Genomic DNA, 70583 nt, shown 5'->3' with positions numbered 1-70583 from the left:
AGATACGAGGATTCAACGATCATTTATTGACATTATGCAACACGGCCAAATTCTGTTTCAGTTAATTTGTGACACAACAAACACGTGACGAATCAAACAAAAACTGAAAAAATAAATATACATATGTAAATATAGATGTAATCATATTGTTTTACCATTGTCTCTCTCTTGTCTTTAATTAAAGGAGACTTTAATACAAACTCCCTTTGGAAAACTCACACCTGTGCACACACACACACACATATGGGTTTCTGTTTTTTACGCTTTCAAATATTAAAACGAATATCCGACAGTGAAAGAAATGATAAGATTTAAAAGACATGAGGTGTAGGAGAGGTGCCAGTCAGAGTCGAACCACACAAAACAATAAAGAAAATACTGGATGGAGAGAGATGGAGTGACACCAGACTGGCTCTGCTATCCTTCTGGAAGAGACTGTATTCATCGTCAACAGATCTTTGTCATCTCTGCAGGAAGCTGCTGGATGGTCGGTATCAGTTTGGTCTCTCTGTGCTCACTGAGTCATGAAAGTAAAGTCTGATATGAGGCTGCTGAGTAAGAGATGTAATCAGTTGAATCGGACATGAATGAAGCGTTACTTCTTTCTCTTTTCCAGACCAAATAAACCAAACCACAGCTGTGAAATAAAAGTCGGGACATCTCAGCTTCTGCTGCACCAATGTTTTATTATTCGTATTTATTTGTGTCTGCTTGTCTCTAGTGCCCCGCCTTGTGAACGTGCCAGAGTGAATCACTGAAGTCCCCCTCTGTTATTTACGACTCTTGTCAGATCAGGAAGAGGAGAAAGAAAACATCGACATTTTCAATTTAAAAGAACGTCGTTTTTTTAACGTGCAAACCAAACAACGGCCTGTCAGAGTGACAGAAACCATCGTGGTCCCCGAGGGGCATCCGGAGCATCGATTGCTTCATCGTTATATCTCGTTCTTTTTTTTCTCTCGTGCTGATTATTTTTGCCTCAGCCACCGCTCCACTTCTCTTTCTCTCACATTAGGGGGGCATGGCCGAGATTGAGGGAAAAACAATTTTGGGGGAAGAAATGGGGGATTAGAGCGAGTGTTGAATGTAGGACAGACTGTTCCACACAGTCCTCTCTCCGCATAACCAGCACTACCCCCCCCCCCCTCTATCCTCACATCAGTCTATCTTAGATGGTCCTTTTAAATGTTTAACAACTAATAAATTCAATAGGTATTTTTCCTCATGGATTTATATGGAATGGGAAACTTCACAATGCCAAGGACCCTCCTCTTAATGTTCACCTGTGCTAAGAGAGGGTTAATGAGTTTGATTTGTGAATTCTTCAGTCCCATCAGCCACCCCCCCCCCCCCTTTCCCCCTGCCCCCTCAGGACAGAGTAAACAACAGCAAAGCCACTTCAAACACCCGACTCCCAGCTGATGAGGAGGTGCAGCGGGGCTCCATCCTGCCATCCGCCGTTAGTCCGGCCGTCCATCAAAGCGTTCAGACGTGACACACGAGGCCCTCTCGGATGTGGCGTCTACAGGGCGGCGTGTATGCAAGAGCTGCAGCGGCCCATCCTACCGCCATTACCGACTGCGTGAATCGTACCGGGTCGAAGGTCAAGTGAGCGTTAACCCGCTCTATGACCCATTGACTGCATCTGGCGGGCTACATTACATTTACTTCCCATTGAAGAGCGAGGAGCCACTTCTCCTCCTCCCTATTCGTATAATTGAGAGCGTCCTCATTCAGACGATAAGATAAAATCCGTAGTTGGTCCCAGGTCCATATGGAGCATTCTAATCATTCCCTGGCCTTTTTTGAGCAGGACCCTCGGTTAATGAGGTTCGATCAGCGCCTCGGGCCTCTAAACGAGAGAGTAGACTGTGGCGGTCGTGATGGATTACACTCTCACGCCGCCATGATCCTATGGAGGACTCAAAATGACTTAAGTATAAATAAATAAATAAATGAATGCAATAAATAAATAAATGCTTAAATAAATGTATAAATGAATAAATAAATGCTTAAATAAATGTAGAAATAAATAAATAAATGTATAAATAAATAAATAAATACAGGAATGAATAAATATAAGTTATAAATCAACAAGACATCATTAAATAAATATATTTCTGCATTTCTGTATTTCTTCATTTATTTATTTCTCTATTTATGTGTCCACACGTATTTTTTCATTTATTTATGTGTGACATTTACGTGTCCGTATATTCAAATGAGCTGGGGCGGTCCGAACCTCTGTCTAAAGCATGATTGGTCACAGGAGTGAAATGCACCTGGTGTGTTGTGCTCTACTATTTCTGCCTGGCACATGACGCTGAAGTTGATTCGCTCAGCTCACCGTTAGCAGAAGTTAGCCTCGACAGCTTTTTGACTTCAGCCGTTTATCAATTCCAAGAACACTGAGTACAGACTCGTGTTCTTTTGGAGTCTGGTCTTGGGAGTCCAGACTCTCGAGGACGCAGGACGGTCTTTCTGGTCTTGTGACGTCACCACATCAACTGTTCTTGCGCATGAATTTACTCAAATTATTCACTGTAAAATAATTTACAGTGGAGTAGAATGTGTTGCGGTGTTCACTGTTGTTTGGCGTAGGCTACGAATAAACGATAATAAATATACAACGTCTCGTAGCTTTCCTGACCCAGGGTCGCTACAATATGAAGTTATGAATCTTAACCCTCAGTCAAATTGACGTAACGTTATCTTTTAGTAAATAATAAACTCGTTGTGCTCTTTAGATCCTCAAAAACCTAATTATATCTCATGTTTAGCCGCTACGGAGACGTCAGAGCCAGCGGAGCATTTCAAAAAGTCCTGCCGAGATCAGGCTTCTCTCGGCGGCCACACAGTACGCTGACCGCCCGGAGCTCAGTGGTCCCGCGAGCAGGACCTCAAATCTCCGTCGCATATCCTTATTAGACTGAATCTCGATAAACCGACCACAGATTTGATGCTTAAACAACTAACTTCTCGGCTGAAAACATCCTTAAATTACATTCCGTGACTCAACAGTAGTATTTAGAATGTACAGACAAGAATGCATAATAAACGCTGTTCGTCTACAGATCCAAGTGCTAGGGATCGATTGCTTCTGTCTTGCTCCCTGACTTGACCAATCCTGTTCAACAATGAGGTTGGGACCGCCCAGCTCATTTGAATATACGGACACGTAAATGTCACACATAAATAAATGAAGAAATACGTGTGGACACATAAATAGAGATATAAATAAATGAAGAAATACAGAAATGTAGAAATACATTTATTTAATGATGTCCTGTTGAGTTATAACTTATATATATTAATTGCTGTATTTATTTCTGTATTTATACATTTATTCTTGTATTTATTTATTTATTTATACATTTATTTAAGCATTTATTCATTTATTCTTGTATTTATTCATACATTCATTTATTTATTTATTTATACTTAAGTCATTTTGAGTCCTCCATATGATCCATCTCCATCTCCACGGTGCAATGCTGTCGTGTTTATTGTGTCACGCTATGTGGTGTTTGTCACACCTGAACAATGACCTCAATGAGCCGTTTCCTCCATTGTGGCGAACACGCGTGGGGTGTGCAGCCTGGAGCAACACGGCCAAACACACACACACACACACACACAGTCTCACACTCAATTATTTCACGTCATTATTCATTGTGGTCAAATCTGGCTGCCCATACTTGTTTTCTGTGAACACATTTTAATGAGGGCTTTGTGACTTTGAACACATTGTGTTCGGGATGAATAGTTTTATATCATCATTGTTGTCGTGATGCGTTTGGTCTGGAATTAAAAAGCTCTTTCTTCCGTTGAAATGCTGCATTCATGTCTCTCTGGGTTCTAGAGGGACGAAAGCAAATGTAGAATTGGGAGCGTTTTGGTGTTTGAAGAGCTTCAAATCTCTGTTACCATCAGCTCTGCTCAGACAGACAGAAAAGAATAAAACCAGAGTGCAATGCGGGAGGATTTAATTATTTCACACTGGCAGAGTTACGGTTAATTAACCTGTTATTGTTTCCTGGTCCGCTTGATTTGGGCTTTAGAGCTGTGTCATGAGAAGTCTACGCAATACTGGAAAAGGAAAGTTTTGACTGAGGGGAATGTGTGTGCTGAGCGTCCTGAAGATAAAAGCCAGCTGGCTGCACTTAGGCAGAGCAGCGCTTTGAGCTAATTGATTGTGTCACCATGGAAACAATGAAAAACACGCTGAGCCGGTTCCCCATATTCACCATCTTAGTTCAGCCAACGTTAGCTCCCTCTGCCTCGACACAACGTCTGGAGCTCGGCAGGTCTCGACTCTCTCGGGCATGAACCAAAACGTATCGGACGAGTTCAACGTGTGTCCTGCTGGTGGCACTAGAGGAAACACCGGAGGAGACCGCCACAAAACACCACCCTCATGACGGTGTGAGAGGGCACGGGTTCATTCACCACGAATGTCTCCACAGCATTTGATGGCGATCCATTTCCTAACTTGTTTTAACAGAATTTAAACTTTCTCAAACTTAATTTCAACCTTTCCAATCTTACAAATTTGACCTCACAGACAGTTTTGAGCCTTTTACACCCAACCAGTCTGCAGTGTCTGAGGAAATGTTTAGTCTTCCTGTCTTCATTTGCTTTTCTCTCTCTCTCTCCCTCTCTCTCTCTCTCTCTCTCTCTCTCTCCCTCCCTCTCTCTCTCTCTCTCTCTGCAGATAGCTTGTCGCCTCCTGCCAATGTGACCATCAAAGCGGTGAAAGCGAACTCGGCCGTGGTGACATGGGACATCCCCGAGGGAGACCCCGTTATTGGCTTTGCCATCACACAGCAGGTGAGCAGCGCGCACACAGCACGGAGAACACACACACACACACACACACAAACAAACACGCACACACACTAATCAAATTTATCACTGGCCATTTGATGCCATGTGCATTTCTCTTTACCTTGCCGTTGTATTGCTCGGAGTCAGAGTGCATTATGGGAATTATCACAGGACTCTGGATGCTCTCTGACATCATCAGACAGTGACAGCTCTGTGTTGTGGGTGACACCTGGTATTATGTTCTGCCATTGTGCTCACATAAACACACGCACACACACATTATTCAGGTTCACACATTAAACAAGCGTGAGTGTATGAACACACACACACACACACACTCACACACAGTGATGGAATTGAGGAGGACAGCTTCAGTCACAGCGTCACAGAGGCGTGTGTGCAGAGGAAGTAGAGATGCTCACAGAGTTGTTTCTGTCTCTCGGCAAGAAATATAAAACGTATAATTTCCTAAATTATTGAACTGAGGTGAAACAGCCGCTTTGCTCTGGGTGGTAAAATCCGTTGTGTACTTTGTACTCCGCCTGACCCGCGTTGCTCTCCTCTCCCGTGTCACGCACTCCCAACAGAAGAAAGACGTGCGCATGCTGCGATTCATCCAGGAAGTCAACACCACCACGCGCTCCTGTGCATTATGGGACCTGGAGGAAGAGACGGACTACATTGTGCATGTCCAGTCCATCAGCATGTCTGAGACCAGCCCGCTCAGCGAAACTCTGCGCTTCCGAACGCCGAAGGAGGCCGAGACCCAGGCCTCTCAGAGTAAAGGTACCAGCACACACACGCACACACACACACACACACACACTTGTGATATGGCGGCCAATGGGCCGAGCCCTGCAGAAGATCAATACAATCACTGCAGAGCGCTGACCACATGATCTTCTCACCGCCGAGGCCCTATTAGCACAGGTGGTGTTGTTTTCTGAGACGTGAGGAATTTACTGAAATCAATAACCGCCGAGCATCCTGAGTTATTTCCCCCCGATTCCATCCTCACACACACACACACGCTTGTGTCCTTTAGGTGGTGATTCTCTCTCCTGCCGTGAGACACAACAACAACAACAACAACAGGGCCTCATACTCACACACAGTAAACAGAAGTGTCTCATCACACATATCGCGGCTGGTGATTCATTTCAGGCCTAGTGGAGTAAGGTCTCTGTGCTTTGCTGGCAGACTTTTGCAGATTTTGAAGTAGTGGAGGAAGTATTCAAACACTTTTTTGCCTCAGTAAAAGTACAAATTCAACCCTGTGAACATACTCCACTACAAGTAAAACCTGATTCAAGTAACAGTATGTAAGTATTATCAGGAAATTATACTTAAAGTATGAAAAGCAAAAGTCCCCCATCTGTGTTTTATCATATTTGTCATGTTTCTGGATAAATATTACTGATGCATTAGTGTGTACGTTACACTTTACCGCTGTTCATGTTTACGGTTGCCCTGATTTGACCTCCTTTGATCTACTTCAATGTGTGTTTTCTAAAAAGACCACAAAACACGGCTTTCAGCTTTGAATGCATATTCACGGTGATCCAAGAGGCTTTTTGAACAGTTGAATAGCTGAAGAAGTAGAATAATGTTCTCATCACATCAAAGAACTACTCCTCCTTCATTTTACCAGAAACACTCAAAACAACACAACTGGAGGAGAAGGAAAAATTGAAATCTGAAAAAAGTAACTTAAGCTCAGACAACTGTCGTGTGATAAAAAAAAGTAACATTTTGACCTTTATACTTAAGTTAGATAGACCCAGAGTAGCTGCTTCCAGTCTTTATGAAAAGCTAAGTTAGCTGCTTCGTGGTTACCCAACGGACATCACGGTGGTAACAATCAAAATAAACGTTTGTTGACTTTTCCCCTTAAAATGATCAGATCCTCACTGTCACTCTGCCTCGGTCCACTCATCCGTTTAGCAAAAATGTTTACGATTTCCACATATTAGCTGGCACACACACACAGCGAGTGAAAGCTTACAGTCAGTATCTGTCATTAGAAGTTAGGATCCACGACACGGCGTCAAAACGAGCGCTCGCTTTCCCGTGAGAGCGAGGCGGGGATCTGTTCAAATCGACCCGGATGTGTTGAGCTTTCATACTGACGAGCTTCATCTGGCAGGATGCAGCTCGTCACTCGGCACATTGATGATGACGAAAGTAATGTAAAGGATCGGTGCACCAAATGAGGCAAAAAGAGACAAATAGTCTGTTTATCAAAGCAGGTAATAGTCTGAGTCCAGACGGTCGTCCATTGCGAACGTCTCCGGGAAGGAAAGCGTCGTTTTCATCATCCTCGCTCGACTGCTCGGCCTTCTGTTCTGACACATCACTCTGACAGCAGTGGGAAGAACGGAGGATGAACCTGAGATGGATTATTTCATCCTTCATCTAATGTCCCCTTTGACAAAGGGTTTAGGAATCAGGAGATCAAAGGAAGCGGGAGAGATCTGATAAACAGAACTTTCTCCCCCCCCCCCCCCGGCGCGCGGAAAAACTCCCCTAAAACAAAGAGGAAGGAAGGAAGGAATCTTTTCTTCTCAAAACAAGCCAGCAACTAAATACTGGGAGAGTTCCCCTCAGACAGCATCCCTCCTCAGCTCTGCTACGCCACGTCGGATCAACCTAACTCTACTCTTCTTTGACACTGTGTGGACACTGATGTAGAAGCAGCCATGAAGACAGAGGAAGTCTCCTTTATGGTTTTGACGCCTGATGAGCTCAACATTTTGGTAAATGCACCTTTTAATGCGCTTTCCTTCCTCCAGTGAGATGGAAGATAAGAGGGATCTGTGAGGTCTGTAGCCCAGCGTACAGACTGAAACAACAGCAGGGCCTTGAAGCCTTCATGAGATACACAGACACCTCAAAAGACAGATCCTAATATCTTTAAACGTATTAAATGGGCCAAATAATGTTAAATAAATACATGAATTCAATGTATTTTTTTTTTATCAAACTATTTATTGCAGGTGGAATGTAGTGAAACTGTGACATGCAGCGACATTTATTTAGATAAATCAAATATTACCATACGAAAGAGACGCTACATAGTTTGACTTATCTGTAAAGACAAGCCACATCTTTTCTTTACTCTGCACAAGATTTTCCCAATCAATTGTTAACAGGAAAAAAATACTACTTGAAGTAGAAGTTGAATCTTTTTTTTTTTATGTATACAAAGTTTTCTAAAAGTTCTATATTGATGATTATTACTGTTAGATAATAGTAATAAAAAACAGAAAGAAAGTAAAAACAGGTCTACCAGGATGCTGTATCTCAAAAATATAGTGGAAGGAAACTCCTTTTCTTTCTCTCATGAAAAATCTGCATTCTAAATGAAAAGAAAAACAACTTTACAGAAAGGTCAAGGCCCAAACTTCCCAAAATGACCACTTCAAAAGATGCAGTTCACGTAATGGACACAACCGTGTCACAGGAAAAAAAAATGTATACACAAAAGTCATGAAGACAACGCAGAACCTAGCTCCAACCTTGTTTATGTTGATCTCCATCTGCCGGAGCTTCAGGCTTAAATCTGAAAAACTGACAAAACAGCAGCTCTGGTGTCGAGCCGCGAGCTCAAAGAGGCCAATCGATCTGCAGGATCCACTGGAGCGCGGGGCCCCCACCACATTGGGCCCTCCAAAACATCACAGACTGCATTGAACTCAAAGGAAGGGGAGGAACACTTTAGATCAAGCTCCTGACTTCCATAACGCCAAATAAAGAGACAAAGTCCCTTTGACCGCTTCAAAGACCACGATGGGATTTATAGAGGTGGAGGAGGATTGATCCCGAGTGTTGTGATTGGCTCTTTGCGGTGCTTTATCTCTCTATTACATTCCCAGGGGCCTCGATGAAGCCTCGGCTATTCCCTTCGTGTTCTGCCTCCCTGCCCAGCTGCGGGAAGATAGTCTTTTTAATATAAGGACTCTTCTTGCCGCACCCCCCGTGTGCGTCGGCTTCCTGACATTGACGCTGCTGCACCTAAAATTTAACACATAGCAGCGAAATGTGAAGAGTAAAGCTGACGTGAGAGAGCCAGTATTCCTCATGGGGGTAAAGTCTAGACTGAGGTCTGAGCGGGAAGGAGACGGCAGTGAAATAAAGACAGCAGCCTCATAGGAGCGTGAGAGCAAGTTCAAATGGATTTTAAAAAATGGTCAAAGGTAAAAAGAAGTTGAGGGGAAGAAAGATTGTTGCTAAAATATTGAACACACTATCAGAAGTTAAAGGTGGGCCCCGCCGAGACACGAGGCCGTGTTATGCAGGAGCAATATTAACGTATCATCCGTGATGGTATTGGCTCCAGTTAATATCTGTATGCAGACAGTTTATTCTCCTGATGACACAATGTGTTGTCGGCAGCGCAGTGGAGCAGGATTGAATCTTAAATTCTCCGCCCTACATTATTCATATTTCCTTTGCATGGCCCCCACCCTTACCCCAGATATCTCAAACCAGAAGAAGTCTTAAGACGACGTCATCTCATTACCTTCGCATTCGAGAATGCGGAAGGTTATGTTTTGATCGCTGTGTATTTATTTATTTATTTGTATGTGTGTTATTCGCATAACTCAAAAAAAGTATTCAACCGAATCGCATGAAATTTGGTGGGATGATTGGTTATTATCCGGGCACCATTTGATTAGATTTTGGGATCGATCGGGTCAAAGGTCAAGGTCAAGGTCATGAAAAGGTACCAAAAAAGTGGCTGCGGCGAAGGTATGCGCTCTACCGAGTGCCCGTTCTAGTTTAAACTTTTCTCATCAACTAGTTGACCATGACTAAATGAAGCCTTGTATGTTAAAGTGCACTTGTTTAACCCGCTCTGCAATCTGAAGCCAGTAAGTGTGTCTTCACTTAGTCTCACAAGGGAAGGCCACAATAAAAGTGTATACCTCTGTGCACTCAAGACAAAAGAACAACTGCAGAACTCCACGTGTCCCTTTTTTGAAAACCCTCCTTCAATAACGAGTGTTGTAGGAGCTATTTAATTTGACATTTGTATTTAGTTTTATTGTAAAGTAATATTGTTTAATTGCCTATATATTTAGATTTTTTAGAAGAGCTTTTTTCAGATGATAGTTTTAGTTCATTGTGATCGTTGTTTGAATAATGTAAAGAAATGGGAAACTGCCATATAACTATCACGCTTCAGTGAAACGAAAAGAAGAAGTTGTTTGAATATATTTAGTTTTAGGTGTGGTTCACTGATTGGGTAACACTGGGCCCCTGTGGTTATGTGTAGGTGTGGGTAGCTTCAGGACCAGCATGCATCAGGGTGGCCGATGGTTTTATACCAGCACACGGAAGGCCCTGTCAACATTTTGTTTGTTCTTTTTGTTTGTTTAGTAAATAAATTATCAGAATAATGGAATACGGAAATGGACATTACTTTCTTTTGGCAGCGTCAACTCAAAAAAAAACACGGTGCGTCAGTTTATTAGATTTATAGTTTTATTTTAGTTATTGGACAAATGGCCGCTATGAAGAAATGGACATCGGTAGTTTACCGTTCAGTATCTGAATGTCACAAACTCCAAACCTCCTCCTCTGATCTGAAGCGATGCAAAGCGGTCCCGTCGTGCTCGTTCTGCGCGGCTCGACGTGTCCGTCGTCAGAGTGGAAACCTGAACGCACTCGATCCCTCGATGATAAATCATGACAACATTTACTCCTTTCTGTGTTTCTGCCACGATACAGACGTTGATGTTTTAAGTCAATCGTCATCCCACCGAGTCAGTTAAACATGTCACTCCTTGATTCCTTCAGACGAGGTGACGATGGAGGAAGTGGGCCAGACCACCCAGATGAGGGCGGGGGAGCTCATCATCATCGTGGTGGTGCTCATCATGTGGGCAGGTAAAGGAGCCTCTGACACCAGAAACATATGCAGGAGCACTTCATCTGTGTTTGACTGCCTCTCCTTCTCCTCTCCTCTCCTTCCTCTCCTCCCCTCCCCTCTCCTCTCCTTCCTCTCCTTCCTCTCCTCCCTCTCCTCTCCTCCCCTCTCCTTCCTCTCCTTTCTCCCCTCTCCGCTCCTTCTCCTTTCCTCTCCTCTCCTCTCCTCCCCTCTCATTCCTCTCCTTCCTCTCCTCTCCTCTCCTTCCTCTCCTCCCCTCTCCTCTCCTTCCTTCCTCTCCTCCCCTCTCCTCTCCTTCTCCTTTCCTCTCCTCTCCTTCCTCTCCTCTCCTTCCTCTCCTTCCTCTCCTCCCCTCTCCTTCCTCTCCTTCTCCTTCCTCTCCTTTCTCCCCTCTCCGCTCCTTCTCCTTTCCTCTCCTCTCCTCTCCTCTCCTCTCCTTCCTCTCCTTCCTCTCCTCCCCTCTCCTCTCCTTCTCCTTTCCTCTCCTCTCCTTCCTCTCCTTCCTCTCCTCCCCTCTCCTTCCTCTCCTCCCCTCTCCTCTCCTTCTCCTTTCCTCTCCTCTCCTTCCTCTCCTTCCTCTCCTCTCCTCTCCTTCCTCTCCTCCCCTCTCCTTCTCCTTTCCTCTCCTCTCCTTCCTCTCCTCTCCTCTTGTATCCGGCAACATGGACGAGTACAAGGCAGCGGTCTATGGACTGAGGAGGGCGGTGAAGGAAGCCAAGAGGAGGTACCGAGACAGAGTGGAATCACAGATGGAGCAGCGCGACACCAGGCGCCTATGGCAGGGGCTACGGACTATCACAGACTACCAGAGCAGACCCCGCGCAATGGTGAGTGCCGACGCATCCCTAGCGGACGACCTGAACTCATTTTATGCACGGTTTGAGGCTAGCAACAACAGCTAGCTCGCGCTAACAACAACACCGTTAAGCGTAGCCGAGGTGAGTTCTACCGCTGGGGATGAACACACACTCTCTGTGACCGAGCACAGTGTGAGGAGGGCTCTGTTGAGGGTGAACACCAGGAAAGCTGCAGGTCCAGATGGCATATCTGGGCGAGTACTGAAGACCTGTGCTAACCAGCTAGCTCCAGTGTTCACCACAATATTCAACCTCTCCTGGCTGAGTCCGTGGTCCCCGCCTGCTTCAAGAGATCCACTATTGTCCCTGTGCCCAAGAATGCTTCTCCAGCATGTATGAATGACTACCGACCGGTGGCCCTCACCTCGGTGGTCATGAAATGCTGAGAGGCTGATAAAGGACTACATCTGCGCCTTCCTCCCTTCCTCCATGGACCCGCTGCAGTTTGCTTATCGCCCAAACAGATCCACGGATGATGCTGTCTCCCAGGTACTGCACACCACACTCTCTCATCTGGACAGCCAGAAGTTGGGCTAAGTGTGACTACTGTTCATTGATTAGAGTCCAGCTTTCAACACCATAGTCCCCTCCAGACTGGCCGGCAAGCTGATTGAGCTGGGACTGAACACACCCCTGTGTGCTTGGATCCTGGACTTCCTGACCGCCAGGCCACAGGTGGTCAGGGTGGGCAGACACACCTCCAAACCCCTCACCCTGAACACAGGATCCCCAGGGTTGCGTCCTCAGCCCCTACTGTACTCCCTGTACACACATGACTGTGTGGCCAGGTTCAGCTCCAACACCATCATCAAGTTTATGGATGACACAGTGGTGGTGGGCCTGATCTCCGACAACGGCGAGAAGGCCTACCTGGAGGAAGTTGCTGATCTGTCACTCTGGTGCCGGGACAACAGCCTCATCATGAATGTCACCAAAACTAAGGAGCTGATTGTGGACTTTAGGAGGGTACAACAACAGAGGACGTACTCACCACTGGGGATTAACGGGACTACTGTGGAGAGGGTGAGCGGTATAAATACCTGGGAGTCCACATCACCGAGGATCTGACATGGTCAACAAACACAGACACTCTGGTGAGAAAGGCAAGGCAGCGCCTCTACCACCTCAGGCAGCTGAGGAAATTTAAAGTTTCCCAGAGGATCCTTCAGTCCTTCTACTCTGGAGCTGTAGAGAGCGTCCTGACAGGAAGCATCACAGCCTGGTTTGGCAACTGCTCCGTTCAGGACAGGAAGGCTTCAGAGAGTAGTGCGTTCGGCTGAACGCACTATTGGAACTACACTCCCCACCCTGCAGGACTTGTACACCAGGAGGTGCAGAACCAGAGCCGGCAGGATCATGAAGGATCCTCACCACCCCAACAACAGACTGTTTCAGCTGCTGCGGTCAGGCAGGCGCCTCCGTAGTCACGCTGCAAGAACAGAGAGACTGAGACGGAGTTTCTTTCCTCAGGCCATCAGGACTGTGAACTCCGACCTCACCAGGACCCCCACAACTGCCCCTCTTAGGCACACACACACACACACACTTACTGTAAATATTGTGCTGTTTTTTATTGTAAATAGTGTGTACTTGTTGCCCTTGCACATTCCTGCTGAGCATTGCCACTTTCATTTCACTGCACACCCTGTGTGTGTATGTGACAAATAAAACATCTTGAATCTTGAATCTTGAATCTTGAATCTTGAATCCCCTCTCATCTCCTCTCCTTCCTCTCCTTCCTCTCCTCCCCTCTCCTCTCCTTCTCCTTTCCTCTCCTCTCCTTCCTCTCCTTCCTCTCCTCTCCTCTCCTTCCTCTCCTCCCCTCTCCTCTCCTTCTCCTTTCCTCTCCTCTCCTTCCTCTCCTTCCTCTCCTCTCCTTCCTCTCCTTCCTCTCCTTCCTCTCCTCCCCTCTCCTCTCCTTCTCCTTTCCTCTTCTCTCCTTTCTCCCCTCTCCGCTCCTTCTCCTCCCCTCTCCTCTCCTCCCCTCTCCTCTCCCCTCCTCTCTAGGTGTGATCACTCTCTTCTGTCGGCAGTATGACATCATCAAAGACAATGAGCCCAACACCAACAAAGACAAGACCAAAAACTCCTCTGAGTGCAGCACTCCTGAGCCCCCGACGGGGGGGCTGTTGCGCAGTAAGGTATAACCCCCCCCCCCTCCTCCTCCCTCACGCAAGACATGGCTTCTGGTTTGAGTTATCAGGGCACACGGGCCCACATCATACCCACCATACCCGTCCCGCCCTCCAACCAGCGCAGGGAACAAGTCTGTACCCCTCAACCACCAGTGAAGCCACGGCGTGCGGAGGCGTCCGCTCACTGAAAGAAGCTCTTTGTCTGATTCCTGTGAGTCCTCCAGCCTTTCTCAGACCTGCCATCTTCCTCTCCTCTCCTCCCACAGTTCCCCAAGAACAACAACAACAACAACAATAGAATGCCATCCGTCAACATCATCGAGGTGTGACAGCCAGGAGGGACGACGCCTCCTCTTTTGACCCAGAAGTCCTTGTGTTGGCACAAACAAGCGCCCCCCCCCCCCTTTCTGAAGCCCATCTGCTCGTCATGATGAGGCTCATGGGCCCCTCGCCACCGAGGCCGCACGACTCCGAACCCAAACCCTGATGACATAATAATAATAATAATAATAACATTCAATTTTATATAGCGCTTCTCTAAATACCCGAAGTCACTTTACAGAGTGCAGAGTCCAGTAGTCACACACACAGTCATCCCGGTGGTGGTCAGCTACATCAGTAGCCACAGCTGCCCTGGGGCAGACTGACGGAAGCGAGGCAGCCAATCAGCGCCTACGGCCCCTCCGACCACCACCAACATTCATTCACATCCATACGAACCGGGGTGAGGCTCACGAACACACGTCAGCAAGACAGAAGGGCTTCTACCCAGACTCCAAGCCGAGGAGAACCGTGAGGCCAACTGTCGCCGAGAGGGGAACTCGTTTTAAGAACGCAAATGATGCATCAGAGGGCTGATTCAAACTCAGTAGTACTGCCTTAAACACAATTATACCCCATGATCTACTGAGGAGGATCGACGGCCCTGTAGCTCACATCTGTGTCATATTCTTTCACGATATTCAAATATGTGCGAAGTTAGAGATGTTACGGCCGACATATAGAGTTGAGGTAAGTTTGAAAAAGCCCGGAGGAAATGGTTGACATTGAATGTGTAGATACATTTTTGTATTTCATTCTTGTTAGGTGGTGTCAGCTCATTCTTGTTTGGAGGTGTCACCTTTACGAAGTGTGGAAACATGTATAGAAGCCTAAAGTAAAAGGGTACCACTACTGGGGATGTAGGCACTTGTTGTCGATGCTCTGCTCTTAAAGTCCTTCTATACACTCCTCTGCTGGTCTGTTTATGCGGCGTTACACTGTTACACTGCACCAGTCGCTCTACAGGCGACCGGCATCCAACCACACAGCTCCGGGTGATGATGATGATGATGATGGTCAACCCCGGAGGGTTTCTATGAGCTGATGCCTTAAGGGTGCCAACTATTTATTTATTAAACGACACTCCCTGTGGGCCTTTTTTCAAGATTGACTTCCCTCCTCTTGCTTAAATAAGGGAAATGTTTAAAGCCGCCGTCGGGGATCAGCTCCGTCTCCGAGTCGAGGTTTACATTTGTGATTTATAATTGCAGGTTAGATACATCAAATTTAACTTAAAAACCAGACGCTGATTAGACAAATGATGATACTCTCCTACGTGGCCCCTGTCAACATATTAACTCCTTACTACCATCTATATGCAGGGTTTTTGCCAGAAGGCACTCTTGTAGTTTCCCTCTTTGGCAAAACACGTCGATTCAACTTCTCGCAGAGCGCCTCCTCTCATCCAGTTCTCATCACATCAAGTGTATTTGCACTAAAAAAGCCCGACTTGAAGAGGACACAGCCTGTTAGATAGTGTGGGGGAGGGGGAGACATCCATCTCATTAAGAGTCCACAAACTGTTGCCACCACTAAATAAAACTAAAGTTATTGACAGCCTACATAATCCCTCTGGAGTAAAGACTGGAGACGTTCCACGTTCCCCTCGAGCCCTGCAGCGTCTCTACGAGACGACGCCTGAAACATCGCGGATGCTCAGTGGCGGTCATGGAGCATGGCCTTGCGGCGAGACCACGGGGCAGTAAAGGCGCACTGGATTTATTTGTTTTTAAACTGACAGTGTGCATTTGGTATTAGACCACAAAGACGGCTGGAATATGAACACCTCATTTCATGTCCGGGCTTTTTTAAATATAGGAATGACATCCGCAAAGAAGCATGGTTTGGAAAAATGAACTGCTTTATTATCATGTTGATACTCATTGTATGGAGTGTACAGGAGTCACTGCTGAATGGGGGCTAGCATGGTTCACACGGGGTGTATGCTTACTTCTGTATGCTTCAATAAAATACAAAATCCAGACTATTTCACACTTAAGTTTGTTTGATCTTAAATTATTGATAAGTAGTGACATTCAAGACTAAAACATGAGATTGCCCAACACTTTCTGTAAAAAAAAAGGGTCAGTGGTGAAATATAGTTTTTAAGAAAACCTCCCACAGACCGAAGGAAGACGGGCTCACTTAGTGAATAATACACGTGAACCTCACGCAGGCGTCAACTGAAGAGCACGCAGACACACAATCGGCCAAAGTCGTGTTTCTGGGGAGGAAAGGAGTCGAGCAGGAGGATCCTCGTGGAAACATCGATCAAATTACAGAGTTTCAGACTTAAATTATAGCAAATCACGTGGCTCAGACGCATCGTACCAGAACAAGCTTTGGCTCCACTGCTTCGCACACATGACTCCACCAACAGGACCTGTGCTGAGGCGGCTGTGTGTATGTCGGGTCCCTCCTGTCAGCCGTACCGGAGCACAGCCCACGAACACAAACACAGAGTAACCAGAGGGGGGACAACGGTGGTGCTGAACACGGCTGGCTTTATTAGAGGAGAATACGCCCTCGGAGCCCGTTTCACTTACACATTTATTACTTCATTAAATTTTCCAGTGTTTCAGGGTTTAGTGACACCTTCAGTGCAGACACTCCTCCGAGCAGCCGAGGGTACACTGGGGCCACTGCTGCTCCACAATCACAAGGTCAGTTCACACGAGTGCTCGGCTTTTCTAATAACCACCGAGACTTCTGCTGACCTCCCAATACGGAGGGAGAGGATTTATGCTTGTGGTCATAAAATGTACAGTGCGTGTCTGGGTCTTTGTATTTTACAAACCTCGTTGAGAAGCGTTTTCAGTGAAAAACATTCAATTCCAAAAAGATATAGTAAAAGTAGCTAACTGTCCAGAGGTCTGTGAACTACGCAGATTAGTCAGGACACTTGTTTTACATTACAATTTAGGATGCGGTTGAAAAAAGCTTAAGACTGGGGTGAACTGACCTTAAACAATCACTTCCTGCTAACATCGTGCGGGGCACGACAAACAAACAAATTAAGCCTCACCCCATATAAAAAGTATTAAATGACATTATAAATGCAGAGTTGTGTTGACCTTCATGTCGTAAAAAGAAGCAATCCCATATTTGCATCGGTTTCCTCAATTTTGAGTTGTAAGTGCAGGGATCTTCATTTGCATGACTAAAGCATGCGAGGCTTCACCAGGATTAAATAACACATTTACATAAATGATTATTTGCACATCTTTCTCTATACCTTCAGCTTCAATATTTACACTCGGCTTGAGAAACTGTACAAGGTTGGACTATGCAACAGGAACATTAAATATAATGTCTGTACCCAATATGCCTGCCACTTTTGTTCAAGTGAATAACTTTAAATTCTGCCAGCATTTTCAGAAACAGGTGTGAGGATGTAAGAGGGCCAAGAGGCAAGAAATCAACCGGAACAGATGAGAAACTCGTCAGTGCAGGCCTGGGCGGTTCTCACCACAGACAGTAGTAAACATGAATGGGGAATACAATAAACTAAAAAAAGTACAATATTTTTTAAACAGTAGTACAAAACAGACTTATATACATTTTAAAACATGCATAGTTTCAAATATAGTAAAAGAATGGAAGGCATTCACCATCCTTGAAACCCTTGAGTGCTTGCGCCTAAGCAAAATGTCCACATCAAAAACATGCATTAATTGTCTAATAGAGGGACGTGCAGACATGCAAGAGAAAACTGACAATCCAAAACACACAGATCAACGAAGATAAGGATTAATATGAGGTTAGATTTGTACCTGGTGTAACATTAGATTACATTAGGTTGAGTGCAGTCGGTTCATAGGACCGTCTACTCCCAATTTAGGAAGTGACTCCTTTTAAAATATGACGGCACCTCGGCAAAGCGCTTGTCTGCTGGACGGCTCAGGGTCTGCCATTCCCAGATGCTCATTCTTGGACCCCCTTTTCCAAACCGTTTCTGGAATTCCCTACGAGGAAGCACACATCCAGAGGCACATCTTTCACGGTGGCTACAACAGGTCTGCCTTGGGGCCATTTTAAATTCACACCTCTGCATAACCATGCAAACAAATACAGAGAATGATGTACCTGCGCGTGAGATCCGAGGGATGATGCCACCGTTTTCCATCGGGGCCTTGTCTCTGGCCGGCCACCTGGTTCATCAGGGTCAGCAGCTCAGACATCACACCTTGAGGGAACACAAATGGGATGTTTATCTGTACCGTTTATTTTGTATTTCTCACATTAATGGTGCATCAAAGCATTGCGATGTAAAATTCCATTATAGGTCGCGCTACCATTATTTTCTCCTTGATGCTCCTTCATGTGTCTGGTGACCGAATGGGCGTACAGCCGTTTCGCGTGATCCCACTCCCGCTCGCTGCCAAAGCCCTCCGGCCTGAAAGAGACAATAGGTAGACGGGTTAGACCAGGGGTCAGGAACCTTTGACTGGGAGAGCCATAAAAGCCAAATATATTTCATTGAGAGCCATATAGTATTTGTAACGTATAATAATGCGACTTCTAGTGCTGCATGATGCTACGAGGGGGGGTGCAGGTGACTTTTTTATGCTCCGCGCCGGCATCGGAGCTCTGCGGCGCGCGAGACGGAGAGCCGAGAGAAGTGTTAACACGTAGAGACAGAAATGACTGTTGTGTAGAGACGATCAATAACACACGGCTGTTTAGTTTAATAAAAGAACAAAGACGTCTTTAAGAAAAGGGACCTTAAATTACTTCTGCTGTAATCTGCAGCAATAGAGAAAATTACAGGGGGGCGGGCAGAGATTTTTTTTTCAAACTCAAAATTGTCTGCCTTCACCAGAAGAGCCATAGGTTCCCGACCCCTGGGTTAGACCATTATCAAGCAGAGACAAAGTTGTCCTCCATTGAGCTATGGCCAAATACTTCCACGTTGCAATTTATCTGGTCGGGCAGCGCCCCCTAGACATGACAGAGGCTACTGCAGTACCTCACGGCACTGCTGACAAGTTTGACAGTCCTGGAGCCTCTGTTCTCATCTGTGCTCGGCTTTAGGAGAGGAGGTGCTGCTGCTGCCGTTTCACTGCTGGAGGCCCGCTGACTGGGATCCACAACAACTGATTTCACCTTGAAAAAAAGCACACAGGTTGTGTGCGTGTGAATATACGGTATGCACACAACATATTGTACCAAGTGAACGCAGTAAAGGAAAACAACATGACTGCATGTGTGCAGTACCACATCAGTACCTCCTGGTGCACAGCTTACCTTAACTTGGAGGGGCAATGTAGTCTCATAACTACTTTCTAAAATGTCTTCCTCTCCGACGACTGAAGCTTGAAAAATGGATGACTCAAATATGGGGGAACCAATATCCCATGCTTCTTCAGTATTTCCTTCCAACGCCTCTACATGAGTGGTATGAGACTCCAACACTGACCCACTCATAATAAGAGACAGGTTTTGTAGAAATGTGTTGTTACTTGGACTTTTGCTCTCTATATTGTCACTGGGATCGAGACACAAGATGTCTTCAGCATCACAGTCAAAGGCAGGTAGAAGATTCACGAGGACATCATCACACCTCAAACCGTGTGGTACGGACGGTTTGTGGACGCCCAGCTCTGTTGAGGGCCCACATTTCACATCGTGGAGCGGGGGACCTGCACCTTCATTTATTTCACTACGAATAGTTTGGACCTTATCTAACAATGCAGGCAGAGAGATGGCAGAAGGTGACACCGAGTCCCCTGTTGCGGCGTCTCGGCTGCTGTCGTCCATGAAACACCCAAGGTCCAGGGACAGATCCTTTGGACTGCACGTCTTTTTTGCTGGAGTCTCATAGCCATCATCAGAAGTTGAATCCTGCAATGGTCTTTTCTTGGAACAATCGTTTCCAAATTCTATTTTAAAATTTAAAAAAGGATTTTTGAACTCTCTCTGGTGGAGATTGGTATTTTTCTCACACAAGATCATCTTTAAACACACAGGCTGAGGTTTCAATGGCATTGCTGGATCGAGCCTATTCATTTTGTTTGGTGGCAATTTTGTTATTTTATCCCCGTCTGTGGAAAAGAAAAGAAAAAGATTAGATCATCAGTCACATTCAGATTATCATTTAGAAAACGGAAACATATATTAAATATGAATAGTCATGGAGTTAAATCAAAGTAATACAATATTTTATTTGATTATTCATTAAAATATGTATACAAATCTCATGATCGCATATTTAAATACAAAATAAATAGTCATATCTTTTTTTGTTAGATCTGTCATCCTACATAAGTAGAAGCAATAAGAAGTAAATGACTAACATGGATCAAATCCCCACAAGCCCAGTTAAGCCAGTACAGAGGCCTCACACACTTTACACCGGCGGTACTTCAAACTCTCGCGAGGTTAGCGCGAGGTTTGGATTTGATATTTGAAAATAAACAGGGAAAAGTGTCAAAAGACACCAAATTGGTCAGTGATACAAATGCACCAAAATAAAATGTGGCACGACGTTTTATACGTGTATATACATGTGTATGTGGCATCTTAAATAGCAGACTCCTCATAAATATCATTAAGTTAATATTTGCTAAACCATCAAGTTTAAAAAATATCAGCTAGCAATATTAGAATCAATCATGAAGTGTCAAGCTATTAATGTTAACAGCGAACGTTACACACAATGTGCATTTTTTGTTTGCACGGTCAATCAAACGTTTAACTGCTAAATAACTTAATTATTTAGCTAGTTTATATTTGGAGTAAGCTAGCGGTAGCTACCGTAGCTAACGTACATCCCAAACATGTTCAATTCGGCTCACAGGATGGAAGAAAACAAGTTACCCTGCACCTAGCGAAGCTGCACATTTACAAATGTCGCTTTATGTTCAACTTTATATTCCACGAGAAAATAGACTTTCGGCTCTCGGCGCGAGCTAGGACACGGCCATACCCTTCAGCTAGCTAGCTGGCGCAAACGCTCGCTCCGTAAACACGAGTTACTAATCACGTGGCCTGTAAGCTCCGAGTCCGCCGGCACAAGCCGATCACATCGCGCATTAATGCACTGACAAAATGTGACTTACCTCCAGATAAACGTCAGCGGAAGGAAAACAGCAACTAGCCGCTGATCATGAGGTTAGAGGTTTGGTCTCTCGGCCGCGCGCACAAGTGCTTGACATAAGAACGTGCACACGTGGGTTAACTCAGAATGGGGGGAGGGGTCTGTTCAAGTTCAGAATCCTATCCAAACTAAAGTGTATCTTCTACGTTGTTGTCTTATTATTTGGTTTTCTCAATGCTGACAACTCTAATCTAATGTCAGGGAGAGATGCCCGAACAAGGAGTTCACGCTCGATGAGTTTGAGAGGTTTGAAGAACAGCTAGTAAAAGGCCTTAGAAGATCAAAACCTGAAGAGAATCACACTTTTTTTCTGCTGAGAGATAAGATGTGCTTGTATTCAGCGCCGCCGCTCCCATAACGCGCACTACGCGCTGTGCGTAGGGTACCAAGTCCTGAGGGGGCACCACAAAAAAGGGAACCAAAAAAATCCTATTTATAATAATTATAAGGCCGATATTATTTCAGTCTAGAAATATTAGGCACCTTTTAGGCACGTATATCACAAAACAGGCAGAACAAGAGTAATATTTAATCGCTCAGCACCCCCCTCCCCGGCAACACTTCTCGGCTCGCATCGCTTTGCTGTGATGCGCGCCGACACATCCGCGCGCACAGGTGAGCACACTCACGAGCACCCCGTCGACACCGCGGGTCACTTTCCTATCTCAGGGGGGGCATCGTGAAGGAGTTAAGCTTAGGGCACCAACATGGCTAGCGGCAGCACTGCTTGTATTTATGATATAGTAGAACACATGCACGGTTTATTAAAGCAAAAAAGACTCGCAAAGTCCTCTGCCAGCAGATGGCAGTGCAGCCTCTCACACTGCAGACAATTATTCTATTGCACTACTTTTCAAAGGGTTTAAGTTTGAATATCATTTTACATCAATTACAAAGGAACACGTTTTCAGGGCTCTCAAGTCTCACGCATTGAGCGTGAGACTCACGCATTTCGGTCTTATCTCACGCACTCCCGCCACACATCGAATTCTCTCGGCTATTTAATGCTTGAATGCAGGGGTGCTCAATACGCCGATCGATTGTTCCGCTGCAGAGCTCCGACGCCGGTCTGCGCGCATTGGGATGGAGCTAAAAAAAGTCACTAGCACCCCCCCCCCCCCCCCCCCGTCAACAATACCTCGTACCAGCTTCTAAATTAGATATCATATGGAATATATTTTGGTTTTGGACTCTTGGTTGGACGAAGGACATTTACCTTGGCCTTTAAAGAATCAACATTTCTTTCACTATTCTCTGAGATGTCAGAATACAAGCGGTGAATCAATCAACTGAGGAAACAATTGATCATTTAAAATAAGATTGTTTGTTTCACGCCGACGTCACAGGTATAGGGAGGTGCAGGAGCTCATGTGCAGAGGAAACGAGGAGTCAGTGTAGATAAACAAAAAGGTGCTCTTTAATGAGGCAAACGTTTCCACACAAAAAACAACAAAGTCCAAAAAGGGGCAGGCAGAGAATCGGGGTTCAGGGCAGGCAGGCACGAAACACAGGACGACGGGAAAAAGACAACAATCCAGCAACAGACAAGGGAAGGAGTGGCACAATATATAGGGGGGGAAACAGGTGTACGAAATGGAAACAGGTGTATGACATGAGACATTAACGAGACGAGAGTGGCTGAGGGCAGGTGCAGGGAATGACACAATCAAGGAGACAGAGGAGACACAGAGAAGACACAGAACAGAACTTTACAGTTTGTTTATCAAAAAATTTCTGAATCCAACCTACTGAACATAGAAATCTGCTGCGACAGAGAAATGAGAAATACAAACATATCAACCTCTTAAAACAAAGGCAGGTTTATATAGTGAAGTTGAATTATGGGCAGGAAAGAATCTGAAGCATGCCAAATTACAAAATACTTAGAAAAACATGCATGTTCACTTAATTCAACAATATGCCATGAGAGAGACTCCACCATGTATCAAAATCATATGAAATTCACAATTATACTCACAGCATCTTTAAAAAAATACAAAAATCATTTTTTTCATCAAGGCAGAGAGGATCAAATGCACTTTTGTTCCACTATTTGGTTTCAGTGACAAGTCACATGCCGTAAGTGTGGCGGCATACATTTGGAAATGTTTCATATGGGCGTTTCCAATGATTACATTTGTAAGAATTTAAGAGAAAATACAAATTATCAGGTATGACAGCATCATTATTGTATCCTTACCAGGGAGATGAATCTGATTTAAAGAACTGGACCGTGTCATGTTATATGGCCATAAAAGAAGACACTGAAGGGTTTGTTTTAATCACTTGGAAAGTCAGCAGAAGGAAGTCTGTGTGCACCAAACTGAACCCACAACCTTCATCTTTGTCCGACTGCTGCTACTGTACAGACAGTCTTTTTTTGTAGTTCTTAATTTGTCAAATGTACATTGTGTAAATGTTCTTTGTTGTTGTTAACTGTAGACTGTTTGAAATGTATTTATTACTTTATCACTTTATTCATATTATTTCATTTTATGTCAGACAAAAATGAGACAAACGTCTTATATTTTCTGTATGTTCAACATGGGAAATTGACAATAAAGAGAACTTTGAACTTTGAACCTTCAGCTCGGGAGTCTTTCTTCCTGTTGCCCACGTGGTGTTAAACTGCTACTTCCAAGCTGTTTTACTTCTTTTCTGATGACGAAGGGAAAGAGAATACAGGTCATGACTTAACAAGATTACACTCTGATTCACAGTATTTTAGATCATCTTCAATCCTTCGATGTGCCACAAAGAAACGTCTTTAAAACCATCTGCTCCCCGCACAGCCCACCGGCAGTGACCTAAACACAAGCTGCCCCAGGTGTTCCAGCTCAGCGCTGCAGCCATACTCACGGAGTACATGCCGGAGAGGTTGTTGAAGAGCTCTTGGCCGGCGCTCACTTTGTTCCTCACTCCTCGTATGGTCCCGTTCTTGCTGCAGATGTTGACCCGCTTGTTGCTGAAGACCGTCGCTCTCTTGGCACTGGCGTACCGGAGCAGGTCGTCGGGCTCGCAGCCGTTGGCGTCCGCGGCCTCCACCGCCAGGCCGTTCAGGTGGCTGTTGGCCTCGCTCCCCTGCTCAGCCCCTGGGCTGCTGGTGCCGTCCGAATCCACCGAGCCCAACGGCGAGCCGCACCGGGACGCTTCGTCCTTGAACACCTCCGCCAAGACCCGGCCGCTGTTGGCAGACGCGACTCTAAACCGAACGGTTTTGCCAGCCTTTTGTTTCTCCCGTTTCCCTTCGGGCCCCTCCATTGAAAGACAAGAGCGCCTCACATGCTTCACGGGCCATTCGGAGAAGCCAGACGCGCTCGTTCAGCGAGCCATAGTGGTCTGCACTAGACACCAGCATGGTTAATAATACATGAGCAGCCGTCATGGTAACAGCTAAAACAGGCAAACAGTAAATCGATATTACCATATGTTCAATAATTGATCAAGGTTAGTTTTCAGACAAGGCCTGTCTTTAACTTTCAACACGGAGCCTTAAAGCACTACAGATAACCTTCTGTGCAGCAGCCTCACATTCACCCCGCTGTCACTGAATATAATAATTACATACAGTACGGGCCATACGTATTTGGACTCTGACTATTTTCCTCTTTACATGACCATACACAGATTGGAAATGATGTAGTTCAGCTTTAATACAACAGATACAAACCAATCGCATTGACCGCTTAGGAATTAGAGCCATTTTTACACAGTACTCCACATTTTCAGAGGCTCGAAAGTAAGTTGGCAATTGTCTATCAATTATTTTAGATGGCCAGTTTTGGCCTGTTCCCTTGTTACTTCCTGAAAATAAATCAGATAAAAAGGTCTGGAGAAGATTAAAAATGTTGAATTTGCATTTGGTAGCAGGGAACTCTCAGAATGAGGACCAAAGAGGTGACCATGCAAGAGGAGGAGGCCATTCAAAAGCTGACAGACGACACCTATCAGATAGAAACGGATTGACCAAATCAACAGTTTGGTTCATTCCTAAAAGTAAGGAATGTATTGGCAAGCTTAGCAACACCAAAAGGCTGCAATTCTTATACAGGTGATGCAATAGTTTTGTTATATCCAATGAAATAAAGCTGAACGTCAGCACTTCACAACATATTGACTGCCTCATATAAAATCCATTGCAGTCGATAGCCTATATAGTATATTATTATAGTATATATTATATGTATTATAATTTATTATTATTATATATATGTAATAGTATATATATTTATATATATATATTATATTTATATATACATTTATTTACTGTATATCTCAGGAGACTACAAGCAACATATGAGCATATACGTGCGCCGCATGTGATGGTATCACGTGATGGGTTTTGGTTTTTGCTGATGCTTTTATCTCATTATTTTTTTTTTTTTATTAATATTTGGCATGCCGGGTTTTTGCACAAAGCGTACACTACTGGAGATTGGATGACAGTTTGCTGCGGCATTTGATCATTTTTTGCTGACTTTTCAACAGTTTCCGCCAGGAACACCAGGAACAACCCGCACCGCCCATTTTACCATTTATTCACGCAGCGTTATCCGCCGGGCGTCGAAGGAGGGAGGCGTGCGGGGCGTGCTGAGGCGTGAGGGAAATCGGCCCATACCCCCACCCACCATTTTACTGGCAAAATAGTCTTGGACAACACATAAGCGAGCTACAGGGCTCAGGCCAAATTCCACCGAAACTAAGGACACTGCATCATTCTGCCTTACGGAGACATGGATGCCGGAGCGTGTTGCCGACTCGGCCATCGAGACGACAGTATTCAAGTAAACTGGGGTTGCGGGCATGTCTCTCTCTAAAGAAAGAAACGTGGGAGGGGGTATGTACATGTACAAACTAATCTTGGTTCCACTGAAGTACTATACTCTCTCTGTGTCTTCGACCTCTGTGGCTCAAGCGGGTACACAGTGCCACCATGGAATCTACTGTAGCTGTTTTACCAAGCTAACACGACAATAGGGCTGAAGGAACCAAGCGGCGCGGGAGTCCAGACTTATTCGGCCAGGGAACAGGGCCAAGCTTCAAACGATGGGACCAGCGAACCTGTTCCTGTCTGGAGACCACCAACAAAAAGCAACACAAAAGGGGCGGTTCTCTACCCACCTACACCACCCCGCATTCCTCCTTACAAAGCCTCCTCCTCCCACGCCCGGCGATACAACCTCCGCTCCCGCCCTCATTGACCCGCCTACAGGGCTCAGGCAAGCAACGTAACCAATCACGCTGAAGGAAGTGCAGCAATCGTGGTCGGGCGGAGTCGGGATATGCGCGCACACGGAGCGGAAACGGACTTGCTTCGAGTGTGTTGGGACGCGCGACACAACAACCAGTGACAACGCCGCCACTCAGTCGTTCGTCACGGGTTTCAAGAAAAGCATATTCCTCGTGTTCCTACCTATCGATTTATCCTTACCAGAAAAGAAACCGTGGATCAACGTGGCAATGCACGCTGCTGCTGCGCGCGGTGTGAGCGCGCTGACATGGCCCGGACAATATGGCGGAATACAAAACTCGCGACGACGACCTCACCTCCAGATCGGCTCGCCCAACAGGAACAAGGTGGAGGAAGAGAACAAGAGAAGCGACGGAGAGAAGTGTGGAGAGGTGGGGCACAATCCTGATGGGACTTCAGAGAACAGCGGAAGAAGAGAACTCTCCCTCCCCTCCTCCCAGGCAGCCTAAATGCTCTTTTCCTCGGTTTCGGCCGGCCACCCGGCCGCGAGCAGCGCCCGAGGAGACCAGCCTGCTGATCATCTCAGAGCGGCGTGGCGCAGAGCCTCAAGCGGGTGGACATCCGGCAGCAGCAGGTCCCCGACCACACGGGGCGCCTCGCCTCAGCATGTGCAGACCAGGTTGGCAGGAGTCGCAGACATCTTCAACCTCTCCCTGTCCTGAGACCTTTGCCTGTCCCCAAATTGTGCCTGTCTACCTGAAAGGTAACCTGCCTGCCTGACTGGAACCCGATTGGTCCTCACCTTCAGTGGTTGGTCATCGAGAGGATTTTTGTCGACTGACTATTCTTGTTGCATTGCGCGCCTGTATATCGTCAAAACAGATCCACCAAACAGATCCACCGACACCGCGGCACCCATGGCACCGCCTCACCTGCCTTTCCTGGAGGGAGGTGAGGAACTACTGCTCAATGTGCTCTACAGCTTTGTTCCCTCTCAGCCCGCCACACTTGTTTCCGCCAAGCTCCTGCACTCTACCATGTGCAGCACCTGCCTGCTACCACCATGTGCTGCTGCCTGTCGGGCGGCCGCCAGCGGTACCACCAGGTGGGCTGACCACTCAACCCCACCTCAACACGGGAGCCGGAGCCTCAGGGAGATTCCTCCTCCCCGCCCCTGTACACTCCCTACACCCAGCACACACGTCACGCCATCATCAAGTTTGCTACATCACCAAGTTTGCCTGGGACACAAACGTCGACGACGACGCCTGACGAGACGACGAGGGGAGGAGTACACAGTGGGGTAACAGTGGGCCAGGAGAACAGGGAGAACAGCCTCAAAGCAAAGCCAAAGAGGGAGCTGATCAGGAAGCAGAGAGAGGAGAGGAGGACACCACCCCATCTCCATAGGAGGGTTGAGGTAGGGGTCAGCAGCTTTTCCGGCTTCTCTCCGACTCCGAGGACATGGGGATGACCACACACACGTGGTGAAAAGGGCCCAACAACGCCCACCGTCTGGAACTGCTGCCCTGGGCATGGGGGCACAGGGTGTGGGTGGTGCACAGTACATCGCTGGACACTGTTTCCCTCCATCCTGGACTGGACGACACCAGTGCGTGCGTGGCCAGGCCCAAGCGATGAAGACAATAACCACCACCCACAAACTGTTCACCCTTTCTACCGTCAGCGGGCGATACCACCCGGTATCCAAGTGCGCGCAAACAGAACTGAGACAGCTTCTTCAGTCAGGCCCATCAAACCTTTACTGTCGACCAGGATGTAACTTCACACCAGACCACTAGGTGGCGGTCATACAGCTACTGATTCACCACCACCGAAGAAGCTGGAGGAGCACACGTGCAGCACACTGTCAACATGGGGAAAAGGAGCCAGAACAAACAGCTTTTCACTTCTTTAACCAAAAAGCAGAAGAAACACTTGAAGGAGTTCGGCGAAGAGCATCCTTTCCATGACGTGTAAGCGGCGCGGCGGACCTCGCGCAGTCTTTAACTAAAGATGCAGCTACTTTTATGTTCGCCAACTAGCTAACGTTGAGTTGGCGTTCACTGTGCAGTGTGTTAACTAACTAACTATATGTCAGATATGGTTTTACTAGTAACTATTTACAACTATCCTGAGCTGAGCATTAACGTCATAGACACACCCGAATTGGGGTTTCCCCAATATACATATATAGTTTATGCAGTATTTATGAATGTAGCTGTTTGATATTCCCAAGAGAACTCTTAATTTCGTATTTGTTCAAATTAAAGTGGAGCATCCATTAGCTAACACAACGTTAGCTCATCTTATTTTAACCCATTCTCCCAAAATGCATCCTGTTCTCAGTTGTTCGCTGTATGATCTAATAGTAAGATGTCAACAAGCAGCCCTGAGGACTAAGACTGCTTTTCCTCTAGTCAACTTTGTGGTCGTAATTGATGGTGCTAGTGGTCTCAGCAACTCAATTTCCCTTTGTGTGTGTTTTTTTGGTTGACAGAGTCGGTGCAAGACCTGAAAGAACTGAGATATTGGAACTGGTGAGTAGTGCATTACAATTCCTTATGATAAAAATCATAATATATTACTGCCATTTTCCGTGGCAGTAATATATATATGTGTGTGTGTGTGTGTTGCTGTTAACCTCCAGTTGTGTAATATTTTTCCAACGCCAATATAATAATATACAAATGTAAATGTGTTATGCCCTCCCCTCTGTTACAGACGGCAAGCCCAGTACAGTCAGACGCTGAGCCTGATGAGCTGGAGCAAGAGGAAGAGGAGGAACCAGAGCAGAAAACCGCCTACGAGAAGCTTCTTTCTACTCTCTGTCAACCCTCCAGTAATGACAAGAGCGAAGAGGAGAGCACCGACGAGGAGGAAGATGAAGAAGAGGAGCTTCTTGAAGAAGGTGAGTTGTTAAAGTTCAGACAGTGCGGGACAACATATTGCAGTCAACTGAATATTGTTGTTCTTTTTCATTGCAGGGGAAAGTGATGATGACAGTGAGCACAGTGGTGATGCGGGAGAAGACACGGCTGTGACTGAAGGGCAGGAGAAGGAGGCGGGGGATGAGTTCGTAGACGAGGAGCATGAGACCCAGTTCTGTCTGGAGACCGAATTACCCGATGGAGGAGGACAAAGAGACGCTGAAAGCACTGCAGAGCAGCACGACGGCAAAGGTACTGCTACCACGGCTCCGAAAATTCTGTTCAAATAACAGTTTTATAGTCATTAGTTTTGTCTGATTTATGATCCCTGTATTGCATTTCATGTGATTTAGTTTGTCAAGTGAATGTCCTCCTTGCTCAATGATGAAGTTGAGGCTTGTGGTTTGACTGCGGCGTGTCTGACCGTGTCTTTCTGTCCACACAGACATGTTTCTGCAGCATTTAGACGCAGAGCTTGGAGAAGAGGACGTGCAGAAGATAACGTCACGCAGCAGAGCCAAGGCCCAGATCACGGTATTAAATACAACGTTCTGTGAACTCAAACCGCTTTCTTTCATTCAAATTAATTCAAACTGCAGCTGATGTGCCTTACTATCTTTGCCTTTCCCCACATTTAGTGGCCAAAATTGGGCACTTTACTCTCCACCTTTCCCCTGGAGAGGTTTGGAGCCATCGGCTCACAAAAAGACACAAACCTGCCAGTCATCCACAAAGTGTTGAAGACCCGCTGGAAGGATCTGAAGCAAACCTCCAACCCTCAGGGGCTGACTGGTGAGATCAGCCCCCTGCAGCTTGAGCTGCTAGCTCTTATGGGCTCCTACAAGGACCTCTACTACCCAGAAACCTGCCCTCTGACCCATGGCCCTCAGGTCTGCACTGCGTACTGCCTCCACGTGCTCAATCACATACTGAAGGCCAACTCTCGGGTCCTGGCTCACAACGCGCTGCTAAGGGAGCAGAAAAACAAAACTAAACCTGGAGCTGAGCCGCAAGACGAACCCAGAGACCAAGGACTGACCCGGCCCAAGGTAAAGGACCGGCTACTCTAGGTTTGGCTTTTTAACAAAGCTCCATTTAATATTTCTCTTAGCACATTTTGTAAACTCTCCTTCCGTTGCAAATTGTGCTGGTTTAAGTCTCAAATATCAAGAGTACTGCAGCAGGAAATCAAATACTCATTTCACACAAATTATACATCTTAACCCTTGTGTTGCCTTAGGGTCATTTTGACCCGAATCAATATTACACCCTCCCTCCGCCTTAGGATTAATTTGACCCCATTCAATGTTTAATGTCGGTGTTCTTTCGGTAGTCAACAAACAAACATAAAGTGCCTCAGACTTAAACTTGGAAAACAATATTAATTCTAATAATTTTCTGGAGGTTTTAATTGCTGGCGTCAAATTGAACCCAAAGGGTAAAATATGTTAGTAAATATAAAGGTAACAGGAGGATGAAACATTGAATCGGGTCAAAATGACCCAAAGGCGGGGGGAGGGTGTAATATTGATTCGGGTCAAAATGACCCTAAAGCAACACAAGGGTTAATGTACAGCCATCTGGACCACTGTCCTCAGGCTGGATCACACTTCAATGTGTGTGTCCCACTCCAATCAAGCCTCAGATGTATTACGGATTTTGTCGTCACACATTGTACAACTTAAAAAATAATTAAAACTTTGTTTTGATGTGAAAATTTGTCTCAAAGTAACTTTACGGAAATCATGCGCTTTACTTGCTGCAAAAAAGTCCCTGCATGGTGTGTGAGTAAAATAAACTACATTTCACCGTGAACACATAATATCTCACAGCAGTCATGCATGAGCGATCTGAGAGGAACTCCCTAATTGCCTCAGCAGATGTGGCAGTATGGCTCACTCTGGATGATTTAGTACCTTAATAGGTTCTGCTATCGTCACTTTTCTAAACACTTCAACTCAAAAGCGCAGTATACTTCATATTTTTTCCCCGCCCGGTCGTAATGATTGTTTTAACTACGTCAGGTCCTGATTCTCGTTCCGTTCCGAGGCGGAGCTCTGCGGGTCGTCCAGACCTTCATCAGCCTGCTGGAGACCAAAGGCAAGAAGATAGTGGTCAGCAACAAGAAGAGGTTCAAAGAAGAGTTTGGCGAAGAGGCCGGCGACAAGCCGCCCAATCTGCAGAGACCGGACGATTACAGCGCCATCTTCTCGGGCAACGTGGACGATCACTTCAGGATCGGTACGGTCGTGCACACAGAAGTCGACCAGCTTGTGGACAAACCAGCGAGTCTTCCTGTCTGAGTCGTTGTCCCCGTCTCTCTCCTCGCCAGGCCTCTCCGTTGTGAAGAGCAGCATACGCCTGTACGCCCCCTTCTATTCGTCGGACATCATCATTGCGTCACCGCTGGGCCTCCGGACGGTGCTGGGAGCAGATGGGGAAAGTAAGCGAGACTTTGACTTCCTCTCCTCCATCGACCTGCTGGTGGTGGAGCAGGCGGACGTCTTTCTGATGCAGAACTGGGAACACGTCTTGGTAAGAACACGCGCCGGTTCGACATGACCGCGGGATGCCGTCTGTTCAGCAGGGTGGTGTTTTGTTTTTTTACTGTTGGGACGGATGTGGCGCCATCTGCTGGTAAACAACAATTGTTATAATTTGGCATTTAGGGAATAGACGCACTGCCTGAGCCTTTTTAAATTTGAGTTTGACTCGAGGGCGTTACTGTCGAAAGCTGGTGTGGTCAAGGTGTCCGTAGAGGTTGGATGTTTAATAATAATAAGTTGACATTGTCCACCCCTCTGCAGCATGTGATGAAGCACATAAACCTGCAGCCGCTGGACTCCCATGGAGTGGACTTCTCCAGGGTGAGGATGTTGAACCTGAACAACTGGGCCGGACACTACCGGCAGACGCTGGTGTTCAGCTCCATCCAGGACCCACAGATCAACAACATCCTCACCAAGCACTGCACCAACTACCGCGGACAGGTAGGTACCCATTACAGTTGAGTATTATACCTCTGAGCTGCAGCACGGGCTGTCATTCAGTTGAACACACGACTAAAGGCAGGAATGATCTCATTGCTTGAGTTAGTTCACAGCAGTTGGAGCCGTACACACACTACAGGGTTTGCAGCTGAATATCTTCAATACTTTTTGATTAAGTAGGTTGTTTAAATAATACTAATAATAACTCCCTGTGTCGTTTCTGCCTCAGATTGCCACTAAGAACATGCCAAAAACAGGCTCCATCTGCCAGGTGCTGGTTCAGCTGCCTCACGTGTTTCAGATGTTCTCCTCCGACAGCTTCATGGACCACGACGCCCGGTAAGGCGTTCCCACATGTGATTCGCGTGGCGCCTTCACAGTCGGTAGATATGATAGACCAGGTGTTTTTAAATGCTTTGATTCATTGGAGCTTCACTGTCGGCGAGGACACGGCCGTCTGGTCGCTAAGAGCTGCAGATTGATTGAGATGGATGGCATGATATTATTGGTTGGGACTAGCTTACATAACATAACACATTTATTCTTTATAATATGACCTGGGATGTTATCTAAACGGATTAATGTATTTTTTAATTTCATGTCAACTTTATGTTGCACTCCTTTTGTGTCTATGGTAAACCTTGTTTTTAGGATATTAGCTTCCATTAGTTAAATCAAGATCTAAATAAAAAATATGTAAACGGATAATAATATATGCAACAGATCATGAGATCTTAACAAACGCTTGGTTGATCCAAACAAAAATGTGATTTTTTTTTTCTTCTTTCCTTCCCGCTGTTCCCCATCCTGCCTGTAGGTTTCAGTTCTTTGTCGATAAAGTGCTGCCTCAGTACCGGGACTCGGTGATGTCCCACACTCTGCTCTACATCCCGTCTTACTTCGACTACATCCGGTTGCGCAACTACATGAAGAAAGAGGAGATCAACTTTACCAGCATCTGCGAGTATTCCAGCAAGTCCGAGGTTTCCCGAGCCAGACACTTCTTTGAGAAAGGGGACAAGCAGTTCCTGCTCTTCACTGAACGCTTCCACTTCTACAAGAGGTCAGCGCTTAGCAACTCTCTTTCTGATGAAAGACGATGGCTGTTTAGTGGAAGGCCATAAGTAGAAATCGATGAGCATGCTGGTGATATTGATTGCTGGAGTCACTCCAAGGCCATCGATAGTAAAGCCCTTAAAGATTGTCTTTATTACATTGTTAAGAGTTTACATGTCACCATTTGCGATAACAGGAAGGATACACACAGATATCCCTTTTTACAGAGTTCAAGAGTTGGACCCCTCGCTTCAGGTTTTGTGAAGTCAGCATTCCAGATCTTCTTCTCTGGCTCATTAATGTCCCGTGACTAGCATCTTTATTGTGGTTTATTGATAATTAAAACATGTAAATAGGCTGAAATTGTCCTTCAAACGAGAATTACATTATTGTAACCTTTCTGAAGGAAAATAAAAAAATATTACTAGCATAGGCCTTCTGAAGAAGTGTTATAAAACACGTAATTGTTCTCGACTATCACGTTTAGTGGTGTTCCCTCATACTTCCATTCTCTGGCTGGTATGTCTGTGTAACAGGTATTTAATGACATATGTAGCATTGGAATAGTCTTAAAAGGTCTTGAATATAAATTGTTGAGCCTGTCAGAAACTCTCACTTCTTCTTTTTTAGGTACACCATCAAAGGGATCCAGAACCTGATATTCTATGGATTGCCCTCCTACCCCCACTTCTACAGCGAGGTGTGCAACATGCTGGCAGCAGGGGGTCGAGGGGAGGAGGCCAGCTGGACCGGCACGGTCCTCTACTCCCGCTACGACGCTCACAAGTTGGCTGCCGTCACCGGAGCCCAGCGGGCCGGACAGATGCTGCACTCCAACAAAACCGTCCACCTCTTCGTCACCGGAGGGGAAGACAAAGCTTCCTGATGGAGGTCATGAAACCATGGGAGACATCTACTGCACACTGCTGCAGAGGGAAGACCTGGAAATGAGTGTAACAAGAAAAGATGTTGAATGCAGGTCTGTGATCGTGGATTGTCATGCGACACATTTTACGTAAGGGAAGTGGAAGAAAGCATTCCATTATATTTTGGACAATAAGCTCACGGGGCTTTGTTTGATGTATGGTTGGCGGAAGCTGCAGAGAAACATCAAGCCACAGAGTGAAGAGATCATAAAAGGTTGTTGTATGCTGTGTGAGCATCAGTCACTGCTTACCTGTGTGTTTACAGAGTTGGCATAAAGTATATATATATTTAATTATTTTGATGATCTTTCTTATTATTTGTAGCAATACGTGTCCTGATGGTGCTAAAATTAAGATGAATATGAGTTTTTCATGATTGGTGGCATGGTGTTTTAAAAATAAAAAAATGAATCGTGGGTGTGTTTTTGTTATTTTAGAAAATTTAAAGCCAGAAGAAGTTAGAGTTTATAAGATTATTGCTCTGCCACACAATCTCACGGAAATGTTTTTTATTAAACATGAAATGCAAACATACAAATGAGGTCTGTTTTAGTGGAGGTGATGTCAGTTTGCGGTAAAAAGGGGGAGAAGAGGGTCAGAGGATCTCAGAGATCTGATTGGTTCACATCTGGGTCCAGCTTACAAAACAAGAAGCACATAATAACTAGAACGGGCACTCGGTAGAGCGCATACCTTCGCATATCACAAGATTGGGCATTGAATTCTGAACATTTTGGCATTAGTTGCATGCCAATTGGATATCAATTGACCACTATGGTAAAAAGAAGAATTTGACCCGATCGATCCCAAAATCTAATCAAATGGTCCCCGGATAATAACCAATCATCCCACCAAATGTCGTGCGATTCAAGAAGATTTTGACCTTTTTCATGACCTTGACCTTTGACCCCATCGATCTTAAAATCTAATCAAATGGTCCCCGGATAATAACCAATCATCCCACCAAATGTCATGCGATTCGGTTTAATACTTTTTGACTTATGCGAATAACACGCACGCACGCATACAAATACACGGCGATCAAAACATTACCTTCCGTATTTTCAATGCACAGGTAATAATAATAACTAGAATGGGCACTCGGTAGAGCGCATACCTTCACATATCACAAGATTGGGCATTGAATTATGAACATGTTGGCATTAGTTGCATGACAATTGGATACAAATTGACCGTGCTCTGGTAAAAAGAAGATTTTGACCTTTCCATGACCTTGACCTTTGACCCGATTGATCCCAAAATCTAATCAAATGGTCCCCGGATAATAACCAATCATCCCACCAAATTTCATGCGATTCGGTTTAATACTTTTTGAGTTAGGCGAATAACACGCATACAAATAAATACACGGCGATCTAAACATAACCTTCCGCATTTTCAATGGGAAGGTAATAATCATTTATTTGATATAGCGCTTCTCAAGACACCCGAAGTCGCTTTACAGAGTCCAGAGTCCATGCTCTCCCTTTTTGAAAAGAGATAAGGTACAAAGCCAAACCGGCTCCGTTAAATACCTCCTACCATGTAGTTATTAACTCCCTGGGTTACTGCCAGAGTGACTTTGGCCATACAATTTACGCTAAAGGTGCCGAACAACAACTATGGACGACGCGGCACAGAAGCTGAACCTGAAGCGGGAACTCGGGCTGGTGGGAGCCGTGTCCCTCATCGGAGGGACCATGATCGGCTCTGGGATCTTCATGTCCCCGCAAACGGTGCTCTCCGCCATCGGCAGCCCTGGAGCCAGTCTGGTGGTGTGGGCGTGCTGTGGTTTACTGGTGATCCTGGCATCTTTCTGCTACGTCGAGCTGGGCACCGTCATCAAAGAATCCGGCGGGGAGTACATCTACATCCTCAGGACTTCGGGGCCAGTCGTCGCCTTCATGTTAATCTTCAGCTCCGTGTTATTTGTGAGACCTGCTGGCGTTGCTGGCATCTCGCTGAGTTTCGCTCAGTACGCCGTGGCTGTTTTCTACCCCGACTGCCCTCCCCCGGTGCTGCTGGTGAAGAGCGTGGCTGCGATTGCGATTGTGGTGCTCGCCGGCTTGAACTGCCTCAATGTTCGCTTTTCAATGTCGGTGCAAGTGTTCTTTATGGTGGTCAAAGTTCTGGCACTGGTAGTCATTATAATAGGAGGTCTGGTGATGCTGATCAGAGGGCACACTGAAAGCTTTGAAGACTCCTTTGAGAACACAAATCTGGCCATCAATCCAATTGGTATTGCTTTCTACCAGGGACTGTGGTCCTATGATGGCTGGAACAATCTGAATTATGTTACGGAAGAGTTGAAACGTCCAGAGGTGAGTCCAATCAACAGGGTGTCATTTGTACTATCTTATTACATTGTTTTAATTAAAGTTATTGTGCTTATTGTCTCTTGTATTTAGCATATACTGAATGCAGCAAAACCAAAGAGCAAAATCCCTTTCTGATTAAACCAATCAATGAACTGTTGTAAACAATGGATATCCGGGTCCCAGCAAAAAATTGCTGCGCACGCAAACATACTCAGACATGCGGTCCTCTTGGGGCTTGCCCCCCCCCCCTTTCTTTGAATCCTACAAACGCCTCTGTGCTAGAACAATGAGTAATCCATCAAGAAATGACATTTTGCCACTGTCTGTCGTCGACCTAGAGAAATAAAGTCTCAAAGGTGAACAAACGAATGTTTATGAGAAAAGTATCCATGTTTACAACCTTCTCATTTCAACCTTGAAACAGTCAAATTAAAAGTAGATGATGGATTACTGTTTAAACTTTAGCTACCCATTGACGACACAGTAGACATCATGAACATGCATATGTGAGGCACCCAGGGATCCGTTGCCCACAATGCTATTTGGACCCAACCCGGGGACACATTAGACACTCGACATTTAGCCTACGTATGTTTTACTTATGTAACCAACTGCAATTTAAAATGCTAACAAAATAGGCTTTACCACAGAAAATAATGAGTCAGCAAAATAAAAAAATTGGCTTCTCACAGAACTCACAGGCCAACACCAATGATCGAAATGTCTGTATTCGACTCATCCACCCCGAACCTACCTAAACATACTTTGTCGCTTTTTATACAACAACTACTAATACTTTTACCACTGCTGCCAAATCGTGTGGCTAGCTAGCACTTGCTAAATGAAGTAGACGAATAGCTGCCATGTGACAGATATCCCCTAAATATAAGTTCATCCACAAGCACACTTGCAAAAAAAACGATGAGTAACTTTAAGCATGGTTGGTAACCTGTAGCTAAGGGCTTGTTTGAGGGCTACGCTAAGTAGCGGTTCTCAGAAATATTAGAATGTTTTGTTGATTTGCCGAAGCATTGGCACAAAACAGTAATTTCTCTTTGTGGCAGGAATGCCTGGAAAAGCTGGACAAGTAGTTATTACATTACATTACATGTCATTTAGCTGATGCTTTTTATCCAAATCAACTTACAATGAGTGCATCAACCATGAATACAAACTCAGAACGACAAGTTATGCAACTAACTGCCAAGGATGGGTTATTGGGAAAGAGGAGAACTCTGCGGGTATCTGATGAACCATCTTCTGGACACAGCGTTAAAGCTGTGGGATATAATGTATGCAAAAATCCTTTAAGAAACCCAAATCCAGTGGATTAATCTAATGTTTTCAGGTGATTTTTATTTGCCTGCAATCTGCAGACTTTATATTCAGTTTTAATGATCATGTCTTTGCACCGCCTTCTGTCATGTGTCATAGAAGTGCCATGCCACACCTTGCTGTAGTGTAAAGTGTAACTTCGCGGGACCTATAGCTATAGTACATGTCTTGGATCCACTGTAAATGAGTATGAGGAGAAAGTAGCAGTGAGACAATGGAGAGCAACTCTGACAGACTCAATCTGAAAAGGGAAGTGGGGATCATAGGAGCGGTGTCCTTCATTGCTGGAACTATTATAGGATCCGGGATTTTTATATCGCCCCAGTTTGTGCTGTCTGCCATCGGCAGCCCCGGGCCAGCTTTATAATATGGGCTTGCTGTGGATTGATATCCATGCTGGCCGGGCTCTGCTATGCCGAACTGGGCACAGTCATACCAGAATCTGGAGGAGAGTTTGTCTACATTCTGCAGACAGCAGGAAAAGTGGTGGCCTTTATGTTTACCCAGAGCTTCATCGCTGTCATGAGGCCTGCCAGTGCCACAGGAGTTGCACTGAGTTTTGCTGAATACGTCGTGGCTCCCTTTTACAGCGACTGCGCCCCTCCACAATTGGTGTTGAAGTTGGTCGCTGCAGTAGCTATCTTGGGGCTGACGGCAGTCAACTGTCTCAGCGTCCGCTTGGCCACCGGCATCCAGGTGGTTTCCATGGTCTTCAAACTGCTGGCACTGGTTGTGATCATTTTGGGAGGGGCCGTGATGCTTTTCCAGGGACACACTAAGAACTTTGAAAACTCCTTTGAGGGAACAAATGCTGATATCAGCTCCATTGGCATTGCTTTCTATCAGGGCTTGTGGGCCTTTGGTGGCTGGAACACTTTGAATTATGTAACCGAGGAGCTGAAACACCCAGAAGTAAGAGTTTACTGTTCACTAATACTCATCTGTTTAACCCTCCTGTTACCTTAGGGTCAATTTGACCCCATTCAATGTTTAACCCTCCTGTTACCTTTATATTTATTGACATATTTTACCCTTGGGATCAATTTGACCCCAGCAATTAAAACCTCCAGAAAATTATTAGAATTAATATTGTTTTCCAAGTTTAAGTGTGAGGTACTTTATGTTTGTTTGTTGACTACCTAAATAGCCCTTTAAATATATAAAAAAGTTGATATTTCTTATATGTTTGACACAGTGAAAAACAGCCTGGGACCCGAAAGAACACCGACATTAAACATTGAATGGGGTCAAATTGACCCTAAGGTAACAGGAGGGTTAAGAAGACATGTATGCTGTTGGCAAATAGAAAGAAAATATATAATTATGCATGAACTGTTTGTACAATTAACTATCATGCCCAAGAGTTACTATAGTCAAGAGATCGACACTAACATTTTAGACTTTAGACTTAATTGTAACAAAGGGGAAATCTTTCACCACGTGCTTAACATGTCAGACAGTATACTTCGGGAATTCAAGATCAGAGAAACTGTATTGTTAATTCTAACAATATACTTTGGGGAAAGCAGAGAGCACAGTATGGGTCAGTTTAAATTACATAAGCTATCCCATTGCATAAAGATAGCTGGCTCATTGTATTGTAAAGTCATACACATCTTTTGCAAAGAGCTGCATGCAGTCATTTAGGAGCTCAACAAATCCTTGTTAACATGCATTTGTGTCTTGGAAATGATGACCACTGCCTTTTAATCCGTTACTGCCACAACTCATCTGAGGTCAGAGGTGCCTCTAGAGCTCATTCATGGAATTTCTGGAGGGGGAAGATTTTGTTGTAAACCTGTAGTCGACTGTTTGTCACATCAGGGAATGTGGGAGCAATCATTTTGTGGGGTATAATATCTATATATGTGTATCACCCTTAAAATGAACTGTTCTTCTGTTTTGCAACATTTATTAAAAAAGTTCCTGGTTAAAGCAAGCATAAGTTTTTCTTCATCCTGCTTACTGCACCTCTCCTTCACACACCTCTCTTAAAGAGACAGTGTGGAACCTGCTATCTCAAAATATGACTCTGCATATCACCTTTTTTTGTTTCATTTTTATTTTACTGTGTATTTCTTCTGTCAATTGCTCCCTTATTGTGGTGTCGGGGGTTGTAGTAGCCTGTGATCCTGGTAGATATGATATCGTGGACTGTAGCCCCTGGTAGGCCAGAAGGTGTTTTGGGTGGGAGTTTTTCCTGTATTGAGGTGAGGTTCCCGGGTCAGAGGATACCATGTGTAGAGATTGTGTTGTGGCAAAATGATGAGCAGAGAGATGTTGATTTGAAGTGTTTTAATGAACACAAGGCAACATTCAACAAGTTCAACAAATCCAACTTTCTAGAATATTTAGCATATATTTGTAGTGTAAATGTAGCCCTCCCATCAGACCTTTGACCAGTCAAATCAGTTGTTGGAGTCTGTTGACCAGAGCCTCCTGCTTCCCAAACATGTTGTGATCTTTTGTGAACCTGACTCAGCCCTAACTAAAAGCTCTGTCAAAGAGGAAAGTCTTCAGTCTAATCTACATGAGGTGACTGTCTGCCTCCAGGACTGAAGCCGGAAGCTGCTTCCATAAAAGAGGAGCTTGATAACTGAAGGCTCTGGCTCCCATCCTACTCTAGGAACCACAAGTAGTCCCGCATTTAGTGAGTGCAGCTCTCTAGTGGGGCAATATGGTACTACAAGCTCCTTAAGATATGATGGTGCATCACCAATCAAGGCTTTGTAGGTTAAGAGAAGGATTTTAAATGAAATTCTTGATTTTAGAAGCAGCAGCTAGTGCAGGAGTGATGTGATCTCTTTTCTTAGTTTTAGTGAGAACACGAGCTGCAGCATTCTGGATCAACTGGAGGGACATAAGAGATTTATTAGAGCAGCCTGATAATAAGGAGTTGCAGTAATCCAGTCTCGAAGTAACGAACGCGTGAACCAGTTTTTCTGCATCTTTTTCAGACAAGATGTGCCTGATTTTTGAAATATTACGTAGATGAAAGAATGCAGTCCTTGAGATTTGCTTTACGTGGGAGTTAACCCTCCTCTTATGTTGCGGGTCAAATTGACCCGTTTCAAAGTTTGAAAATCTAGGAAAAATACTTCTAAGTACTCTTTCTGTATAAAACTTCTTCTGCTTACCTTATTTAGTGTAATCAACGTTAAAAAAAATAGTAAAAAAATATCATGTATTTGCAACCCCCCCCTGCAGGTTTATATAACAGAGATGATGTTCCCGGGTCAATTTGACCCGGCTGTGAAAGTGAAGGCTAAAAGTAATCAGAAGTCACGTTTAGACTATTTCTTTCTTTGTAAATGTAGGACAGTCTTTCTTACTCCCACCCACCAAGTTTCAACACACACACACACTAACACACGCGCACACAGACACCAACACACACACAAACACACATATCAGCACACACACACCCCGTTCACAACCCCATATATAAAGTTGTACACATTTCAAACTTCAAACAAAAGAATCAGGTGGTTGTTATGGGAACCATCTCTATCCTGCTGTGAGCCCATCACCCGACATGAGAAGCACACTTTACAGAACAAACAATGTTTATCATCTTCTAACTTTACCCCTCAATACATCTTTATTGGACATGGGACACTAATGTGAGGGTTTCTTTCATGTCCCAACTAATACATATGTAGTAGGCCTATAGTACTTCTAATATACTGTCTGTCTGACTGGGAGAGACACACACCCTGTCTCATCCCAATCTCAGACCCACACATTCTCTTTCTAACGACCCCAGCTGTGCGAGAAATACAGACACTATTTTGACGGGAACCTTCATTTTTCCCTGCGGGAAAACTCCACGCACGCCTTAGCAGGGGAGGGCCAAACATACAAAATGGTTGCTGAGAAGTCCTACAACATTACACTCTGCAGATACATACGACTGCACCAAGAGGATGACTGTGTGCTTGCCTTTGGTCATCTTTTATCATATAATGTATGCATCTTAACACTAAAAATAAACATAACTAAAGTTTACTTTCAATACAAATCCTTTATGACTCATTTGGCTTGATTTTCAGTGGGCGGGTCATTATGACCCTGAACAGCACAGGTGTCTCATCTCTATTTATCTACATCACCCCATGAAAATGAAAAAAAATTACAAAATGCAAATAAAATTTAGGAGAAAATACATGTTATGGTAGACTAATGCAATTTAGATTTAGATTCTTTCAATGTTTCTAAAAAATTGTTTGAACATGTATTTTTCATTAAAACGAGTGAGTGCTCCTGATTGAACTGATCTATGGAGGGGTAAATAACTCAATTCCACTAAAAACTGATTTAATTGTTAGTAATGTTGTTGGTGATGATGTACAAACTATAGTTTTTAGAATTTGTTGGTTTCTGACCACTTTTGGATGATTCAACATTAACCGGGTCAAATTGACCCGGGAACATCACGGCTGTATGTAAGAAACGAACATAACAGGAGGGTTAAAGGACAAGTCCCGATCAAAGATGACACCGAGATTCTTTACAGTGGTGTTGGATGCCAGGGCAATGCCATCTATAGAAACTACATCACCAGATAATTGATCTCTGAGGTGCTCAGGGCCGAGTACAATTACTTCAGTTTTGTCTGAGTTTAACATCAAGAAGTTGCAGGTCATCCATGTTTTTATGTCTTTAAGACATGCTTGAATTTTAGTGAGCTGGTTAGTCTCCTCTGGATTGATAGATAGATATAGTTGAGTATCATCTGCAACACAATGAAAGTTTATGGAGTGTTTCCTAATAATATTGCCCAAAGGAAGCATATATAAGGTAAATACAATTGGTCCAAGAACAGAACTTTGTGGAACTCCGTGACTAACGTTGGTGGTTATCGAGGCGTCATCGTTTACAAATACAAACTGAGATCGATCTGATAAATAGGATTTAATCCAACTTAGTGCGATGCCTGAAATGCCAATCGACTGATGGTCAATAGTGTCGAACGCAGCACTAAGGTTTAACAAGACCAGTTCAGAGATGAGTAAAGAGATGATTCACTCTTTTGTGACCAAGAGAGGGAATCACTGATACACAATGACTTTTCATGTTTCCCAAACTTAACCCTCTCCCATCACTCTGGTGGGTCAGAGTGACACGAGAGAGTTAAGTTAAATATGAATATATACACTCAATTGGGGAACATGTCTGGTCAGTTGAGTAGGGCCGTCATAATTGGCCAAACGTGGCATTCAAATGTTTACTCTCTAAAAACACACAGCTTCAAACTAATTGAACATCCTTTTTTGCGCATTATCTGTTTTTTGTCTTTGACTGTTCAAGTATTAACTGAACATTTGAAAATCTTTGTTGACAGACCACAATTGACATTACAAATAACAGGACTGTTAAAATCAGGGAGAACATATGTTCTGTATTTGATGCATGCCTTGTTAATAATTGAAAGACAAGCAGAAGAATCTCAGCATATGTCTTACACTGCCAGAGCAATAACCTCGGAACAAGATTTTTTTTAACGATTTTATTTTTTAGATAAACTTATGTCAAATGACACGGATTTGGAAACTAACTCATAAATATCAAGGAAACTTTGCTGTAAAAAGGGAAAACAAGAAGATAGCATGAAGTTCTGAGCAAAGTCCTTGGTCTAGTGGCTATTAAAGGGTTAATTTACTTCCTGTATAACTTCAACATTACCCAACAGCAGTTGCTCCAGGCATATCTCTTTGTATCTAGTGTTCACTCTGAATGCCGGTCAAGACTCAGCAGCTCTCAAACGATGGAAAGTGACACACAGAAACTCAACCTGAAGAGGGAAGTGGGGATCATAGGAGCGGTGTCCTTCATTGCTGGAACCATGATAGGATCCGGGATTTTCACATCGCCCCAGTTTGTGTTGTCTGCCATCGGCAGCTCCGGGGCCAGCTTTATAATATGGACTTGCTGTGGATTGATAGCCATGCTTGCGGGTCTCTGCTATGCCGAACTGGGCACAGTCATACCGGAGTCTGGAGCAGAATACATCTATATACTGCGGACAGCAGGGAGAGTGGTGGCCTTTATGTTTGTCTTCAGCTTCATTATTGTCATGAGGCCTGCCAGTGCCACAGGAATTGCCCTGAGTTTGGCTGAATACGTCGTGGCTCCCTTTTACAGCGGATGCACCCCTCCACAAGCCGCGGTGAAGTGCGCGGCCGCGACGGCTATCTTGGTGGTGGCCTTAGTCAACTGTCTCAGTGTCCGCTTGGCCACCGCCATCCAGGTGGTTTCCATGGTCGTCAAACTGCTGGCACTGGTTGTGATCATTTTGGGAGGGGCCGTGATGCTTTTCCAGGGACACACTAAGAACTTTGATAACTCCTTTGAGGGAACAAATGCTGATATCAGCTCCATTGGCATTGCTTTCTATCAGGGCTTGTGGTCCTACGATGGGTGGAACACTTTGAATTTTGTAACCGAGGAGCTGAAGCACCCAGAAGTAAGAGTTTACTGTTCACTAATACTCATCTGTTTAAGAAGACATGTATGCTGTTGGCAAATAGAAAGAAAATATATAATTATGCATGAACTGTAGATGTAATTAAGATCGTAAATCTTTCCTTTATCACTCTATATAACAGTGATCATATCCAGATAAGGCAGGGGTGTCCAATCTTTTTGCAACGTGGGCCAAATGTGATAAAGTAAAGATGCCCGGGGGCCAATCGTTCTTTAGACATTTTTTTAACCACAAAAGTTTCATCAAAATACACTGTTATAAAACAATTTATTTTTACTGTCACAATTACTTTTATTTTTTAAATAACAATGTAACCACATATAATATAATATAACCAAGTATGTCTTTCATTCAGTCAGATAACAATGAACAAACTGTATATAGAATACCTTACATTTCTATGAGTTAAATAACGTTGCTTAATGAACATTTTAAACAGGAGTTATAAGTAATGCAAAGTGGTCTGTTATCATTACACTTTAAAACTAATTTTGCCCTTATCTTTTACTAGATCTTTTCAGAAAAGCAATAGCTTGTGTGTTGTGTCACATCTACAGGTTTTTCACTGCTAATGACATATGTTACCATTCAACACACTTCACATTTCGCGTATTGTCGCTGCAATCAACCTGTTTTGCACTGAATACATTTTCAAGATAATAACAATAAAGTGCAACCTGCGAAAAACTAAACAAAATAAGATCAAATATTTGGGAATAAAGAGTGTTAGTTACACTGCATATATTTTCAAAATAACCGCCTCCAGTGACCCAGCGGACGATACAAGATTACGCAGGGCAGATGTGTCCCATCGGTCACAGGCGTCACTACGTGACACAAGGACACTCAGGGTGGCAATTATGCCCTAAAATAATGACAAAGGTGTGTGCCTGCCAGTGTTAATAGCAGGTGGATGTTTGCACATCACACAGATGGTTGTTAATCACCATTTCTGTAGATCTGGTCTGTATATTTTGTGATTTGAAGTTTAAATGGATGATTTAATTTAAACAATGAGTGTAGATGGTCACGGTCTGTTCCATTTTCTTTTCTTTTCCAAGAAGACATTTTATTACAAACATCTCAAAAATAAATATCCTCTTAATCAGGCACGTGCACAGACATTTTGGGGGGCAGGTGCTCAAACCAAAAAAAAAGGCACCTATCGGCAAAATGATTTTTATATTGATCGCTGTAACTTGAAGTTAGCAAGTAATTAAAACACATTGTGTCGTGAGAAGACATGAGAGCTAAACAAAATGAAATGTTTTCTATTAACAATTACAATTAGTTTTTATTTACAAAATGATAGGAGCGAAAAATGCCATATAATAAACAACTTACTAACCTTAACCGCTCGGTCATGCCGTGAAATATCAAACCTCTGTAAAAAAAGTTATAAAGCCTCAGTCTGATATTTCCCGGAATGATCTCACTCTGGCTTAGTTATTACAAGTGTTGTTTTTTTCTTGCGTTTACTTATTTCACCCTCTGGAATGCTCAAACAAGATTGATCTTTGTCAAACTGGAACAGACAAAACTAGAACGGGCACTCGGTAGAGCGCATATCTTTGCATATCACAAGATTGGGCATTGAATTATGAACATTTTGGCATTAGTTGCATGCCAATTGGATGAAAATTGACATGGTAAAAAGAAGATGTTGACCTTTTCATGACCTTGACCTTTGACCCGATCGATCCCCGGATAATAACCAATCATCCCACCAAATTTCATGCGATTCGGTTTAATACTTTTTGAGTTCTGCTAGTAACACGCATACAAATTAATAAATTAATAAATACACGGCGATCAAAACATAACCTTCCGCATTTTCAATGCGAAGGTAACAAAGAGAAACATATCACATAAAACAATGTGGTACAAGCATGTCGGGGCGAAATTCTCACAAGAACTCAAATAAATGCCCCGTCGTATATCAAAACACATTTGGGGGGACTTGATGACAGAGAGAGTCATTTTTATTCTTAAATGCTGATGAATGAAAAAAAAGGGGCTCCAGCAGAAAGGGAACTTTTCTCATCCAGGGCAAAAGGACTGGTGCTTGAGCACCACTAGGGGTCTATCTGTGCACGTGCCTGCTCTTAATCCTTTTTAAGTTATTGAGAATTATGACACTTATTCGCCAGCTTCAGCCAAGACATTGGGAGGAGACGAGCTGCAACGTTTGTGCTTTTTTTCTTTATTTGTGACGTTTCTTATACTGTTGCTTTATTTGGGAAATGTTTGGGGCCAAACATTGAAAATATATTTGCGTAGAAAGCATTCAAATAGTACCAATGTCAATAAATGTGTTCAACCTGAAAGTCGATGCATTTTTCCTGTGTCAGTAGTTTCCGTTGTGTGAGCTCAAACACATTAACCGGAACATAACAACTCTGGTTTTCCTCCAGGTGAATCTTCCTCGGGCTGTTGTGATTGCCATTTCTCTGGTGACTGGCTTATATCTGCTGGTGAATGTGAGCTACCTGACGGTGTTGACGCCGAGAGAGCTCATGTCCTCCAGCGCAGTCGCAGTAACCTGGGGGTAAGACAGCACCTGATTCAATTCAGTTTATTTGGTATAGCCCAATATCACAAATTACAAATTTGCCTCAGGGGGCTTTACAATCTGTTCACATCCGACATCCCTGTCCCAGGACCTCACTCCGAATCAGGAACAACTCCCAAGAAATAAAAAAAAAGGTGTGAAAACTTCAGGAGAGCAACAGAGGAGGATCCCTCTCAGGATGGACAGAAGCAATAGATGTCATGTGACCAGAAGGAATCATTACAGAGTAACAACACATTCAATGAGTATGACAGAGTGTATGAAAAGTTGGTAGTAGGCATGGACCACGATCCAGACCTCCATGATCCATCAGGCAGATGGAGGTAGAGAGGAGGAGTGGGTGGGGCATCAGCAGGGCCATGGCATCAGACCCAGCCAGGTCCAACGGACCCTATGAGACGTGAAGTCACAAGGACTCCGGAGAGAAAGCAGAGTTAGTAATGTGCAACAGAGAGATGAAAATGCATCCATAAGTAGAGAAAGGGGGGGGGGGGCAATATCAGATCGGTCAAGTACGCAAAGGCGCGAAGTAACACAAGTGGCATTACGCATCGTTGATTATTTTCATGCATGCGTACCTGCGTACCAGTTATGTGCACCCCTGGATATGATGGTGCATCACCAATCGAGGCTTTGTAGCTTAAGAGAAGAATTTTAAAAGTGATTCTCGATTTTACAGGGAGCCAGTGCAGAGCAGCTAATGCAGGAGTGATGTGATCTCTTTTCTTAGTTTTAGTGAGAACACGAGCTGCAGCATTCTGGATCAACTGGAGGGACCTAAGAGACTTATTAGAGCAGCCTGATAATAAGGAGTTGCAGTAATCCAGTCTAAAAGTAACAAACCCGTGAACCAATTTTTCTGCAACTTTTTGAGACAAGATGTACATAGATGAAAAAAAGCAGTCCTTGAGATTTAGCTTCACGTGGGAGTTGAAGGACAAGTCCTGATCAAAGATAACGCCTGATGTCACGGACTCTGAGAGGCTCATAGTTTGACGGTGCCAGACAGTCGTGTCAGAGTTCACACAGCTTCTTCTGAATCTTCAAAAATCTTCACACCGCTTCTTCCACATGTGCAGCAGTGCTCCCTGAGACTTGAATGTCCACCCTGTCATCGAGCTTACCATGCATTTACTAGAATAGTTAATTATACACTTCACGGGAACACAGTTAAATGTCAGTTAATATGAGAACATTTATAAATTAATAACCTTTGTGAACTGAGAGAAAAAGAAAACCTGACTAATGTATCCAAGCCCTGTGATACACTTGAAAAATTGGAGCGGGTGCGGTTGCAGCTTCTTGTGAGGATGTCGCCCTTCCTTCCCACAGGAATAAGGTGCTGGGGAGCTGGGGCTGGATCATGTCCGTGGCCGCGGCGTTGTCGGCTTTCGGGTCCCTGAATGGAACGTTCTTCAGCGGCGGCCGCGTGTGCTTCGTCGCCGCCAGGGAAGGACACATGGTGAGAGGCCCTTCTTGTGAGTAGAGCGTCCAGCACGGGACCGCTGACCCCGCGTTTCACCCAGACCCCTGTTCGCTTTGTAGCCAGATATTCTGGCCATGGCTCACATCCACAGGCTGACTCCATCTCCGGCCCTCATCTTCACCACCGTCGTCTCCCTGCTGGTGCTGATCCCCGGAGACTTCCAGAGCATCGTCAACTTTTTCAGGTGAGTGAGATGTTGTGCAAGTCGACGAATCTTCTGCAAAACTGTTTGTATTGGCCTGACACTCCTCCTCTTCGATGCTGTCGTCAGTTTCACCGCCTGGTTTTTCTACGGCATCACCCTGTCCGGACTTATCTATCTCAAGATCAAGAAGCCGGAGCTCCCCAGGCCGTACAGGGTGAGTGTTAACATCCACTCTCATCGTAAGAAGAAGAAAAAAAGTCTCTTTTTTTTCCAACACTGGAGAATCACCTTGTTTCTGTCCCTTCCCGTCTCCACAGGTTCCCATCATACTCCCCATACTGGTCATCATTGTTGCAGTATTCCTCGTGCTGGCACCCATCATTGACGATCCTCAGATTGAATACCTCTATGTGACTTTATTTATCTTAAGCGGAGCTATAGTTTATGTACCCTTCATCCATTACAAGCTCTGCGGGGGGCTGTTGACCAAGTTGACAGTGTTCCTGCAGCTGTTCTTGGAGGTCGCGCCCGCAGAGAAGAACTTGTGATTCGGGCAGAAAAAGGGAAACATTGCATTTTACATTTAATATGAACCGAGCGTTGCCTCCTGTTTCTCAGTAATACGATGCGCTTTTAACACCACCGGTATTTGCAGATGATCTTAATCACATGTGAAAAATATATATGAATAAAAACTGCAACGTTACTGCTGACTGTCGTACAGAAAACCAGGTTCCAAATAAAAGATGCAGTGGGTTCGGAAAGTATTCAGACCCCTTTACATGTTTCACTCTTTGTTTCATTGCAGCCATTTGTGAAAATCAAAAAAGTTCTCATTTACTCTGACATGCACTGTGAGGTCTTATATAGACAGGTGTGTGCCTTTCCTCAAGTCCAATCAGTTTATCTAAACACAGCTGGACTCCAATGAAGGAGCACACCCCTCTCAAGGAGGAGCAGAAGAAATGGACAGCATGTGAGTTAAATATGAGCGTCAGTCACAGCAAAGGGTCTGAATACTTATGTCCATGTGATATTTCAGTTTTTCTTTTTTAATAAATTTGCAAAAATGTCCACATCTGTTTTCTGTCAAGATGGGGTACTGAGTGAACATTGAGAAATCAAATTAACTTTTTTTGATTTTAGCAAATACCTGCAATGAAACAGTGAAAGATTTAAAGGGGTCTGAATACTTTCCGTACCCACTGTAGATACATGTACTTGAAATACATGTTGCAACAAAACGGAAACGGGGTTGTATAACAATGTTCCACTTTATTTTGTTTTCTTGAATGGTCAGACATATTGGATTCGGGGCAGACCTGGAGGAACTGCACAAGATTTAAAACCTGGAGGAAGATTGTTCTGTTCTCCAACACACAGATACCAGCGTGCGGGCTCGTCTCTTTTGGACCATTTACTTTTCATCATCGGGTCGACTACACCTGCAAAACTATTGATATTCCCATCAACCTCACATTTGTGTTGTATTTAGAGTCTGTATGTCTGCAGTTGTGCTGAGCTACAGGATCAGTCATGAGACAACTTGATGGAGCTTGCATTCCTGACAGATTAGATTTCTGGAGTCTTAAATAAAAAAGAAACTTGTACAGGTTACGTGAATACAAAAAAAAAAGTTTATTAAATAGTTGTTATCCACCAAAAACATGAAACAAGACATGGCCAATTCAAAGTGCAACTTTCACATGACAAAGGATTGTTCAACACAGAGCGGGCAAGGGGGGGGAGAGAGTGTGAGCGTGTGTGTGTGTGTGTGTGTGTATTCAGAACACATTTCTGTCTGACAGTTTTCACTCAGTCAATCTGCTGTTTCTTGTTTGTTAGCTTCACTATCCTGTTACCTGATAATTTTAGCAGTTTTATTTAGTTCATTAAAAATATTGATAATAATTATAGAGCCGTTTCGATTACTAAAATAATGTTGCAATGTTGAGATAGTCTCCCGTAATAACCAGTTCCCATTTAACCACCAAAGTCCAAAAAACAATAAAAGGTATTAAGTGTGTTCAAGAGGCCTTTTCCCCCCTCTATATCCGGCTGAAGATTCATTCAGCTCGGGCTTTCCTCTCAAAGCCGTTAGAAGCGCTGGATCGGCTTTCAGCTGCTTCTTCGCAGCGCCGCTCCCCCGTCCCACTGCCGCCGCCCCCCTGGAGCGACCGGCGGTACAGCATGTGGATGCGGCCCGCGTTCACGTCTGCATCCTCCGCCCCCTCGCAGCACCGAATCCACGACTGAGGGACGGCCTCGATGCCGTAGTGGGCCCCGGCGATGGCCCCCGCCATGCAGGCGATGGTGTCGGTGTCCCCTCCCAGGGCCAGGCTGTACGCCATCGTCCTCTCCAGGCCGCCGTAGTTTGCCGGGAGGCATTCTCTGGGCTGCAGGCAGTGGAGGACGCAGAAGATGGCTGTGGGGACCGAGTGGAGCGCCGCAATGCCGTTACCTGGGAGGACGGACGGGGACAGAGTTACGAGAAGCTTGGGGGATTTAGATAAGAGCGTGAGCTGTCCATAGGGCAAACATGTTCAATAAACATATCTGGGTTCATTGAGGCTGCAACACAGAAAACAGTTCCATCACACATGTTGGAACAATCCAATAACTCAGTCCACAATTTAAATCTTTAACTTAATAAGAGCAGCGAGACGTCGAAAACTACAAAATGGGAGTTTTCAAGATCCCCAATGAAGAAATGGAGCTCCATCCTGTGGTTATGAACAGTTGGTTAATCAACGAGTTGATTAAATAACTATTTTGAATGGACAAAACACGAAATGTGAATAAGTCAACTTGGGCTACAGGGAACATACGGGTGACATTTCTCATCTTTTAAAGACGGAGGATAAATTGTTCAAATCATTGTCAGATTAATGTCCTAGAGCACAGGTGTCAAACATAAGGCCTGCGGGCCAAATCCGGCCTGCCGCGTCATTTTATGTGGCCCCTGACAGCTTGAAAAGACACACGATCACCATTTCATAAAGAAATTTAAGAGAAATATCCTGTGCTTTTATTTTGAAGGTTTCAAATTAAATGGATTTCTATGAGCGAAATGGTCTTATGTACAATATTTATACACTCAAATAAACAATAATCAAATGCAAAGAGTTATTTCACAATATGCTCGGGAGTAGTTTATACGTTTTATACGTTTCAATTACAACCCTTTGAGGGTGGCCATGATGCTGATGTGGCCCATGGTGAAAATGAATTTGACACCCCTGTCCTAGAGAGTTATAATAAAAATAGAGGACTGGAGGGACAGCAAAGGATGGATAGGTATTAAAAAACATTAATGAAAAGTTAAAAAGTCCAAGATGAACATATACTGACCCAGCTCAGAAATGACCTCCTCGATGCTGACCTTGCTCCGGTCCATCAGGTCTCTAACTCTGTGGAGGCGCTCGCAGAACGGCTTCTCGGCTTCTTTCAGGCTGGATGAAAATGCAGTGTTAAAGAAAAATATACACGAGTAGATAAAATATGCCAAATGAACATCCGGTGACATCTCGGCCCTCTTAGAGCCGGACGGTACTCACATTCTGGCATCGTTGCGCGTCTCCTCATTGCCCTCCACTACCTCCATCTCCGTGATGAGCCTGCTCATGAACTGCTGGGGCTTGTCTATGGCCCCCTGCAGCGAGAGGTGAACGGCCAGCGCCTGCAGCACTGCCCCGTTATAACCCAGAGAGCAGGAGTGGGTCAGCATGGCACCCTGACGGGCGCACTGGAGAGGACGAAGGAAAGACATCAGAAAACACAAAGTCTGCATCCGACAAGTCAGGGTCCTGGTGATGTGGGACTTGACATGGCATACGGGCAACTTCTAGGCTCATTTGTTAGATGTATTGTTTACTATTCATGAGAAATGAGAATTTAACTTAATCGGCTGAATGTTTCTCACGCAGAATTACCCCCCCCCCCTCCCCATGGATGCCCACTGCTCACCCTTTTCACATCAGCCGGATCGGGGAAAGCCAGCGCGAAGGGAGCCGCCCTCATGGCTCCCCCATTGCCAAACGAACCTCGACCATTAAACTGGTCCTTGGCCGGCTGGTACACGTCACTGAGATGAGGGGAGGACAGCTTCTTCAACACCTGGATCACTCCAGAGCCGTAGCCACGACCCGGGGACATACTGTACTCCTTAGCGAACCTAGAGGGGTGAGACACACCAGATTCAGTTGGCGTGTAAGTGCTACCGCTCCACACTCCTCTCACAAGCCTTCAGAACAGAGAAGGTGTGGGTGTCGACAGCGTGGGCGTCACACAAATACCTGCGAGCCATATCCTGCTCATCGAAGCCGGCACGGGTGAGTAGAGACTGGACTACACAGCGGGCCATCGCGGTGTCGTCACTGTACTCAAGGATACCTAACGCACACACACACGCACACACACACAGGCATAGAAACACAACAGCTTGCATCACTAGAGTTTACGCACTGTCTGTAAATTGGAGACATCAATACATTCGTTGGTGGCTTGTCAAGTAAAGAGTGTATGCCATTTTTCAACTGATGTTAAAGGGAAACGTGAGTTTCCTGAGTTTTAAAAAGCGGACACCTGTGGAGATCCTTCTGGGTACAACATGTTCCTATTACTTTGATGGAAGGTGTGGTAGAATAATGACGACAGGATGTTTAAGTGGTGGTAAGTCCTCTATGCAATACCATGAACCCCACATTAACATCAGGTGTCTTGCGTAATGACAGGCGTGATTTTAGGACCTAACGTTTGACGTGCAACGCATCTCTCAGTACCCCCCTGTCGTGCGGGAACGTGATGTCATGTTCCGGCATGACATCCCGTCCTTTCACTGACCGTTCCCTTTGGTCTCGTCGTCCAGGTTGCTGAGGTGCTGCAGCACGCTCTCCATGGGCACCTCCTCCGCGCCTTCAAACTCTCCGCCGACGCAATCTCCCAGCACCGCCGCGACCAGCGCTCCTCTAAACCGGGACAAAGACGACGGGCCCCCCGCCGCCGCCGCCGCTCTCGCCGCCGCCATCGCCATTCATTCGCCGGTGGAGAGACTTCTCGATGCACGCCTATGAGAACAGTCCGCGGGTCAGCCGACCAGACTGTCGCACAGGGAGATGAAAGGGAGCGACGAGAACAACAACAACAAATGCTAATCCCGCTCTGCCGTTTCCTGATAAACGTTTCGATGGCCCTTTGACCCCGGAGGAGAGCGTCGGGATGGCGCACATAGAAATGCGCGCATGTAGAGTGGGCTTCCGTCTGCAGACCGGCTGCTCCGGGTCGTCTATAAAGGGAATGCGTTCAGTGCCACATGCGACCAACTGTGTGTACATTAGATTATTATTGGTGCCAGGTGTTTACAATCAGTAGCCGGGCACGCGTAGAGTGTTTTGGTATTTCGCTCCCACCAAACTCACTCTTCTAATGCCCGCAGTCTGCTGCAGCGTGCGCACATAGCCTCATACTTACGGTACGGCCGCGCGCGTGTTGAGCTCGCCCCCTGCTGGAGTGGAGCCGTGCAGGACGAGGGATGGCTCTCCCCGTTAAATAGATTAATAATGTAGAATAGTGGGAAATGTAGGACGAAGTGCAGCAGTAGTGGTCTAATAAAAATATGAATGGATTTAACTGCAGGTATTTTCTAATCACTTCCAATTCAAATAGGATTGACACATGTAACCCATTAAAAGTATCTGAATAATCGGGTAACATCTAGATTAGATTAGATAATCCTTTATTAGTCCTTCAGTGGGGACATTTCATTATCACAGGAGCGGGTGCACATTAGAGAAGTAATACAAGATCAAAATAAAACACAATAACAATATAGTAAATACTAATACTAAATATACAGAGGAAACTAAATATATATATATAAGGCATTGTATCTAATTCAATTCGGTATATTTTGTATAGCCTAATATCACAAATTACCAATTTTGCCATTCTGTACACTTAGGGTTATGTTTTTGCTGCTTATGTCTGTGATGTAAATTATGTATTGGTTGATTGAGACCGGTTTGTCAGATGGGAAATCATATGGATCATGTGATTGTTGCTCATAAAGCACAGTGCAGCCATGACACAACAAGCCCCCTGGCGGTTGTTCATTGCCACTTCCGCGGATATTCAAAACAGAAATTACCGTAATGACGCTGATATAGCAGGGCGTATTTTTCTGGAGACGACATTTGAAAAAGCGGTGTTAGTAATGTGGTGGTCTACATGCGAGGACTGGAAGAGTAAAAGTCACCAGGCATTTTCTAAAAGGAGACCACGCTTGTAACAAGATCATTATCAATTTACCAGGAGCAACACACCATCACAACTTCCTCCCATGTCGGAAGCAAAAGACGGAGAAGAGCCACCCAAAAATACGGTAACACTATGTCTTCCCCACCTTCTTCGTTGTCTTTATATGTAAAGGACGAAGTGGATATATTGACAGACATTCCATATATGGCGTATTCTGTTTTAATTAGTGCATAACGTTAATCTCTGAACCGTTATGCTTTCACTAGTTTAGATTAAGTCCTTATTCCACGAGAGAGACTGGTCCTCTTCCACGGAGCCCGCCATGTTGCACCGCCATGTTTCTACAGCACCCCACACAGGACAAACTATAGATGTAAGGCTCTAAACGAGCCGTTGAGGTTTTTACACTGAAGGGTCTGCATCGTCTTCATAAATGCATCGGTTGGAAGCCAAAAATAAAGGTTATTGAGTGGTGGCTGATGTTGTGAGTAGTTTGACAACCCCAATGTTGACAAATGGGAGATCCTACTAATTTAGCGCAACGGAGCGTAAACAAATGCAAAAATACAAAACGAAAGTGGGACAAGCGGCCTTTCTTTAATATAAATCGCCAATGAAGGACAAATGTTGTTAGTGTGACGCCAAAGTTGTCAGTTTCAACCTAAACTCGAAGGCCACCGTAGGTTCTTCTTACAGCGCTCTCGGGCAGAAATGCACCGTTTGTTTCAACTCCCAACCTCACCGCTAGATGACGCTAAAGGCTAATTTATATGTCTCGTGTTTCTCACGTTTCCAAAGTAAGTTATATATTTAAAAAATTAGAAGGTGTAACTTGTGTGACAGTTGCTTCCACGGCCCTTCCACACCGTCTCCTCACGGCAGCATCCTGGTTGTTGATGACGTTAACGCAAATTGCGAGACGTTACTTGATTCACAACCGGAGAAGGGAGTTTGGGAGCAAAGCGTCTCGAGCGTAATAAAAACATGGCGGAGTCGGAAGAATTTAGACTTAAACGGTTAAAGGTAAGAATTAGAACATATTATAATTAAAGCAAGCCGGGCGCTACACTAAATATGCTCAACTGACATACATATCTAGTCACTGGGCCAGCTAACGGAGCTAACGGTAGCTCGCTAGCCCAACGTAACGACCAAGGCTGTTAAGCACTGATGGGCGACAAGAAGCCTCTATAATCCTGACGTGTGTTACTGTGGACACATATTCCATAGGATAGATAAACCCCGAGAGCATATCTACTAATCCAGCCCGCAGCTGTTGCAGGTTGAGAGCAATACGTGGCTGTGTCATCGAATTGAATGTTGGCATGCGAGTCACTGAGTTGCATGTGATGTGAACTTAAAAGCAAATCCTAAGAGGTCTTGCTTGATTACTTGGTATGCCAGGACACCACTGACTCACACATGGGGTTTGGTGGGATGCCTTCTCCATCCCGGATACGTGGCGACTGTGGGTCAGTGATTTGGTGGTTCAATCCCTACCCTAGTCGAGGTGTCCTTGAGCAAGACACTCAACCCCTGTCTTCGGTATATGGATGTATCATGATTGCAAGTCACTTTGTATAGAAGCGCCAGCTAAATGTAATGTAATTTACAGATTTATGTGTCATTATAATCCATAATCATGGCAAGATATTGATAACACACGTTAGAGTTTGTGTCACCAGTTCCCTTCAAGGAGAGATACTCCTCTCACACTCGTAACAGTAGGACGGGGAACATGCGTTCTTCCTTTCCAGGTCAACATTACAACACACTGCCTACTGACACTAGATTAAGGTGATGTGTGTGTATAGCACTGTCACTTCTGTGTTATTACTTATGTGATGGTGATGGTTTGAATGTGGAAAATTACGTTGCTCTTGGAGGCTGTGTGTGGAGTGTATTGTTGGGCAACTCGTGTCAGCAGTGGATCCTGCACTGTAATCCATTAAGGTGAAGATGGAAAAGAGCAATAATGTATGTGGTTACATCCACGGTGTGCTTATCTTTCAATCGCCCAGTGCTTAATACAAACACACATTGGAACTGAAAAACCCAGTTGGGATGTACACATGTCCCTGCCTGTGTCCCGCTCAAGTTGGGTCCAAGACGAAGAGTTAAAGACCGTCACACAGAAATCGTATGGTTCTTTAAGAAAAAATAAATAAATGCAGAGTTGGGCTATGATATAAAACAGGAATGGCACGGTGAACTTATAGATTTCTAATTAAGAGGAACGGATGATGATGGTGTACACATTGGTATCTGGGACTCGCTTCTATGGGATCAGGGGTCGGTGTCTATGGGTATAAATATAGAGAACTGGATCTGAACTGAGATCATTTTAAATCGGTGTCGAAACACTGAATCAATATATGAAGTTTATTCTATACAGGGTTCGTACTGTCATGGAAAACCTGGAAAAGTCATGGAATTTAAAAATTATTATTTCCAGGCCTGGAAAAGCCCTTAAAAAAAGTTGTCCCAAAAGTTCTGGAAAAGTCATGGAAATTTGCATTTACACAGTTTGATTAAAAGAATACATATGTATATAGTATATACATATGTATGTTTAAGGTATACTCATGTATACACCAAGAATTCACATAATGTTTGGTCATGGAAATTTGGTTTAAAGTCATGTAAATCTATTGGTCAACATGTGTATGAACCCTGTCTATATTTCACCTGAAATAATAAAATACAACATTGAGTAAATAGATCATGGTAAATAAGTGTTTGTCTGAATAGATAGGTTTTTAGTTTACATTTAAAACAGTTTCAAAAAATGGAAACAGGTGATACGGTGTCTTTATTCCTCAAATGGGGCCGAGTAAAGAACTGTGTGACTTGTTTTCTAAACATTTGAAGATATAGCTGCATCTATAATATTTAAAGTTGAGGTAACAGTTTCTCAATAATTCATATTGTGTTACTTTGACACTTTGAGGTATTAAGCAGTTATTTTGTTTGACAGTGATGAATAGAAGCTCTAACCCTCACATCTTCTTCTTCCCTTCCAGCAAAAGGAGCGCCTGTCCAGAGTGTTTGACAAAGTGATGGGGCTTGGGGACTTTGCCGACGCGTCCAGAGGCTCTGCCAGCTCTTCCCGGAGCGGAGGTCAGGACGAGACAACGGGAGCAGACAAAACCTCAGGAGCAGGGGAACACCAACCGGTGAAAGAGGAGGAACCCAACGGCGGTAGTAAAGTAGAAAAGACGGACAAGCCGATGGGAGAGTCCTCCATTCCTCACAGTTCCTCCCCTTCCACTGTCCCACCCTCCTCGGTTACCGTGGGAACTAATGAAAGAGGAGGGAGTGGAGGGGCCGCATGTGATGACACACTAGATAGCCTTCCTGTGTTTGGGCCGGAGAAGGAGGAGAAGGTTGAACAAGAAGATGATGATGATGATGATGTTGAGGCAATAAAGGAAGACTGTGAGTTTGACAATCGACTGGCCCCGGTGCTCGATGGTGATGAAATACCAAAAAAAGCGGTCCAAGCAAGAGTTGGAAACAACGCAACTCCAGACAAACCCTCTGCCCTTCAGCCCAGAGAGGAGGAGGAGGAGCAAGAGGAGGAGGAGGAAGAAGAACAAGAAGATGATGATGATTATCTTGAGGACAAAAGGAAAGACGTTGAATATGCAAAGAATTGCATTCATGCAAAGAAAACAAACGAAGACATGCACCATAAATTACCAGAAGACGTGGATCGTGCCAATCGAGGCAACAGCGCCACTCCAGGCAAACCCTCTGCCCTTCAGCCCATAGAGGAGGAGGAGGAGAAGAAGCAAGAGAGGGGAGGGAGCACAGACTCTGCTAACACCTCCCACTCCTCCAAGGACCACACACCTGAGAACAGCCAAGGTAAAGAGAGCTGCATGCACATGAGCATTTAGACAGTCGTAAAGGACAAGATTGATCACTCACTCGGACCATGTTTTTCATTAAGTTCGTAGCAACGTGTTTCTGGTAGGAGTTGGATAATATTTGATGGGATGGAAGTGCTAATAAACAGCACATTGCCACAGCTTTTTACTGTTGAGGCACAGAGCAGCCATCTTGGATTTTTAAAGTCTGGCTTAGTGTGGGTCGTCCCAACTTGTGTGTGTGTGTGTGTGTGTACTCGGTCCGCCTCCACAGCTCAAATGGAATGCAGCACATAAGTCGTGATATCTTGGCCTCTAAGTCAGTGTTGACAATTGTGAAGGGGCAGTGTAAATGGAGAGACAGAGAGAGAGAGTGAGTGAGAGAGAGACAGCGAGAGAGAAAGAGAGAGCTCTGACTCACTGTTCTGCATCTGCATAATAATCCTATTTAGTGGGATTTCGCCTTGTTTGTTTAGTTCCTCTCCATTATATTCTATATCATGTATTCTAGTTACGGTTTCCTCTTCTACCTTTCTGCCAGGTGGAAGCATCCTGACCCAGGTGGAGGACACTGAGGACAGCCAGGAGGGAGAGGTCGGGCTCTGGGAAGATTGTCATGCAACTGCAATTCTTAAATCTTTGAACCGCCGGTTGGTAATTCTGAATACTCTCTCGTCATCTCAGAGGTCAGAGGCGGCGCCGATGGAGGACAGTAATCCCCCGTTGTCGGCTCCAATCAATATTAAAGACGAGCCCATCGACGAGGGCTACGACAACGCGTTACTGCCTCAGAGCTCCATCAGACAGATCAAAGAGGAGCTGGAGAATCAGGAGGTGGGTGTGGGCGGGGAAAGTTATGAACATGCATCTTCTGTATATGTCCATCCCCAGGTGTAGATTGAATGACATATTTGAATTGGAGCCGCTGACGGCTCAGACTGTGTGCTGATTGTAGAATGTTTTCATAGCAATATCGAAGCTATTCTTGTTGTCTTCAAATCAATCATTTTACTATATGACCTACAGCAGTTCTGCCTGGAAAGGCCCAATTAACCAATTAAGCCCAACCAGATGTGTGCTCATTTCAGGAGGAGCTGCGGATCAGCTCCGTCTACTCCGTAGGTGGAGGGAACACCTTTACGTCCCCTACCGGTGAGCTAGGTTGATTTTCATTGCTTTGGTAGCGTTCATCTTGTGCCCGGTGCAAGATGATAATAAAGAGACAACAGCAGGAAACTAACGTGGGTTTGTTGGTCCAAGTCTGTGGCTTCAGATCGGCAGAAACGGGAAACGCTGTGGGCAGTTTGGCTCCTGCCGGCGTGAGCTATTGGGTTAGTTAAAGAACCCGTCCAGTGACGACTATGAATAAATACTCTCTGCTTTCAACTTCTGTTGGTCACACTCATGTTTTAGCTTTTGGAATATTTTTATATTGTAAAAATAAAAATATCAGGCCAAAACTCACACATCTACATTATCTTCTATTCTGGCACTAAAATCCTCCTGTGAAGTTGGATCGGTTAGCAGGACAAATATCCGACAACTTCCATCCATCCCGAGGCGTTCACAGGCCAGCTGGGAGACGTAATCCCTCCAGCGTGTCCTGGGTCTTCTCATCCACCCCCGCCGCCTTGTCACCAAGGAGCTTTTTAACAACCTCAGCGGCCTCTGCCAGGGATATTGGTGCTCCCCAAGTCCCTCTAGAGGGGACATGTTGACCCCTCCCTCCGACTCCAAGAAGGCCGGATACTCTGAACTGCGGTTTGGTGCATGAGCACAAACAACAGTCAGAGCCTTACTCCCCGCAACCCGCAGGGAGGCGCAAACTCCAACACAGCAGCGCTCAGCCGGGGGCTCATGAGTATCCCCTCTCCCGCCCGGCGCCTCTCACCCTGGGCAACTCCAGACAAGAACAGAGTCCTACAACTTGATCAACTTTAATGTGAATCTGCAGGAAAGCTCTGAAATCAGGATGACTTGACACACGTTTCGGTTCCCCTGCATTGTTAAGTGTGTCAAGTTTGTTTAGCTTAGCTGAAATAGTCATGATTCCCTCGGTAATATCGATTTCATATTGCTGTGAAAATATCTCTGTCAAACAAATGCAGTTATTCAAATTTCTTGCCAAAAACATTTTTTTACAAGATGACATTCAAACGCATCAGGATAACGTGATGGTTTACCCTTTCCCAATATCATGTTTCACTAGATGGAGCTTGAACGCATCATAAATAATGTAGCTCAATGCAACCTTTGTTAGCATTAGCTGTTTGCTAAATGCTTGTGGAAGTGGGCAAGTCACCCCGGCCTGATTGGTAACCAGTAGATCTTTTTAATATTAGACATTTTGACAACTCCAAGCTTTAAGTGTACCTTAAGTGTTACTAAATACTGCATTCATTTAAGATATTCCAGTTTGGGGGCAGTGGTATTGCACAATAGAGCCCTTGTTTGTACATACACATGTGTGTTTATTATTAAAAGTATTCAAGAAATATAATTTATTCTTCTTTACCAACTTGTCCCCTCTCATCCAATCAAGTTCCAGCAGCAGCCCAAGCTCCCACTCAGACGGCCATTTGTATCCCAGGTCGAGGCGCCGTCCTCCAAGCCATGAGTCTCAGACCACCGGCCCCTCTTCCACTACCAGCCCTGGTCACAGCACCCCCACGCCCACCTCCGCCCTCCGTTCCTGGGAGCGTTCGCTGCAGTGGCTGCTCGAAGGTACCGGTACCTCGACATAGACATGTTATGAAGGAACAACTGTTATTAATGTCAAAGGTTTAAGCGTAACACCATTCAATGTTCCATTGAATCAGATCTGTTCATCACACGATTGGCATATATTAATACAGCTTTTAATGGAGGGTTGTAATGTTTTTCGTGGTTGTGTAAATGGCCGTAGGTTCTGCTGAAAGGCCAAACGGCGTTCCAGAGAAAAGGCTCGACGCAGCTCTTCTGCTCCACGGTCTGTCTGACCGGCCACCTGCCCACAGCCGGCAAGAACAAAGCATGTTTCCAGTGCAACAGGTGCATCTTTTTTTTTTTTTCACTTGACAATAGTGTGAACTTGTTGTTGTGTATTTTATTCAGTCAATCAAATACAATACAATATTTTTCTATATAATATACAAAACAGAAAGACTGAAAAGGTATAGGTAGAAGCAAAACATGCTTATATATTCCTATCCTAAATTATTATCAAATATATCAGAAAATGTATATAAAATAAAGAAAAATAACAAAGAAAATAAATATTAAAACAAAAATATATATATATATACACACGCATACATCTTCCATATAAATACATTTCAATCACACTTATAACCCTCAATTGTTTTATTGATAATCCTAATAAACTTAAGTCCAGCTTTCGTTTAGCTTGTGTGAGTCGTATTCATTGTAGCACATTAAAAACCCTCTGCCCACCGTGTTGTGTTTTTCTGCTTTTAAAGCAAAGCTAAGTTTATTTTAGGTGATTCTCGGTTGCCGTAGTAATTCTAAGTTTCTCTATATTCATAAAGTTTTCCGCATGACTTCTTAAGCTTTGTAGTAAACTTGGGGTCCCTGTTGCCTCGATGCATTTAAGCTTGAACGCATAATGGGGGGAAAAAACATAAATTTTTAACTCGATACTTAACTTTTCGCCCCCTCTTGCCACTTGTGTCTGTTCCATCCCTTAACCCTCCTGGCTACCGCCTTAACTCTCTACAGGGAGATCCTTCAGCCCAGGGACATGATCACCATTCCAGGAGACAACAGCACCTTCATCAACTTCTGTGGCCAGTTCTGTCTCTCCGTCTTCAGACAGAAGAAGAAACCGTCCGACAAGATCCCCGATAAAACGGTGGAGAATAAAGCAGAGAAGCCGCCTGAGAAACCAGCGGAGCAGCCACCTGACAGACCCATTTGCAGCGTCTGCAGAGTCTCTAATCGGGTAAGAGACATGACTGTTGGTCCAGATGCCCGATGAGCCACGTCAGCGGGAATCGCCCTGGTTTCTCTACGTCTTCATTCTCCGGTCTCATTCTCCTGTCTTCTCCTCACAGCAGATTGAGCACGAGGTCACCCATCAAGGTCGTCTGCACAAACTCTGCAGTGACGCGTGCTTCGTAACGTGGCGCAAGATGCGGCACCTGGCGATGAACTGCTGCGAAGGCTGCGGACTCTACTGCAGCAACAGCTCCGGCGCCTGTCAGACGCTCACCATCGACAGGTCCCAGCTCAACTTCTGTGGTCCCACCTGCATCAACACCTACAAACGGGTATGTGGAAAATATATATATATTTAAATGTCATCTAGGATGGTTTCTTTTTTAAAATAAGGATGACGGGAACATTTTAGCCAGTGGTTCCTTGAATAGCCACATGTGATTTTGCACAGGATTGCAGAAAGACCTCCGAGTGTGCCAACTGTCACAAAATGGCGATCGTGGCTTTCACCTTCATGGAACGAGACCAACGGGGCAAAGTCCAGCTGTACTGTTCATCTTCTTGTGTGGAACGCAGTCGACCACCGAAACACGTCCTCGATGGTAAGGCGACGCACACACACCAACACACACCAACACACACGTGCCAAGTTTAGAACTTGTAATCACTTAGTGACCACAGCCGCCTCTCAACTGTTGCGCAACAATTTCCCCTCGAGTTGAAGTGTTCCTCTTGCCGTACTTTGTATTTTTGCAAAAGCATGCTTCATTGTTATTTATGACACTGGTGGTCTGGTCCGTAGGTACTGCGTTCCCCTGCTGCCTGTGCAAGGTGTCGGCTGTTCCTCAGTACCATCTGGCCATGGTGGACGGCACCATTCGTAACTTCTGCTCCTACGACTGCGTTTGCACATACAGGGTAACGGCACCGATAGCACGCCAACCAAGTGATTGCCGAGTGCTCATCTGTCAGCTTAAGCCTCGTCGTCCTGTCGTTTTGAACACTGCTGTTATTTCTCTCACAGAAGTCCGGGATCGCCTCTCAGTCGGACCTCATCAATGGAGCCTCCATCCTCAGGGACGCCGCCAAACCAGCGAGCTCAGTCCCTCCCGTCCCTCAGGACCACCCATCTTCAGCCCCCTACCAGGCCCCCCATCACAGTCATACCTCAGCGCCCCCACTGGCGCCTCCCTACCCAGCCATCTCCTCCCCCTCTGTCCCCGGGAAAGCCAGACCACCTGCTGGTAAGACCCTGAAACCAGCGGAGGGCGACGAGCTCACCGACGTCACCAAGCTGACCTGCCATCAGTGCAGCAAGCAGTTCAAAGTGACGCCGCTGCTCTTCAGTCTCCAAGTAAGGAACACGGCTCTCGTGCCGACTCCTACATACTGGTACTTGACCCTATAACTCTAATGCACGGCGAATGCAACGTATCAGGATCATGATTTCAATGCTCCTGTTTTCTTTCAGGGTCAGATCTCCATGTTCTGCAGCAAGGCGTGCTGTGAGCAGTACAAAACCCAGAAGAATATCCTGATCATGTGCGAGTTCTGTAAACAGGAGAAAGTGCTCTTTGACACCATCAGCTACAACCAACAGGACCTGATCTTCTGCAGTGAAAGTGAGTCGACGTGTTCCTTCTCCTTTAGCTTCTCCTCTGCATTGTTGTCCCCGTCACATCTTTGAAAGAATTACTGCCATAAAGGGATAGTTTGGATATTTTGAAGTGGGACTTCTCCACGACAGTGTATCTAGAGTAAATGGCGGTCGACAAGCCCCCAGTTTGGAGAAACGGAAGAATAGTAGCATGAGAGCAAAGCAAAGATACCACAGATAACAAGAAAGTCAATATCAGTTTAAATGTACATTGTTTCTATAATATTTACACACACGGAGAACTGAAGCTACTATCTCCATCTATGCTCTCTTCAAAGATACAACACTCCATTGACAAAAAAATAAAATGTGCCTTGCTGCTGGTCTACCGCTGCCTCGATCAGTGAGTTAGTTAGTTAGTGTTTTGGGGTGACTAACTAACCCTTTTTAAAACGCCAAAGTTACACAACAACACACGCTAGGAAGCTGCACTAAACGGATCAACAGATCACTGCTGCATTGTGGGATTGGATAAGTATAACGACGTAAAACACACCTCATTCACACTAAAACACACAGTCTGTGCACATCCGTGCGTGTGTGACTCGTACAGGGTTCGTACGGTCATGGAAAACCTGGAAAGGGAATGGAATTTTAAAATGGTTATTTCCAGGCCTGGAAAAGTCAGCGAAAAAATATGTAATCCCAAAAGTTTTGGATATATTGTTCTATATGTTATATTCATATGCTCGTTTTCACAGCATGATTAAAAGAATAAACATTTATATAAATATTTAGAAATTTCGTTTAAAGTCCTGTAAATCCATTTGTCAGCATGAGTCTGGACCCGGCTCGTCGTTCCGCTCGCTGTGAGCCAAACGGAGCTAACGGTCACTTTGACCTCCCGTACTTCTTTAGATGAATAATAGACATGTCCGTGCTCTGTTCCAGGCTGTAAGCAGCTTTATAAACACGAGCTGACGTCTCGTAACAAGGATCATTCTTGGCGTCCCTGCACCTACTGCACCGGCGTCAGCCAGAAGATGCTGCACAGCCACTACGGAGGCAAGATGGAGGAGTTCTGTCGACCCCACTGCATGTCCCAGTACACGGTGCTCTTCTACGGGGTAAGGAGACGGCTGTCCCATCACACGGCACGCGGTTAGCCGTTGGTGCCGCACTGTGTGTTCAACAAGATGATGTGTTGGTGTTTATAACTTCCTCCATCTTCTCCTCCTCCTCTCTCTTCCAGATGGGTCGGTGTGATGGTTGTCGGAAACAGGGCTACATGGCTGAGAAGCTGCAGTGTTTGGGTTCAGTCCGTAATTTCTGCCACCTGCCCTGCTTGCTGCAGTACTGCTTCCTGCATTTTGAGACGAGCCAACCCCCCGCCAGCAGCAACGGTGCCGGAACGGCCCCGCAAACACCGTTTGGTAAATTGCGTTCCCGCATCGCCGTTACGCCGTAGGGGAAGCAGAGCAGGGCGGAAGGGAACCCATGTGACCTCACAAAACATGTTTCGTTTGGCCTTAATTAAAACACGCAAACGGGAGTTCTGACAATTTCAGACAAATGTGTCGCGGCGTAAACTGACGACGTAACTGCAACTTGAGTCTGTAATTATCGCGCGTTTTGTTTAATTCGCGACCACAGCGGCAAATATGAATTTACTTTGTTTACGTGCCAGTTACGATCAGGAGTGAAGGTTGAAAGTTGAAAAGATCAATATCTAATTTCACAGCAGTTTACGACTCAGACATCGTTGTCATCCAAGGACATCAGAGCTCTCTTTTAAAAAAAGTGAGGCACATCGGGTCCATTTTTTAAAAAAGATTGAAGTATTTTACAAACTCTGCTCTTCTGTGTCTCTGGAACTGTTCGTGTGGTTTGATCAACGTGATTGTCGGCAACCAAAAGAAACGACCGACCGCCATCAGATTCTGATTTAAAGCCTGTTGAAGTCACTCAAGAACTCAACGTCGCCCTCTTCAGACCGACTCGTGGCCACTTGAACCCAGCAGCGTCGCTCCATTACGAGGCGCTGGCATGCTGAGTTGTTATTGAGTGCAGGCAGCGTACGCTGCAGGAGGAATGACCTGGACCTCTATCGTCTGACAATGAAACGGCATGTTAGCAACAACACTGTCCACCTTTCTGTATTTATATTCAGCCAATGCCTGCGTGATTCCATCAGTGTAAGTCATTTGCAGTGCGGTTGGTACAGGGGGAAGTTGTGTTTACGTGCACAGACAGCGTTGTGCCTGGTGACGGAGTTCACCCAGTGGGAAGAGACCGGAGGAGGAGGATGAAAGGCAGTCCTCTCGCACAGTAAATGACCAACGCTGCTCTGACCTGGGCGTCTCTCCTCCATCCAGCTCCGGCGCAGCCTCAGCACTCGTCCAAGATGAATCCCGTCATCGCCGATGTCGTGTCGCTGGCCAACGGCTCTGCCAGTCAGCCCAGCGTGTCGGCAGACGCCGCTCTTACCGGTCCGTTATATCAGCAAACGGATGTTCTACATTTATGATATGCTTTACTCCCTGTGGGGTTCAATGCACAGCTGTTACATCTGTATTCCTCTTTTGTAGGAGCACTGCCGACCTCCAACGTTGATGGGAAGAACCTAGACCATGTACGTTCTGTGTGTGTGTGTGTGTGTGTGTGTCTTAGCATAACGTATAACTCGAGGTCTTCCCTCAAATGTTAAAGCTATTGACAAGAACAGTTCTCACAAATGAGTTTCTAAATATCATAATAGGATTTAAGAACTGTTCCGGAATAAAACATCTTGATCCAAAGCAGCATATTCATATATACAACTTACCGGTACTTTATGTTTGATGTCTGTTTCCAGGCCAGCACTCAGACCGACGCCGTGCCAACGCCCCGTCGACGTCAAATGAAGAACAAGTCGGTTCTGTGTCGGCCCTTCACCGTGGACAAGGAGAGCATGTGCCAGCTGCCCGCACCCTGCGATAACTTAACAGGTAACGAGAGAAACAAACAAACAAACACCAGTCGGACCCGTTGGGTAGTTGAGCTCAGGCCGGGTTTAGGCGCCCTGGTTTTTAAATGGTGCAGTTTCCTGACTGTAAAATGCATCCAAATACCCGGTTACACACACACAACAAGCACGATTTTAAATTGATCTTGGGAGATCGTTTTCCTCACATTGTATATCGGCTGTACACACTGTGATGCCGCCGAGTCTCCAGCCTGCTGGGCGAAGCTCTCAAACATCTTCTTGTGTGTCATAGGTCAAACCGAACGGGTCACGACGAGTCTGTGTATGTTTTTATACTTTTCCGATGAGTCATATCAGATTTCAATCAAGAAGCGTCTCCAAAGCAACAAAAAAAACTTTAATCTTAGTGGTTTGTGCTTTTTAAAATTCTCAGTCAAAATGTTTTTAAATGACATGGATGATATTTTACATTTTGATAATTTAAAAAGTGTTAAAGATGAAGCTGGTCAAGACTAACGGTGCTAAATTTTACTATTTTTATGTTTTGTTGGGGGGTTCATTCAGTTATTGGTTGTTCACCACAAGCTGTTTCAATAATTGCACCAGCTCTGCGAGATGGCTCCTCGCAGCCCGACCAGCCGTCTGCGGAGGCGTCCACATCTCCAGCGGCGCCGGCGAAACCTCAGGGAGAAACTCAGCCGCGTACCGGCGTGCCGGCGCGCCTGACCGGGCGCCATTTCCTGGCCATGAGGGAGACCGACTCTGACTGCAAGGTCTGCTCGCAACACAAGAGGAAGAAAGTGGAGGAAGAGGAGCAGGAGGAGATGAAGAAGAAGAAAAGGAAAACAAACACTGGGGAGGAGGAGGAGGAGGAGGAGGAGCCAGGGAGGAAAACGGAAGAAGAGTCGGAGGAGGCGAAGGAGGTGAACTCATGTGAGGGCAAAGAGGCGGAGCTCTCTGAAGCCAAGCCCTGTGAGCAGAGGGGCGGGGCGGCGAGGAGGCGGACGCCGTATTACTGCAAGACGTGTTCAGGGGAGCCGAGCCTCTGCCCCGCGCCCTGCTTTGAACTCTACCACACCAGACTCATCTACAAGTCGGCCCCCCAACCCGACGCACAAGGTGAGCCTCCTGCACGACGCCACACTTTAAATATACGACGAACGACATGAAACGGCCAGCCACTTTAGGCAATACACATAATACTCCCTGGACAAGAGACACTTCAAAGGATCCAAGCTATCCCCTTTGAATGCTGTTCAAACCATCGTAACAACAAGTGCACTGACATGGCCTGATACTCGTGAACCGTTTCCAAGTCGACTCAACTGACTTTCGAGGGTCGAGTTTGTCACCCGCGTGTTTCTCTCCGCAGCCTCCTGACCTCCTGACCTCCTGACGCGAGGAGTCGTCTTCTCCCCAGACCGCCGCGGGCCGAGCTGAAACGACAGGGCCGACCGGCTGTGTTCGCAACACGGCGTCCGTGTCCCTAACCTCCCTCGTGTGTGTGTGGTCGTCTTGTTTGAGCTCAACCCCAAACCTTATGGACGGTAAACGCAGAACACCTGATTGTTGTCACGACGCACCTAAAGGGCGCTTTGGTGTTGTTTCAACTGTCGGTGGCAGTATTTACACGGGTCTTCGAGGCCCTCTCTCTACCTCCAGAGGGTAGTTATTTAGTGAGACGGTGTCGTCGTCTGCAGCCGACGGCCTGACGATCCAGAAGAGACGGATATACTTCCTTAAGTGCTTCGCTGAGCGACACCAGGGTGCTGCAAGCGACAATACCTCATTTATTACCCTGCATGTCATTAAAGATCTGGATCCTGGTGCGTTTGTCAAGTGTCCTAAAACTCCTTCTGTGATATGTTTACTGACTCGTTTCACTTGATTTGTGTACTTTATGTTCATTTTCCGGTGTTACACTTTATTTATGGAGCATTCCCACGCACACGCGTATCTTTATGCCGCCATCACAGCCCTCGATGCGACGTCACTGACCGAAACCTGATGGTTACACTCATTAAGGTCACTTGTGCCTACCTGCTCCCCCAGATGCAGCTCGTGGAGAGAAGGAAACAGAACCGTTGGACACTTTATCATAAGAGGGGTCACGTTGTTAAACCAACTTCTGATGTGTTTTTTTATTTATTTTACAGCAAAACTCATTTATGTTGAAATCCAAACTGAAAATGTGCCCAACGAGAAGCTGAAGGCTCGAGGAGTTTTTTTCCGGGCGACTGCTGCTAGACGTGCTTCTACTTTTGAACGACACACTCGCAAGAACAATCGGTATTAATAATAATAATGTGTGTTACTGTAAGTTCTTGTCAAACTGTCTTTTTTTAAATAAATAAAGAAAAGGGGATCTTTACCCCCATCTAGAAGAATAAATTAAATTAAGATGCGGGAACCGTACCAGATTGAATTCTCCCACTAAGGATCAATTAGCTGGTGTTAAAGCTGCTGGTTGGATGAGGAAAGAGGGCAGTCACACCCAATGGGTGACCTTAGGTGGTGGGTTGACCCGTGCTGCCATGGCGCCCAGAGGAGGAGTTCAATGGAGTAACATCCACCTGTAAGGCGTTGAGACGCAGAGATCTGCACAAGAAGTTCCTTTGCAGCCTGAATGAGGAGAACAGCTTTCAGTGGATGGTCACTTCTCTTCTTTGTACTGTAATGCTACATTTTAATGTTTCTTCTGAATGTGAATTATAAGTTGAATCCCTTGCTGTGCCTCAACGCTGACGTCACCGTCTGCTGGACGCTTGATTTGACGGCCGCCCCGTGAGGCGTCTGACGGTTCACGGTCGACTTCTTTTACATTTCCTGTCTGTTGTAAATTCTGTTATTGCATGTTTTTTTGTGTGTGTTTTTTTATGATGATGACGTGGATCGGATTGAAAGATCCTGTTGCATTGATGCCTCTTTTTTTAAATAAATTGGTCAATATATTAAACGTGTGTGTGTGTGGGGGGTTACCTGCCCAAAGTCCATAACGACTGATCGTTATGCCACTGACACTTTCAATCAACAATCAAAAGCCTTTATTTAGGACTTAAATCGTTTATCCCGGTGCCCAAGCTTCATTTTTAATTAAAGCTAAAGTGTATGAAATAAATAAATAATTCTAGATTTTAAAAAGTGCAAGCAAAGATGCTTTGCTGAGGGGGAGATGATCCACTGGTCTGAAGTACCATGTCACTGGTCATGTGACCACCAGAATAGATGCACTAAGGTGACGCATGCGTATCGTAAATATGTTGGCGGGAGCCCGATAGACAAATAAACTGACGAGAATAGTTTGATACTTGTAAGTTGTTCTTTACTGTGACTTATCAAAACATCTGGAACCTGTAGCCGTGTCAACAGAGCTCCACTCTTCAAGTCCAA

General features: G+C 45.1%; 5 protein-coding genes across 9 annotated transcripts in view; 4 read left to right on the top strand and 1 right to left on the bottom strand.

The window, feature by feature from the left end:
* The window catches only part of fndc5a (fibronectin type III domain containing 5a), a 17305-nt gene extending 3264 nt beyond the window's left edge, over positions 1 to 14041 (top strand). The window contains exons 2-6 of the mRNA XM_056426748.1: positions 4715 to 4830; positions 5415 to 5613; positions 10630 to 10719; positions 13585 to 13718; positions 13979 to 14041. Of these exons, the coding sequence (XP_056282723.1) occupies positions 4715 to 4830; positions 5415 to 5613; positions 10630 to 10719; positions 13585 to 13718; positions 13979 to 14041 (602 nt within the window). The remainder of the gene's footprint in view (positions 1 to 4714; positions 4831 to 5414; positions 5614 to 10629; positions 10720 to 13584; positions 13719 to 13978) is intronic.
* A 14157-nt stretch (positions 14042 to 28198) lies between these two features.
* On the top strand, positions 28199 to 34641 carry utp25 (UTP25 small subunit processor component). Its single transcript, XM_056425628.1, has 12 exons — positions 28199 to 28299; positions 28824 to 28863; positions 29048 to 29234; positions 29311 to 29505; positions 29699 to 29787; positions 29892 to 30302; positions 31278 to 31494; positions 31586 to 31788; positions 32061 to 32243; positions 32473 to 32582; positions 33061 to 33306; positions 33930 to 34641. Exons 1-12 carry the CDS (start codon positions 28199 to 28201, stop codon positions 34183 to 34185), a joined length of 2238 nt encoding a protein of 745 aa, XP_056281603.1. The 3' UTR covers positions 34186 to 34641.
* A 9004-nt stretch (positions 34642 to 43645) lies between these two features.
* zmp:0000001267 (b(0,+)-type amino acid transporter 1) lies at positions 43646 to 49274 on the top strand. The gene is made up of 6 exons (XM_056425629.1): positions 43646 to 44344; positions 46780 to 46913; positions 48270 to 48399; positions 48483 to 48607; positions 48695 to 48782; positions 48886 to 49274. Exons 1-6 carry the CDS (start codon positions 43646 to 43648, stop codon positions 49114 to 49116), a joined length of 1407 nt encoding a protein of 468 aa, XP_056281604.1. The 3' UTR covers positions 49117 to 49274.
* Positions 49275 to 50182: 908 nt separating this feature from the next.
* Positions 50183 to 53783, bottom strand: adprs (ADP-ribosylserine hydrolase). Its single transcript, XM_056425630.1, has 6 exons — positions 53411 to 53783; positions 52864 to 52960; positions 52535 to 52742; positions 52126 to 52313; positions 51920 to 52020; positions 50183 to 51029 (listed from the first exon to the last, which is right to left on the bottom strand). Exons 1-6 carry the CDS (start codon positions 53598 to 53600, stop codon positions 50635 to 50637), a joined length of 1179 nt encoding a protein of 392 aa, XP_056281605.1. The 5' UTR covers positions 53601 to 53783; the 3' UTR covers positions 50183 to 50634.
* Positions 53784 to 54297: 514 nt separating this feature from the next.
* On the top strand, positions 54298 to 70144 carry LOC130201014 (zinc finger MYM-type protein 4-like). Of its 5 annotated transcripts, XM_056425627.1 has the most exons (20): positions 54299 to 54947; positions 57847 to 58693; positions 59237 to 59289; positions 59380 to 59529; positions 59784 to 59847; positions 61238 to 61419; positions 61601 to 61725; positions 62413 to 62635; positions 62748 to 62963; positions 63083 to 63233; positions 63434 to 63549; positions 63656 to 63985; positions 64103 to 64253; positions 65180 to 65355; positions 65481 to 65661; positions 66604 to 66717; positions 66817 to 66860; positions 67083 to 67215; positions 67800 to 68312; positions 68566 to 70144. In XM_056425627.1, the coding sequence occupies exons 1-20, from the start codon at positions 54906 to 54908 to the stop codon at positions 68571 to 68573; spliced, it is 3819 nt and encodes a 1272-aa protein (XP_056281602.1). In that variant the 5' UTR covers positions 54299 to 54905; the 3' UTR covers positions 68574 to 70144. The 5 variants fall into 5 exon arrangements, with proteins under 5 accessions (XP_056281600.1, XP_056281602.1, XP_056281601.1 ...); XM_056425625.1 differs by having other exon boundaries at positions 54298 to 54947; positions 59237 to 59529; positions 62751 to 62963; XM_056425626.1 differs by having other exon boundaries at positions 59237 to 59529; positions 61286 to 61419.
* The last annotated feature ends 439 nt before the right edge of the window (positions 70145 to 70583 follow it).

The sequence above is a fragment of the Pseudoliparis swirei genome, chromosome 11 (genome assembly GCF_029220125.1).
Source record: "Pseudoliparis swirei isolate HS2019 ecotype Mariana Trench chromosome 11, NWPU_hadal_v1, whole genome shotgun sequence".
Lineage (NCBI taxonomy): Eukaryota > Metazoa > Chordata > Actinopteri > Perciformes > Liparidae > Pseudoliparis > Pseudoliparis swirei.
This window is presented reverse-complemented; position numbering and strand designations above follow the sequence as displayed.

What these genes read in the sequence shown, in the direction of transcription:
- utp25 (XM_056425628.1), top strand. Translation starts at nt 28,199, where the DNA reads ATGGGGAAAAGGAGCCAGAACAAACAGCTTTTCACTTCTTTAACCAAA. An exon ending in GAACTGAGATATTGGAACTG is followed by an intron (nt 28,864 to 29,047) that starts GTGAGTAGTGCA and finishes CCTCTGTTACAG; the next exon opens with ACGGCAAGCCCAGTACAGTC. An exon ending in GCACCAACTACCGCGGACAG is followed by an intron (nt 32,244 to 32,472) that starts GTAGGTACCCAT and finishes TTTCTGCCTCAG; the next exon opens with ATTGCCACTAAGAACATGCC.
- zmp:0000001267 (XM_056425629.1), top strand. Translation starts at nt 43,646, where the DNA reads ATGGAAAGTGACACACAGAAACTCAACCTGAAGAGGGAAGTGGGGATC. An exon ending in CCGCCAGGGAAGGACACATG is followed by an intron (nt 48,400 to 48,482) that starts GTGAGAGGCCCT and finishes TTCGCTTTGTAG; the next exon opens with CCAGATATTCTGGCCATGGC. An exon ending in AGCTCCCCAGGCCGTACAGG is followed by an intron (nt 48,783 to 48,885) that starts GTGAGTGTTAAC and finishes CCGTCTCCACAG; the next exon opens with GTTCCCATCATACTCCCCAT.
- adprs (XM_056425630.1), bottom strand. Translation starts at nt 53,600, where the DNA reads ATGGCGATGGCGGCGGCGAGAGCGGCGGCGGCGGCGGGGGGCCCGTCG. An exon ending in ATCCGGCTGATGTGAAAAGG is followed by an intron (nt 52,314 to 52,534) that starts GTGAGCAGTGGG and finishes CGTCCTCTCCAG; the next exon opens with TGCGCCCGTCAGGGTGCCAT. An exon ending in ACGCGCAACGATGCCAGAAT is followed by an intron (nt 52,021 to 52,125) that starts GTGAGTACCGTC and finishes ATTTTCATCCAG; the next exon opens with CCTGAAAGAAGCCGAGAAGC.
- LOC130201014 (XM_056425623.1), top strand. Translation starts at nt 54,906, where the DNA reads ATGTCGGAAGCAAAAGACGGAGAAGAGCCACCCAAAAATACG. An exon ending in AAGAGCCACCCAAAAATACG is followed by an intron (nt 54,948 to 57,846) that starts GTAACACTATGT and finishes CTTCCCTTCCAG; the next exon opens with CAAAAGGAGCGCCTGTCCAG. An exon ending in GCATCAACACCTACAAACGG is followed by an intron (nt 62,964 to 63,082) that starts GTATGTGGAAAA and finishes GATTTTGCACAG; the next exon opens with GATTGCAGAAAGACCTCCGA.